This window comes from Triticum urartu, chromosome 5A (genome assembly GCF_056163025.1).
Source record: "Triticum urartu cultivar PI428250 chromosome 5A, HENAU_Tu73, whole genome shotgun sequence".
NCBI lineage: Eukaryota > Viridiplantae > Streptophyta > Magnoliopsida > Poales > Poaceae > Triticum > Triticum urartu.
Genome location: NC_141877.1, coordinates 12897244 through 12969332, shown reverse-complemented (window position 1 = coordinate 12969332; position 72089 = coordinate 12897244). Strand labels below are relative to the sequence as shown.

The 72089-nt window shown below is 45.9% G+C and overlaps 2 protein-coding genes and 1 long non-coding RNA gene across 6 annotated transcripts; 1 reads left to right on the top strand and 2 right to left on the bottom strand.

Moving 5' to 3' along the window:
• Positions 1-13498: 13498 nt before the first annotated feature.
• On the bottom strand, positions 13499-19178 carry LOC125506918 (uncharacterized). Of its 2 annotated transcripts, none has more exons than XM_048671623.2 (4): positions 18846-19178; positions 17916-18016; positions 17596-17795; positions 13499-14157 (listed from the first exon to the last, which is right to left on the bottom strand). In XM_048671623.2, exons 2-4 carry the CDS (start codon positions 18003-18005, stop codon positions 13833-13835), a joined length of 615 nt encoding a protein of 204 aa, XP_048527580.1. In that variant the 5' UTR covers positions 18006-18016; positions 18846-19178; the 3' UTR covers positions 13499-13832. The 2 variants fall into 2 exon arrangements, with proteins under 2 accessions (XP_048527580.1, XP_048527579.1); XM_048671622.2 differs by having other exon boundaries at positions 17916-18024; positions 18846-19176.
• A 25114-nt stretch (positions 19179-44292) lies between these two features.
• Positions 44293-45244, bottom strand: LOC125555434 (uncharacterized). The gene is made up of 3 exons (XM_087523154.1): positions 45146-45244; positions 44777-44970; positions 44293-44491 (listed from the first exon to the last, which is right to left on the bottom strand). Exons 1-3 carry the CDS (start codon positions 45242-45244, stop codon positions 44293-44295), a joined length of 492 nt encoding a protein of 163 aa, XP_087379280.1.
• A 6769-nt stretch (positions 45245-52013) lies between these two features.
• On the top strand, positions 52014-58783 carry LOC125506916 (uncharacterized). Of its 3 annotated transcripts, none has more exons than XR_015603771.1 (3): positions 52014-52241; positions 55867-56238; positions 58769-58783. It is a non-coding gene; the product is annotated as an uncharacterized LOC125506916 (long non-coding RNA). The 3 variants fall into 3 exon arrangements; XR_007282795.2 differs by lacking the exon at positions 58769-58783 and adding an exon at positions 56326-56380; XR_007282794.2 differs by lacking the exon at positions 58769-58783 and adding an exon at positions 56321-56380.
• The last annotated feature ends 13306 nt before the right edge of the window (positions 58784-72089 follow it).

Genomic DNA, 72089 nt, shown 5'->3' with positions numbered 1-72089 from the left:
CCGATCCGATGCCTGTCGACTCCGACACGGCCTCACTCGACACTTTCCCCACCGACGTCACGATCTACAATGACCCGCTTCCCTGGGCCGATGGCTGCGACGCTGTCACCACCGAGGTGATGGTCATCGGCCACGGCGGCGCTTCTGACGAGAGCGCCCACGACGCCCCGCACACGGCGGTCCACGACTTGTCCATCCCCCTCCCGGCCGATGCCGACGCTGAAGCACTGGAGGCTCGCCGCCTCGCCCTCCTCGCGGAGGGTCGGAAGTTGGTTTCCATGAGACGCCTCGCTGAGGCGCACCGACGCGAAGCCGACCGCGCCGCCTTTGGCACGCCGCCCCCAGGCGGGCCCAGCCGGGCCGGCGTTGTCAGACAGCGCGGCGCTGTCGTCGCCGACACATTAGGAGTCGACCGCCCAGTCTACGCCACTCCACTCGAGAACCTGCGCGCCGCCCAGGCGGCCGTAGACGAGCTAGACGGACCGGGGGCCGAAGAACTCCCCCACATGACCCGACGCATCCAGCAGCTAATCGATGCAGCTGCGCAGCGGCACGAAGCCGACGCCTGCGGGAAAGCCCTCCCCCGCGCCGAGATCACGGCGCGACGTCCCGGACGCCGACTACGGGTAAAACCCGCGCGCGGCGCGAGAAAGAGCCGGCTGCCAGCCGAAGCCGAAGCCGAACCCGAATCTCCATCGAGCGAGACGCAGAAGGCCACCCTCGGGCCGTGGAGTGGCAGGGCAACCCGCCTCCGCCTCGGCCCCGTGGAGAGAGATATCCCACCCTACCGCCTGTTGCGCATCCGACTCTCAGCGGCCGGCTAGGTCGCCGTGAAGGAGTCGGCGAGAACGACGCCCGCCATCGGATCGACCGCCTGGCGCGATCCCTGGCACTGGAAGAAGAAGACGATGTCGGCCCGCCTTGCTTCGGCCCCCGCATCCGCGACGAGCCTTTTCCCAAAGGGTTCTCGCTCCCAAGAGACACGCCCAAGTACAACGGCTCTGTGAAGCCGGAAGATTGGTTAATCGACTACTCCACGGCGGTTAGCATAGCAAACGGCAACAGGCGCGTTGCCGTGAAGTACGTGCCCCTCATACTGCAAGGCACGACGCGGACCTGGCTCAATAGCCTCAAGCCATACAACATCAACAGCTGGCTAGATTTCACAGAAGCCTTCGTCCGCAACTTCACCAGCACCTACAAGCGGGCTCCCAAGCCCAGACAGCTCTCCTTGTGCGTAAAAGGCCCCGCCGAGTCTACTCGCGACTACCTCACGCGTTGGGCCGAGCTCCGCAACTCTTGCGAAGGGGTGCACGAGGTGCAAGCCATAGAATACTTCACTGCCGGGTGCCGAGAAGGCACCCTCCTCAAGCACAAGCTCCTCTGCGACGAGACGACTACCCTCGACGAGCTTCTGGTCATAGTGGACAAGTACGCCACCGCCGACTCCTCAATGAAGACCGAACTCCGGGTAGACGCGTCCGGGAAGGTACTCAACCTGGCACCCAAGACGCCGGCTGGGGACTCCGGCCGCCGCCCACACCAGAACGACCACAAGCGCAAGGGCCCCGTGCCGCCTTCCGCCAGTCGGCAGGTGGCCACAGTCGAAGACGAGCGGCCCGAAGGGCGGCCCGCGCCCAAGAAACCCAAGGGCGGCAGGCCGGCTTGGTAGCCGGCCTTCTCCTACGAGCAAACTCTCGACGCCCCGTGCAAGTTCCACAGCGGCGCGAAGCCGTCCAACCACACGACCCGGAAGTGCCACTGGCTCACCCGAATATCCAAAGGCGAAGGGCTCGCGCCGCCTTCGCCTGCCGGTCCGTCGCCTCCGGCTCCGCAGCCGCCGACCGCTCGGCCCGCAGTCGGAGCCGTGCACGATGAGTTCCCCGACGAGCATGCCGCCTATGTCATCTTTACAAGCCAGCCCGAAGACCGGCGCAGCAAATGCCGAGAGCACCAGGAAGTCAGCATGGTCGCTGCCAACCCCGCCGAGCACATGCACTGGTTAGAAAAACCTATCAGCTGGAGCCGGGCCGACCACCCAGAGGTGATGCCATCTCCTGGCTCTTATGCGTTGGTTCTGGATGCCACCCTTGCAACGGACAGACGCGCCGCCCGTTTCTCCCGCGTGCTGATAGACGGCGGGAGCAGCATCAACATCCTGTACCGTGACACCCTGGAGAAGCTGAACGTCAAGGCAAAGCAACTCATGCCTACTCGGACTGTGTTCCATGGCATTGTACCCGGCCTGTCATGCGCCCCCATTGGCAAGATCAAGGTTGATGTACTCTTTGGGGACAAGGAGCATTTCCACCGAGAAGTGATCTGGTTTGAAGTGGTGGACCTGGAGAGCCCCTACCATGCATTGCTTGGCCGACCTGCCTTGGCCAGGTTCATGGCAGTTCCCCACTATGCTTACCTCAAGATGAAGATGCCGAGCACCAAGGGCGTCATCACCAGCGATTACAAGAAATCTTTCGAGTGCGCAGCAGCCAGCAGCCGGCTAGCCGAGTCCCTTGTGATTGCCGAAGAAAAAAAGATGTTGGACCGAGTCGTGGCCATGGCCGGCAAATAGTCGGCCTTGTCCCCCGAACCCAAGGAGTATGATGCTCAAGGATCTTTCCAGCCGGCCAAGGAGACGAAGAAGATACCTCTTGACCCCGAGCACCCAGAGAGGTTTGCCGTCATCGGGGCAAACCTAAACAGCAAATAGGAAGGCGAGCTCGCCGATTTCCTCCGTGAGAATCGGGACATCTTTGCATGGTCCCCCAAGGACATACCGGGTGTTCCGAGGGAATTCGCCGAGCACAAACTACACGTCCGAGAAGACGCAAAACCAGTCAAACAACCCCTCCGCCGACTGTCGGAGGAGAAAAGAAGGATTGTAGGAGAAGAGATAGCTCGGCTTCTGGCAGCAGGGCTTCATTATGGAAGTTTTCTTTCCAAAGTGGCTCGCCAACCCGGTCCTCGTGTTAAAGAAGAATAACAAGTGGCGCATGTGCATAGACTACACGAGCCTCAACAAGGCCTGCCCCAAACATCCCTTTGCCCTGGCAAGGATTGATCAAGTGATAGACTCCACGGCCGGGTGCGAGCTGTTGAGTTTCTTGGATGCTTACTCAGGATACCACCAGATAAAGTTAGATCCGGCAGACCGCCTGAAGACCGCCTTCATCACGCCATTCGGAGCCTTTTGCTACCTGACTATGACATTCGGCTTGAGAAATGCCAGTGCCACTTTTCAGCGTTGCATGCAGAAGTGCCTCCTCAAGCAGCTCGGCAGAAATGCCCACATCTACGTAGACGACATTGTGGTGAAGACGGAGAAGCGCAACACCTTGCTGGAAGACCTCAAGGAAACATTTGAGAACCTGCGCCAGTTCCAAATCAAGCTCAACCCCGAGAAATGCGTGTTCGGAGTGCCAGCCGGCCAGCTCCTAGGCTTCCTGGTCTCCGAACGCGGCATCGAATGCAACCTAGTAAAGATCAAGGCCATTGAGAGAATGGCGATTCCCACCAAACTTCGAGACGTCCAGAAGTTCACCGGATGCTTGGCCTCCCTGAACCGCTTCATCAGCCGGCTCGGAGAGAAAGCTCTCCCCCTCTACCGCCTCATGAAGAAGACCACTCACTTCGAGTGGAATGACCAAGCCGACCAAGCTTTTCACGAGCTGAAGAAGATGCTGGCCACGCCGCCTGTCCTGGCGGCGCCGACTGAGAAAGAGCCCATGCTCCTCTACATTGCCGCAACCAGCCGGGTGGTCAGCACCGTCATCGTAGTCCAACGCCCAGAAGAGGACCGAGCCCAGCCGGTCCAGAGGCCGGTGTACTATTTGAGCGAGGTGATGTCTACCTCAAAGCAGAACTACCCGCACTACCAGAAGATGTGCTATGGCGTGTACTTCGCCGCCAAGAAGCTGAAGCCCTACTTCCAAGAGCATCCCATCACGGTCGTATGCACCGCCCCGCTGGCCGAGATCATAGGCAGCCGGGATGCATCCGGCCGGGTGGCGAAATGGGCCATCGAGCTGGCCCCTTACACGATCTTCTACCAGCCTCGCACCGCCATCAAGTCCCAAGCATTAGCCGACTTCCTCGTCGACTGGGCCGAGACCCAGTACCTGCCGCCAGCTCCCGACTCCACTCATTGGCGCATGCACTTTGATGGGTCCAAGATGCGCACCGGCTTGGGAGCCGGCGTCATCCTCACCTCTCCCAAAGGCGAGAAGCTCAGATACATGCTGCAAATTCACTTTGCCGCCTCCAACAACGTGGCCGAGTACGAGGCGCTCATACACGGGCTCCGGCTTGCCAAAGAGCTCGGCATTCGCCGGATCCTATGTTATGGCGACTCGGACTTGGTGGTCCAGCAATCATCCGGCGACTGGGATGCCAAGGACGCAAATATGGCAAGCTACCGCTTCCTCGTTCAGCAGATCAGTGGGTATTTTGAAGGATGCGAGTTCCTCCATGTACCGCGAGCCGACAACGAGCCAACTGATGCCCTGGCTCGAATAGGCTCCACTCGGCAAGCAATACCAACCGGTGTCTCTCTACAACGCCTCCTCAAGCCGTCTATCAAGCCGTCTCCAGAGTCCGATTCCATCTTCGTACCGCCTGACCCCGATACAGTCGGGCCCAGCTCGAAGAACCAAGAAGGTGACCCGGGGACTTCGATAGTCGGCCAGGGGACATTAGCAGGCGGCTCGGGGACTTCCGTAGTTACGCCCGACCCGAGGACTGCCACACCCGGCTCGGGGACTGCGGTAGTCGGCCCGGAGACTGCACCAACACAACAGGCGGCGGCCGACTCCAGCATTTCACCACCCAGCCCGCTCGCCCTGGTCGCAGTAGCCGCATTGGCAATAGAAGAAGTCGCAGCTCCATCATGGGCTCAGTCCATCCTCAACTTCCTAATAAACCAAGATCTTCCGGCTGACGAAACAGAGGCAAGACAAGTCCAACGCCGAGCCAGAGCATACACAATCGTCAACAGAGAGCTCGTCAAGCGCAGTGTCACTGGAGTCCTCTAGCGATGCGTCGAGCAAGAGAAGGGCATTGCAATCCTCAGAGACATCCACCAAGGAGAATGCGGCCACCATGCGGCCTCAAGATCACTCGTCGCCAAAGCCTTCCGCCATGGTTTCTTTTGGCCGACTGCTTTGGATGACGCCAAGGGGTTAGTTAAACATTGCAAAGGATGCCAACTCTTCAGCTCCAAGCAACACATGCCGGGTTCAGCACTCAAGACCATTCCCCTCACTTGGCCCTTCGCCGTTTGGGGACTGGACATGGTGGGCCCATTCAAGACGGCGCGCGGCGGCATGACACATCTGCTTGTCGCCGTGGACAAATTCACCAAATGGATTAAGGCAAAGCCAATCAAGAAGCTGAATGGGCCGACTGCCGTGACATTTCTCGCAGATATAACAACTCGGTACGGCGTGCCACACAGCATCATCACCGACAATGGCATGAATTTCGCCAAGGGAGCCTTGGCACGTTTCTGCGTGACGCAAGGCATCCGGTTGGACTTAGCGTCCGTTGCCCACCCGCAGTCAAACGGCCAGGTCGAGCGAGCCAACGGCCTCATCCTTTCCGGCATCAAGCCCCGACTGGTCGTATCTGGAGCGTTCAGCCGGCTGTTGGCTCGATGAGCTGCCGGCCGTCCTCTGGAGTCTGCGCACTACCCCAAACAAGTCAACCGGCTTCACTCCTTTCTTCCTCGTGTATGGTGCCGAGGCGGTCATCCCAACTGACATCGAGTTCGACTCGCCTCGGGTAACCATGTACACGGAAGCGGAGGCCAAGGAAGCACGAGAAGACGGCGTTGACCTGCTGGAAGAAGGCCGGCTGTTAGCCCTCAGCCGGTCCGCCATCTATCAGCAGGGCCTGCGCTGCTACCACAGCCGCAAGGTCAAGCCAAGATCCTTCCAAGAGGGCGATCTTGTGCTCCGGCTGATCCAGCGAACAGCCGGCCAACACAAGCTCTCGGCCCCTTGGGAGGGCCCCTTCGTCATCAGCAGAGCTTTAGGCAACGACTCCTACTACCTGATCGACGCGCAATCACCGGCGGGTCTTGGTCGACCTCCTCCGACGAGGGTACGGGGATGTCGGGGGCCACGGCGCGGAGGGGAACGACGAGCAGCGGAGGCTGGTTGTGCGAGGCCTCCGCCTCCGTCTCCGCGGCTGCCGCCTCCGCCCGGGCCTTGGCCGCCGCGTCGGCCTGCTCCTTCGTCGCCTGGGCGGTCCTTCGCTCCGCCGCCTCCCGCTCCTCCCGCGCCTCCCGTGCGTTCCGCTCCGTGGCCTCCCTAAGGTCGGCGCGGGGATCCACGCGACGGGAGCCTGAAGACCCTCCAGTCGGCCCGACTACGGAGCCGCCAGGACCCCGCTCAAGGGAAAGCGGTGCCCTGTCCAGCGAGCAAAGAAAGGTTTAGAAGAGCTTTGGTCGAAAAGGACAACAAAAAATATATATACAAGACATTCGACGACTTACGCCGAGATCGCCTGCGGCTGTTTCACCGCCTTGCGGAAGCGGGCCGCCTTCACGGCCGCCTCATCCCGCTTGGTCGCCGCCGTAGAAGCCTTGGATTTCTTCGGCCGGCTGTCGAAGAAGGTCGACGCGGCCCGGCACTTCTGCGCGCCGCCACGGGCAGCCGGCGCGGCAGACGGGCCCGTGCCTTGATGATCAAGCGCCGGCTGGCGGTGCGGGGCGGCTTCGACCTCATCGTCGTCCGGCCAGTCTTCGAAGCCGGCCCCGAGCCCCGCGCCTCCGGCCTCGTCGCCTTCCCCCACAATGGCGTCTTCCATGGCGGTCGCTCCTAGGTCCGGATCGTCGGCGTCGTCCACTGTGCGGTCGGGGAGGAGTTGGCGCTCTACCCCTGCGGCCCCGGCCATCGGCGGAAGAAGAGGGTTCTGCTAAAGGCAAACCAACTGATCAGAGGTCGGCTATCATGAGGCCGGCTACAAAAAGGAAGAAAAGAAGAAAAAACTTACGGCAGGCGGAGGGTTGGCGCGGGAATACGGCCCCTTGCCGTATCGCCAATCCTCGGTGAGCTTGCAGTTGGAGATGTAGTTCACCATGTAAGACACCTCTGCATGAGGCATCTCCCTGGTGCTCAGCCGGCACGGGTCGAAGCGGCCGCTCATCTGGCAAATCATGTGAGGCCGGCCTTGGAGCGGAAGTACCCGGCGCTCCACGAAGGCGGCCACCAAGTCGGCTCCGGTCAGGCCCTCCGACTGGATCATCACCCGAAGCCGGGAGACGGCTGCGTTCCCGGCCTGAGACAACGACCTGGCCCGGTAGCTCCACGAAGGTTGCCTCCCAGCCGGCGGGCCGGCTACGTAAGCCGGCAGGTTGACGTAGTCGCCTTGCTGGGCGACGTTCTTCACGTAAAAGTAGGACTTCTGCCAGAGCTTCACCGACTGGATCAGCGGGATGGGCGGAAACGGATTGTTCTCGCCCGTCCGCCTCATGCAAATGAAGGCTCCGCAGGGGGCGGGCACGCCCGCGACGACGGTGCCGAGCTTGCTCTGGAAGAATTCCCCCCAGAGCTCGAGCGTGGGGAGAACCCCAAGAAAGCCCTCGCACAGGGTGACGAAAGCCGACAGCAGCATCACCGCGTTGGGCGTGAGGTGATGCGGCTGGAGGTGGTAGAATTGAAGGAAGGCTCGAAGGAATCCGCTCGCCGGGAGGCCGAAGCCGCGCAGGCAGTGCGAGAGGAAGATCACCCGCTCGCCCTCCTCCGGTGCTGGCGAAATCTCCCTCGCCGGCGCTTGAAGAAACCGCACGAAGTTCTCGCCCGGCAGGCGCCGCGTCCGGCGGAGGAACTCGACGTGGTCCTCGTGGATGTTGGAGCCATCCCACGAGCTCGACAGCGCCATGGGAGCGACGCGGCGAGGAGCAAGACGATGCGACGGCGGAGACGCGCACGACCCCGCTACGGCGGGACCAAAGGAACTGAGAGGTCCGACGGCGGAACGGCGCGGCAATGGGTTGCTGCGGCGGCGGAAAGAGGAAGAAGGAAGGCGAGAAGGGGCGGAGCGAGGGAGAGCGTGCGAGCCTCTGCCGCTCCCCCTCCTCCCCCTACGTATAGACCCGCGCGGCGGAGCCGAGGAGGCGTGGCGTGGGGGAGCGTGGGGATCAACTGCGCCCACTCTCCCACGTCCCGCAATTATTGCGCCCTGATGGCATAATAAAACCGCCGCGGGAAGGCGAGCGGTCCGCGTGGGCCGCAGAAGATCCGCGCTCGGGCCGAGGCCTAGGAGTGGCGGGCCCAGGCCTGCAGCGGCGTCCCGTCGCGCGCGTGCACTGGCAGGATTTCCTTGCCACGTGGCCCGCGGGATGGCGTGCGGTCAGCTCGCAGGCCGACCCGCGTTCCCGCCTACGAGAAACGGGGCTTTCCGAAGACGACGCGCACAAGCACAACCGGCCCCTCAGGATAGGAAGCTGACCGAGCTTCTCGTCCTTTTGTCAGCCTCGAAGCTCGATCAGCTTCGGGGACTACTGTCGGAGTAAATAACCATTGGTAGCCTAGCCGGCTTCCCCTGGCCCTTCTGAAAAAATTACGAGCCGATCCGGCCCTCAAGAATCCAAGACATGGGGCCGCCTTCCCCTTGCCGGCTGTCTCCCAGGCCGGCTATCGGAAGGCGACCCGACTTTAGCCCTCATGAAGAAAGCCGCGGGAGGGCCGGCTCCGAGAAGCCGGCCGTGAGAAGGCCGACTCCAAGAAGCCGGCTTCCACAAAGCGGTCAAGATCGTACCCTCGAAGTCTGCATCCGCATAATGGCAATGTGACGGGGCGTGGCTACAGTAAAGCCTGCCACCCCCGAATCCCGGAGCACGCCTGGCACAGTGCGCCGTACGGGTGGCCATGACCCGTCCGGCGCGGCACTGTTGCCACGTTGACCCTGATGTCATCCATGACGGGCTGCCAGTGTGGCCCATGGGCGGTGGGCCCCTTCAGGCAGAGAGACACCCGAAGGCGGCCAGGCCTCCCCCAGTCGGCCCAAGACAGAGCCGGCTCTCCACAGCCGGCTTGCCACCTCCCTCGAAGGAGACGCCCCATTAAGGAGACAAGACGAGGTGAGGCTACATCGATCACCCGCCGGACGGCGGCATTGTAGCCACGCCCACCTCGGCGAAGCCCTCGTCACCAGGATTGAGTAACAGTAACCAGCCACCGACAAGGCCCTGGATAGTGGGGCCTGCCTGTCGACCAAGGAGCCGGCAGCCGGTGGGCCCCAACAGCCGGCGCAGAAGCCGGCGAGTGTCGACACAGACGGCTGGGCCCCATGCCTAGCCGGATTACCATTGTATCCCCGGGGGGTAGGCCTATATAAACCCGCCGGGACACCCATGCAAAGGGTTGATCCCTGCTAGTTTTAGACACCACATAGGGAGGAGAAGAGAGCGAGCAGTGCCCTTCTTCCTCCTCTTGCCAAACAGCTCAAGGAGCATCGTGTAGCTACTTGTTCATCTAGTGATCATGCGGAGACCCCGCAGAGCAGCAGTAGGGGTGTTATCTCCACGGAGAGCCCCGAAGCTGGGTAAGATTCGCCGGCGTGCATGTCTTCGCCTCATCCCGCTTCCAGGCACCGGCGACGTCTTATTGGCTCCCACAATGATAAGCCACCCGTTGGCATATGTCGCACCTACCACCCGGCAAAATAATATGTATGGACGGACATTCTCTCACTGAAGCACACTACACAGTTCTACAGAATTCCGCCTTGGTCAAAAATTTACAGGAATTTCAAAGAATGTTCTTGTTTTGAAAATTTGGTCAAAAATTTAAAGGAAATCCAAAAAGGTACTTTTTAAAAAAATAATTCAAAAATTGGAAAAAAATTAATGGTTCAAAATTTTTTGTGGTCTCAAAATCTGGGTCAGAAATTTAAAAAGTGTTGTATTTCATAAAAATATTCAAGAGTCATAAAAATGTTCGTGGTTTCTTATTTTTCTTCGGAATTTCATGAAGCGTTCTATTTTTAAACAATTGTTCACAAATTAAAAAAATTGTTCGTGGTTTCAATTTTTTGTTTGGAATATCAGATATGTTCGGTTTTCAAATATATGTTGAAAAATTCAAAAAATATTCGCGGTTCCAAAATTTGTTTGGAATTTTATAATTTGTTCAGAAATTCAAAAAATATTCATTTTTTCAAAAACAATTTCGGCTATTTCAAATTATGTTCCTGTCTCTGAAAATTTGTTCAAAAATTCAAAAAAGTTCACACTAGTTCAAATTTTGTTCACTACACAAACTAATTTGGGTCTTGTTCCGGTTCGGAATAGTAGCTCAGTCTGGTTTAGTTCTTTGAGATATTGACTGCTCTACTGCCATGGGTACTGGTCCAGTGAGGTGGCTATGAGCCTATGATACGCGGTCGCAAGCAGTAGTTTCCCTGTTCGAATTCTCGAATCCCTGCCGCCCAGTGTTTTTTGATATTTTTGGTGATGCGATACGGCTCAATGGGCCGGCCCAGTCAGGTGCTGTCCTGTGCGTGCTGGCGCCAATTTGACGCAACGAGCATCAAATAGAGGTTCCCCCTAATTGGCGCTCTTTGTGCTAGTTAGCGGGCGCGACAATGTCTCGCTGCAAGCAAGACAAAGTCAGCTCTCGCTGAAGGCGCCGGCCTAAATAGGCCGGCCCAGCTCACGCGAGGCCACGGCCTCTTTTCTTGTATGTTTGACATTTTGTTTTTTTTGTTTTGACTTTTGTTTACACTTCCGAATCTTCTAAACAGATACTCGTAATGGTTTGAAAAATGTTAATCATACATTTGATTTTTTTAATGTGTATAGAAACAATGTTGACCATGTATACGAAAAATGTATATAAGAAATATACAATGTCTGTGAAAAAGCTCATCATGTATTCAAAATATGTTAACCAGGTATTTGAAAAAACGTTAAAAATAATTTAAAAAATGATAATCAAGTGTTCGAAGAATGTTGGATGTATATAGAAAAAATGGTGATTATGTATTGAAAAAATGATGAAATCATTTGATCACGTATGTGAAAATGCTAAGCACTTAAAAAATGTTAAACAAGTATTTCAAAAATGTTAATCAAGCATTTGGAAGATATAAAATCTGTTTAGAGAAATGTTGATCATGGATTCCAAATTTTTTTAATCTTGCATTTGATAAATGTTGATGAAGCATTTGATAAATGTTGAAATGTGCATAGAAATAATGTTGACCATGTACTAGAAAAATGTTAATAAAGCATTTGAAAATTTAAAGTGTGAATGGAAATTTTTTGATCGGGTATTCAAAAAAGTTTTCAAAAACATGTATTTAAGAAAAATGTTGAATGTGTATATAAAAATGTTGACCATGTATTAAAAAGATGTTAACAGTCTATTCAGAAAAATGTTCAAAAACATGTATTTAATAAACTAGAGATGATGTATTTGAAAAATGATAATGTGTATGAAAAATTCATATGTACACTAAAAATGTGTATTGTGTACTGATAAATCCTGCCAGAAACAAAAGAAAAATAAAGAAAACCAAGTTAAAAAAAACCAAATAAAGAAAACAAAGAAACCCAACTAAACCGAAAAAAATGAGAAAACCGTCTAAAAATTGTGTATTGTGTAGTAAACCATTCAAAAAAGGAAAACTATAGTGTAATCAAGAATACCGATGAAAAAAGAAAAAAAATCATAGTATATCGAAGAAAAGAAAAAAAATGAAGAAAACCGATGAATAAATAAAGAATCGAAGAAAAAAGAAAAAAATCATGAAATGAAAATAACTAAAGAGAAGAACCACGGAAGAAAACTAAAGTAAAAAACAAAAAAAACCAGCAAAGAAAACAAAGAGAAAAATAAGAAAAACGTATAGAAACTGAGGATTGTGCCCTCGCCTCGCGCTGAGGATTAGGCCTTGTACAATGGGAGGTGCTTAGAGAGATGCTTAGAAAAATAAACCGGATTTTTTCTGAAGCACCGGTGCCTATTTCTACACGAGAAACGCTTAGTTAAGCGTCTATCCTGTACAAATAAGCACCGATGCTTAAGAAAAGTCTGCTTTATTTCTCTAAGCACCTCCCCTAAGCATCTTTCATTATACAAGGCCTTATGCTGGTTCGGTTCCCTATGGACTTTGATGTAATTTCCTTTCTTTATGGGGTGCGCTGTACCACTGCTTTTGTTTAATATAGGCTAGGGTCCTTTTCGCCAAAAAAAGTGATGAAACAAGAAAAAAAACGGAGAGAGACGAGCGAACTATCGATCAAATGCACTCAGCGAAGGAAAAAAACCCGAAAAAACAGGCCCGACCAGTAGCTATGCTAAAAAGCTTCAACGCGAGTATCTTCCATCTCGCATAACGCAAGATATAGTCAGTTAACGGGCTTCCGTTCGCACGGTCGCTAGCATGAGTTGGCCCACCAGCGCACGAGCTCGCTCGGGAAATTCCCCAAATGGTTGTACTGCTGACGCTTGCTCGAAAAATGTTCCAGAAAACTTTTTTTCAATTGTTGAATTCTGAAAACAAAATCAAAAAAACATCAAGAAAAGTTCAGCAATTCAAAAAATTTGACCAATTTTGAAAAACGTTCAGGAACTTGAAACAAAGTTCAACAAAATCAAAAAAACATCAAGAGTTTGCAAAAAGATCGTGCATTTCAAAAGGAAAAAGGAAAAATGAAAAATAAAATAAATCTAAAGACAATAGAAAATAATGCAGGATAAAGGAAAGAGAGAAAAGGAAAAGAAAAAATAGAACAAGAAAAGAAAAGAAAAGAAAAACCAAACAAGAGCGGTCCAGTAAAAACATTAATTAATCAGAAAAAACAAGAAAACCCGGGATGAGGTTTCTCCCATTCCACCCTTACATGGGCCGGCCAAGCCGAGAGCGCCTTTAGCCCAGTTAACGAAATGCATTCCACCCTTGGATGGTCCGGCCGAGGTAAGAACGCCTTTAGCGCCAGCTAACGAAATGCATGTTAACGGGCGCTGAAGGTGCCGAAGAGAAAATGCCCTCGGTCTCACACTAGACGGGACATAGTCGCTTCGTGCAGGGTAGGGGCGCCTCTATAACTCACTTATAGTGAGATACGCCATCGCCTTGCCTGAAGTGTTGTGTTCATGGACCGGACCAGTAATGCTATTGGTTCTATTCTTTTTCTGTTAGTTCACTTCGTCTCATTTTTTTCATTTCATTTTTCTATTTTTGTCATATTTAAAAGAAATACATATATTTCACAAGGAATCATTCCAGTTTTTAAAGTATAATATAGCTTAAAAATGTTTCCTATGTATAAAAACATGTACAATATGTATGAAAAAAGTTGACATAAAAACATATATCTGAAAAATGGCAATCATGTATGTAACACTGAAATACGTCTAGATACATTTGTTTTAGCGTCAATTAACATAAGATGAAGACAATATTTGAAAAATGATAATGTATATAAGAAAAATATTTCTTATGTATACCAAAAATGTAAAATCTGTGCCAAAATAGTACACATCAAACATATAGCTAAATTAATATTAATCATATATTTGAAAAATGTAAACAAGTATAGAAAAATGTTTCTACTGTATATGAAAAATGTACAATCCATATGATAAAAAGTAGCCCTCAAACCCATATTACGAAAACAATTTATTGATGTATGTAAGAAACGATAAGCATGTACACCATCCGTTTCAAAATACTTGTTGTGGTTTTAGTTTGAATTTGAACTAAAACCACCAAGTATTTTGGAATGGAAGGCCGCAACGAGTGCCTTCCACTTACGACGTCCAGAAAGCATGTTCCTCCTTTTGGAAGGCAAAGACAACCGTTGCATAGTGGCAGAGCTAACTTCAGACTTCATTTGCTGGCACAGGAGCAGAAGCGTAGGCGCTGTCTTTAGATGTAGTTGTTGGTGCCGAAGGAGATGTAGTGGTTGGTAACATACGAGGATTATTGCCTGCGGTTGCTTCGTGGTGGTCATTTTTCTGAATAAGAAGATACGAGGAGACCACAAGGGCGACAACTACAAGAAATAGAAATGTCGCCTCCACGAAAACTGCGACACCTCCGACACCTCCGACACAACTACTATTCCCAACAGTTTTCTCCATAGATCCTTCAATCCCTAATAAGGCGCCTCCCAGGAAAGCTAGCATCGCTATGATCGCTAGGATCCTGCAAGTATACATGTATGGCATAGAGACCACATTAGTTAATACTACTTAAACAAACAATCCACCAAGTATATATATATTTTGTTAAACTTCAGTCTGAAAATTTTAAGCAAAGGTGTATTTTTTTAAAAAAAACCGCAAAGAACGAATGTTCTCCTGGGTCCCTGCTGCCTTCCAACACGACAGAGCCTGCACCATATAATTTTGACACACGGCCGTGCAGTCGTATGATCATGATGCATACATGACATTGACATGGCAACCTCAACCGTCACCGTGACAAATTAGGATGAAACGTGCGCGGAAAAGGCAGACCTCGAGAATCACCAACATAAAAGAGGGAGACGCGAATACTCGCTATTTTCACCTTAGAGTCAATGGCCGGAGGAGGAAAAACCTTATTCACCGCCTAAAGCATGGCCAAGGTTGGGTGACAGACCATGATCACAAGAAATCTATTGTTCACTCCCACTTCAATGCGATTTTGAAAAAGGGCGCTCCACGCTCCAAGACCATTAACTGGGCATCCATCCCACCCACTGGCATTGACCTTTCAGCGCTTGGTGATCCCATTTCGGAAGAGGAAGTCAGAGCTGCTGTCTTTTCTCTTTTTTCTGACAAAGCGCCGGGCCCGGACGGATTCACCGAAAAATTCTTCAAGAGTTGCTGGAATATTACTAAGGATGATATCATGCTAGTGATCAACAGCTTCTCCAACCTAAACGCCGGAAATCTGCACTGGCTCAATTCAGTGAATATCGCCCTCATTCCCAAGAAGGATGGTGCCGAGGACATCTCTGACTTCAGACCAATTAGCCTGATTCATGCCGTGGCCAAGCTCATTGCCAAAATTCTGGCCACTAGACTAGCCCCTCATATGAATGCCATTGTCTCCACTGCGCAAAGTGCCTTCATAAAAAAAGAAGCATCCATGACAACTTTATGTATGTTCGGAATCTGTCCAGAAAATTTCACCGCTCAAAGAAACCTATGCTTCTATTCAAATTAGACATCAAGAAGGCTTTCGACTCGGTTAGATGGGACTACTTGCTGGAGGTGCTAAATCATCATGGCTTCCCTACCCGCTTTCGTGACTGGGTCTCGGCACTTCTTTCCTCCACGTCCTCTAGAGTGTTGCTAAATGGTATTGCTGGTGACCCAATCAAACACGGTCAGGGTCTCAGGCAGGGGGATCCGTTTTCACCGCTCCTCTTCGTGCTTGCCATAGACCCCCTACATCATATTCTCAGCAAGGTCACAACCCAAGGAAAGCTACATCCCTTGCCCGAGAGACAACCGGGGAGAATTCGTGCCTCGCTCTATGCTGACGATGCTGCCATTTTCTGTGCCCCCATTATGGAGGATGTCCAATACCTTACCAACATACTTTCCTCCTTTGGTGAATCTACTGGCCTCTCCACAAACTGCACCAAAAGTTCTGTGGTACCCATCAGATGTGCCAATGTGGACCTAGATGATGTTCTCCAGTCTTTCCCGGCTTGCCGCGCCTCCTTCCCGATCCGCTATCTTGGGCTCCCCGTCGCGGTCAAAAGATTAAAGAGGGTGCATCTCCAACCTTTGGAAGACAAGGCTGCGGGCAAATTGGCACCTTGGAGAGGAAGGCACGTTGCTATTGCGGGTCGTATGACCTTGGTGAAGGCAGTCCTTAAGGCGGTGGCCATTTATCACATCACGCCGCTCGACATCCCGGTGGAGGTTATAAAAGCGATTGACAAGTTGCGGCGTGCCTACCTCTGGGCAGGATCTGACTCGGTTAGTGGCAGCAAGTGCAACATTAATTGGGAGCATGTCTGCAAGCCAAAGGAGTATGGGGGCCTTGGCATTTTGCACCTTTGCAAATTTGTTGCTGCCCTCCGGCTGAGGTGGCTATGGCTTGAGTGGAATGACCCACCTCGTGCGTGGTGTGGATTGGGGACGCCTTGCACGACTTCCGACCGCGACCTTTTCGCGGTCTTGACTGAGGTCAAGATCGGCGATGGACAGAAGGCTTCCTTCTGGGAATCTTCTTGGCTTCAGGGCGTTAGGCCCAAAGATATTGCGCCAAAGATTTTCGATATTTCACGCAAGAAAGGTGTTACGGTTGCCACGGCCTTAAGGGATGGGCACTGGATAGCACAAATCAACATTGACGCTGGCCTCACTCTAGAACACCTTCAACAATTCTTGGCCCTTTGGGAGAAGCTAGCGACTGTGGCCATTCAGCCGGGTGTCCAGGACTCCATATTGTGGAAGTCAACCAATGATGGGAAGTACTCTGCAAAGTCTGCTTATTTGGCGCAGTTTCATGACCTCCCGCTCTCAAGTTTGCCTGCTGCGGTTTGGAAGGCGTGGGCTCCCCCCAAATGCAAATTTTTCGCGTGGCTCGTTATCCACAACAGAGTTTGGACGGTTGATAGGCTTCAGAGAAGAGGATGGCCAAATTGTGACAAATGCCCACTCTGCAGTCAGGTGCAAGAATCTGCAGCACACCTGATCTTCAAGTGTCGTTTCTCTGTTCGGATTTGGAATGCGGTCTTCTCATGGCTCGGGCTTGCTATCCGCACGGCTCCGTGGCTCCTGTTCGATTCGGTGAAATCTTGGTGGGATGCGGTTCTCTCTGATAATACACTCCCGATGAAGGCCCTATCTTCTCTGTTACTTCTTGTGGGATGGGAGATATGGAATGAAAGGAATGCTCGTGTCTTCAGGAGCAAAGCGGCGCCGGTGGCGATTGTCATGCGACGCATCAAAGATGAAGTTTCGATTTGGGCCACTGCAGGCGCTAAGCATTTGCGTAATGTAATACCGCGAGAGTAATTGTTTTGCTTTTCCGCCGCTTGGCAATGTCTGTTCTGAAACCTTTTCTTATTAAATGAAAATGGCAAGTCTTTTGCCTTGTTTCAAAAAAAAAGACAAATTAGGATGACATGCAGCGATTTGAATTGTGAGTTGCCTAAGGGCATGTATAGTGATTGATAAAGTAGTTTTATTTTAAATCCGTCAAGTCATCTTGACATGACAATAAAAATGGTGTACAACAAGTTATACCTAAATATGTGATGAAAGATATTGTTGCTAACAGAACATATCTTAATTAAGAGAAAGCAAACCTTTTCTCTCTCATTAATCTCAATAATTATCCTACATGACACATTGACACTTTTAATATAGTATCATTGTATATGTCTTAAGTTCATGGACCCTCTTGCGTGATTTTCTACCAGATGGACTGTTCTGTACCTAGGTTTCAAGTTTAGCGCCCATGGTGGAATTTCCTCCTTTTTCTAAAAAAATCATACAATATTAATTTTAGTGTCAAGTGTTTTTTTTCCTGAAGATGATATTTTCCTTGACTACTGACACAAAGCAGCTGGACCCTAAAAAAAAGACAGAAAGCAGCCGAGATATGGAGCTTTCAGTGACAAAATTATTTACGTACCATGAGATGACATAGAAAACGACGGCGGCGATGCGATTGGCCCTCTTAGGATTCTGCCATGCCCCACAGCAGCCGATGGCTATGCTGGCGAGAATCTGTGTCGTTAGCGCCAGCACGGCCGCCACGACGCCGCAAGCGGTCGCCGGCGATCGCTCGTACTTACACACGCTGCGGTCATCGTGGTCATCCTGATAGCTTCTCTGCATGAATGAGTGCACACAGTTAAGAAGAATCACCAAAATTACTATCAACTACTGTACAACTAGATTATTGGTTGGCCGGAGGTTGCAACCGAGGAAGAGATAATATCGCGTGCATACCAGTCCCAAGAAAACCGCGCTGATGACCCCGAAGATGACAGTCATCACGGCGGCGACGGTGGTCGCCACAACTATACCTTTCTTCCCCATGGATGATCACACTACACTCCTAATCAGGGCAGATGAGTTGGATAGTGCATTAGGCGCAAACACATGCATATAGATGAATGAACAAGTGCAGGAATACAATGGTAGCTCAAATATGATTACTCGACGACGGGCTAACTCATGCATGACATGAAGATTATCAATCGCATCAATTGCTCCATTTCTTTGTAATAAGCTATATAAAGTTGATAGATATATACATACACTACTCTCTTCGATCCCGATTAACTACCGCAACTCTAATACAAAGTATATATGATTAAGTTGCGCCTAGCAAACAGGTTTGTCGAGGATTCACGCGGCCCAAGTGGAGTGGTGTCAAGAATTCCCGCCTCTCCAAGCATGGCGAAAACGAGCGGGCCAGGTCGTGGGCTCAGAAAAATCCTCACTTAAATCACGGAATAAACATCAAGAGAGACACCCCCAAAGACACTCAGACCAAAGCACATATTACATATTCCCTTCGTTCCTAAATATAAGATTTTTCAGAGATTTTAATATGGACTACATACGAGACAAAATAAGTGAATCTACACACTAAAATATGTTTATATACATCGGTTTATAGTTTCTATTGAAATCTTCAAAAAGCCTTATATTTAGAAACGGAGGGAGTAGTTAAATTCCATCAGACACGATGGGGAAGCACCGCGAGCAAAGAAAACTCCAGAGCTTGTGAACTGATGAACACAATGCGGGGATAAATAGAGAGTGAGAATCATGCGCTGCGGCTTCGCAAGAACTGATGAACTGAAAGCAAATCGCCCGGAGCACCAAACTAGCAGGAAAAGAGGAGGGAAGGAGGAGCAGAGGAATCCTTACGTTAGCTCCAAGTCGACGGCCCAAATCAAGCAAGCGACTGCTGCCCACACCCCACAGAGCCCTACACCACCAAGCGACCAGCGAAATGAGAGGACGGCAGGGCAGAGCGCCGGAGTAGGATTATGGTTCAGAGGTGTGAATGGATCCTCGACACAAAAATCCAACCAATACTATCACTAATAAATAGTGTGGAGAGATAAAGCAATGATAAACAAGTGGATAGCTTCCTACAAAAAAGTGGATAGGATGGGAACTTATCTGCAGTTCATGACTCAAGTACGTTTCCGGAAAGAAAGGATCAGAACGAGCGGAATATTCAAGGGTCCGCATCCAGCATTACTCAGAGGTTGGCGAGTGCCTCTCTTGCTAGCTGCTTCTGTCGAGACCTCCGGAGACGCACATACGCGTGCATATATGCGTGGTGATGCACGCGTGTACGTGTCGGCCGGGCCGCCGGAGATACTCAAGGCTTGCAGGTAGCAGGGACCGGCCGGTGGATTCATATCAACGTCGCCGCCAGGGTAACATGACAAAAGTTAGTCTTGACAGAGGCGAAAAATACTGACGATAGATACTTTGTGCTTTGCCGACGTCACTACTTGGCCGAGCCCGCCCGTCAGACTGAGTTGGCAGAAAAGAGCTACGCAGGCAAAATAAAACCTTCCACGTCTTCTTCTTCTTCCTCCTCTTCCTCTCTCTCCTTTGCATTTCATCAAACACCCCATGCACAGAGTAGCACGACGAGGAGAGATGGAGGCTGGGTGCGGAGGTGGCGGACACGGGACCCTCAAACCCTATTGCATCGGCGTCAAGCAGGAACCATTGGGTGGAGCCATCTCTTGCCGTCCTGCCTTAACGGAGTTGTACAGGCTCGCGCCGCCGTCGCTCAGTGTGGTACTCCCGCGGCTCGCGCTTGCACACGGTTCGGCCGGCGCCACACTTATCCGCTGATTACTCAGTCACGTCTTAGCCCCTTTTTTTTTTTAGAAAAGGAGGAATCACCCCCGGCCTCTGCATCTGAGGATGCATGCGGTCATATTATTTATTATTCACAAAGACCTTACAAGGTAATACAACAGTAAGTCCGAGGCCACCATCTAGACGACACCTGTCGCTACTCCTATCCCCTTGATGAAGGTGTGCCGAATGTCCGGGCCAAATACCAAACAGACATCGCACGAAAGCCTAACATCTAACTCCAGATGCCCCATCCAAGCCACATAGGCGGGACTGGGTAACACTCTGGTCCGGCGCACTCTCAGTAAGTACCACACGCACACGCTGCAAAGGGCCATCACCTCCGTCTTCCCTCGATCCATCCTCAAAGCATGTACTGACGCATCGACCTTGTCAGGCCACTCTGCTATCGACGCCACCACGACGCCAGACAATGTCGACCTCCTGCGCGTGTCCCTCGCCACACATCTGACGTCAAGCCTCCACTGCTCCATGCCGTCGAGAACCGCCGCCATGAATATGTAGAAAGAAACACCGCTCCACCGCAGATGCCATCCGCTGGTCCCTCGAGCCCGAGTGCATCTCCAAGAATGCCGCCCCCAAAGGGGTAACGACACATGAATGTCGCCGTCATCTGATCAACTGATTTAGGGTTTCCCCCGGAGGTATTGGGTGGGGTTGGGAACTTCACCTCGATGATGCCTTCATGAAGGAAACGATGATAAGAGCATCATCATCACCGGCTCCGGCCAATGACCGAAGACCAAGTTTTCACCCGGATCCATTCCAAGAAATCCACCCGACAACCTGTGCACTGTCTCGACCGCCTTCAAAGCCCCAGATCTAGCCGCCTAGATCCGGCGACCAACCACAACAGCAGTGCCACCGTAGGAGCCCTGGCGCACCAGCCACTGCCTGAATGCGCCACCACTGGAGCCTGGGAGGAGGGCTCCCACCCCACCTCGCCAAACCGCGAGAGCCGCCGGGATGGATCCCGCACACTCATCACCGTCTCTGATCTGAAGCCGATGCAGATCCGCCTTGGATATGGACTACACCACGCCATGCCGCCGCGGGAAGCCTGAGCTTCACCAGCCGCCACCTTCCAGGGCCGCCGCCCCGGGATCCAGCCGCCGCCGACAGGACGCGCCGCCCACATGCAGCAGACCGGAGGAGCCCCCGATCCAGATCTTGACCGAGAAGCGCACCACGGCCGCCCCGCGCCGGCACGCCCCGCCTGGCTGCGGATCTGCAGCCACCCGCGCCTCCACGCCAGAGAGCCGCCATCCGGCCGCCCCGGACGCATCCGCGCCGCGCCGCCCTGCATGGCTGCGCGCATCCGCGCGAGGGCACTGTCCCGCGCCAGCACCACACCGCACCGAAGGGGGGAGGGCCCGCCGCCGCCGACGCCGGCGGCGGCGGGGAGGAGGGGACGGGGAAGGGTTGGAGGCGGCGGCGCGTGAGATCGCCCCCCCCCCCCCCCCCCGATTACTCAGTCACGTCTCAGCCCCTAACAGCTATACAGCTCGGCCATGCAACGGCATACGCGTACATGCATGTTTCTCATCTGGCGGATGCTCACACATGCACCCATTTTCTCCACCCTGACTAGCTCAACTAACTAACTAATCTCAAATACATGCATGAACGTATTAATGCGACAAAATGAACATGATGAATGCCTAAATAACAAGGTTAACTTTATTAATCACCCCCTTAACCTTGTTATCGCTTATTCCTCTCCTGAAGCCCGTGGCTGCCGTTGTCGTCGGTGCAACACGGAGACGGCGGCCAATGCCATCTTGTTACGCCGATTGGCGCCGTCGTCGTTGACTTCGATGAGGTACACCTCCAATGCCTTCATCACAAGCGCACCACAAGCGCACCGCCATGGCACGCTCGTTGGCGCATGTTTACCATCGGTGCCGCAACTCGCCGATGACTCGTTCGTCACCGGTGACACAACTCATTGGTGACTCGCCTCCATGTCCGTCACCAGTGCCACTACTCTCCGGTGACTCACCTCTATGTTGTCGCCGATGACGCACCTTGTCGACGACTCGGACATGGACTCCTCATGGCAATGGCCTCCGCTCCATGGCCATCACCTCCTTGCCGCCGGTGCCGCAACTTACCGGGCAACACACCTCTCTCCATCGCTCATGACGCAGCTAGACGATGAGGGAGATACACACCGACCACTAGCTGCATCGCGCCACCAATGACCTCCACCTTGCACCGGCGACCTCCACCTCGCATGAAGTCCACCGCGTCGCCACCACTGCCTTGGATCGACAAGGCTCTGATACCAATTGTTGGCGCCGCCTCCTAGCAGCGCCGCTCTTCTTCTTCCTTGCAACTCTCTCTGCTCAAGGATTCTCTCAAGAAAAATATAAAAGTGCTAGAGGTGGAAGTAGAGTATGCAGGAAATTTTGTGGCACCGGACAACTTGTGCCTTTTCCGTTTCTATACACATTCTCACGGCTGATTACAAGTCCTTAAATAGAGATGAAACCCACACACGCACTACTGCCTCCTGATCCACTAGGCTGTCCACTAGCCGGTAGTAAAGGCCACGAGTAACAACTTTTAACCCAGCCACACGGTTCGGCCGGCGCCACACTTATCCGCTGATTGCTCAGTCACGTCTCAGCCCCTAACAGCTACTAGTAGAATGCTCGTGCGTTGCTACGGGCCTTTTAGTTTTAGCTCTAATTGCATATATATAGCCACATTGTTGCACAAAATCGATGATTTTTTCATCCCTACCAACGACATCGCCTTGGGACCCTCATCGGTTGATTCTTTTTTAATGTCAACCTAATCCATCCCCATCTCTCGTACTCTGCAAAAATAAATACATATAGAAATGCACCTTTTGTATTATCTATATATATATACTACTTAAAAAAGAATAATGTTCCTTTTCCTGCTAGGCGGAGTGGTTCGTCCAAAATTCCATCCTTGGACTGAGCATCATTCCATGAAAATCGTCGTAGTTGTCCCACATTTAATTGACTTACCAAATAAACTTACCTTTTTCTTTGGAAGTCAATAAGTGATTGCAAAATAAAATCCTAAAATATATTCAGATAGGTATATCATGGGCAGAATTTGGTAAACGCTTATTTACAAAATCATATTAATATGGACCGATAAATTACGGGTTAACATACTAAAATATTTATATCCAGTTGCAATGCGCGGACAATTATCTATTGTATATAAAGAAGAACAATTATTTGCATGCATCTCTACTGATTGTGTAAAACTCGATAACTCACAAGTGATTTTTCCGTGCATACAGGCAAGGACCAAAAATACAAACATATTAGTTTAAAAATGCAATCAGGATCTTCATACACACCAATCACTTCGTCGTCTCCCCAATACTAAGTACATCTAGTTCACAATCTTCCAACCCTCCTGCAAAACAAAGGTATGTTAAGTGGTCAGACCAGCATGCTGATTACTTTACTGAAATATGCATCAGATAGACACCCTGAAAATTTGGCATCAAGAAAAAAATGCAGGAAAAACTTTGGAGCATAGTTAGTACAATTGTAGCAAAACCAGACCTTTGGGAATGTGTATTTTTTGGTGCTTCCGAATTCAACCTTGATTCTGGTTCAAACTAAGATTTGCATGCAAACAACTTTGACGATGCAATACAAGCATGCCCCTGCAGAAATTCTGCTTAAACTTCAGACCCTTTGTCATACCTATGAAAGATATTGTTGATATGGTTTAACAATCTACATTTCCTACCATAGAGACCTCTCAGGCCCTAGAATAGCAAGGACTGTCATTGCATGCATCAAAATATGTTGATACAAACTTTTGTGTACAATGATGGCATACCTTCTTCTGTAGCAAGATCAATATATCACTGAATCACACTTCTGAACTTCTTCCTTCAGATTTGTCCCAGAAATTTGGTAATTGAAAATTCACAAGATTTAGGAAAGCAGACTAAAAAAGTACTTGACATAACCCAGCATATGTACCTGAACATGTAAGTGCTTGATCGAAGCAGACTTTGAAAAAGAGAAACTCCAATGCAATATCTATGGACCAATCATCGTGTGTATAAGGTTACACTACTATCAGCTTGGTGAGATTCCCCATATAATACCTCTCATCAGTCTCTCGCATACATTGAAACACAAAATATTTTTTGGCCAATAAAGGTGTAAGCCAAGAAGGCTTGCGTCTGATACATCTGATATACAACAAAAGCTAGTTGTCTTATAAAACAGAGAAACTTAATTTGCAAAAAAAGTTGTTGCATTACCATTTGCTTCAGGGGCATTACTTAAGGCAAGTGCCACAACTTTTATGATGATATCATTAACAGAAAAGGTCACTCTGGTTATCCGAATAACCTATTAACAGACATAATAAATTCTCATTCTGTACAAACCAGCTAAAACTTTGGATGGCAAGTCCACAATGGCTATAATTGGTGCTCCATTAGTAACCTCCCATCAAGAACAGTAAAAAAGTCTAAACTTTATTCTGGTAATCACCTGAGTAGCTGAGCGTAAGAGGCAAATGAAATCAAATGGTCATTTGGCAATTGTAAGAAAGCGGGCGACGCCAAGTGAATGAAGCATGTGTTGATTGATCTCACTTCAAAATAATCAATGGAATTGACTGTAAGGCATCGAGTTTCACGCATGAAGTTGACGACATTTTTGTGAGCTGAGTTGACAAATAACAAGAAGAAAACATAATTAGAAGCACCATTTTTTGTGCCTTTAGTTTCTAAAAAATGATGTACGGATGATTGGTTCCACAAGCTAGTATATGAGAACTGCACACATGAATAATATAGTGCACTCGACTAAAATGCGCTGAGCAAACAAGTGGAAAAACCAATTCGGTGCAGCCAAAATGACAAATCATATATTCATATTATAAGCCATGTCCATGTGCTAGTGAGGACAAGAATTGGGTGTGTCAGTCCTTAAGAATGCACACCTGGGAAACCGAGTTGCCTGGCGTCCTTAACCAGTAGGCTCCATTGAAGCTTCTCAGCACGCCGGCAACAACGAATGCCCGCGCGATGAATGGCGATCTAGAGGCTGTGCATGAGCATGGAGAACAGCAACCAAGAGGCAGCACTTGGGCGGAGAGCATGTCGGCGGCAACGGCAGTGGGGCAGGAACGGAGCGTGACGAATGACAACACCGATGTAGTTGCACACTGATGTGATTAATCCCCAAAATCTAGGTGTGTGCTTGTCCAAGAAATCACCTAAGAAATTATTACAGAGGGGTATTGAAATCTGGTGTCCTGTAAAAACAGTAAGCAGACATTGCAAGCAACTCATCATATCAAAAAACTGTTCTGTACATTACAGCAAATCACTGTATTCATATTCGGTCAAAGTAATTAGGCATCACATTATGAGATTCTAAAATTGGAATGACTAACTATGATGATGCTAAAGAAATGGGGAAACAAAAAGGCATTGGCATTGGCTCCCATCAAATGATATAAATGGCAAGTTTGTGGTAATAGTCAGCCTGATGTATACAAGAATTTTGAATAAAGCATCGCCAAATCTAGCAATACTTGGTTCTGTAGTGTCATGCATGAAAAACTGTACACAGTCAAGGTTTTTGAACAAAAATATTAAATAAACATAGCATTTTACACAAACATCATTGGGGAATATAAGGCTGCCCCCGTTGCCACCAGCATGATCAGTTGTCAGTTACTGACGGTCTGTGGCCATATCGCATCCACTCACGACTGAAACTGCACACCATTACTCTTTTGGATAGAATAGGTCACAGGTCACCCACCCAAAACACCAACACATGGAGTTATACAAAGATTAATTGTGATTCAGGAACAACTAATCACCCAATTATTCCTTGCTCTCCTTTTTCAAATATGGGTTCCCTAGCTTCCTCCTCCCTGACGTGTAGTGGTGCAGCTGATGAGTATATGTGCTGCCATCAACATCGGCCTTGTACGCCATGTCCAGCATCTGGCACAGTCATTGTTGGAAGCTCATGATCCAAATTCCAAATATCATCTATCTTGCGCATTCAGCCGTCCATCCGTAGACTGAAAGAGCTTATCCCACAACTTTTGTTCTAAAACTGAACTTGAAGACCCTTGAGGGTTCAGTCTATAAAACAGAAAACCATAACCGCCAGCCAACAATATGAATGAATGGCAATAAATTCAGAAAATGCTTGGTACAATAATGAAATCTATCACGCATGGAATTGGCGTCCAGGGACAGTGCCGGTGGCTCGACGAGATAACTGATCTAGTGTATAACATAATTTTTGGATGAGCGAAATGTACTTAATTTTTACTTTTGGTCTCGTGCTGCATGTATCTATTCGCCAAGCACTTTTGTCCTCCCGGACCTGATGAGGCGAGGCCACAAATCCATTGAAGCTAACAAACTAAAGCACAAATGTTCAAAAATTATCACGAAACGAAAATAGAAATCAGATCCCTGTAGCATTTTTTATCAGGACCTGAAACTGTAACTGAAAGCATCAATGTGTGTATCTGTGCGTCGATGATGCGGACGATGGAGATCTTGTCGTCCCCGTGCGCCGGAACCCATGGGGCACTACATCCTCGAAGGGCACATCATCAACATGAGAAGCAGGCTTGGTGCAGCCGTGCAGCATCTTCTTGGCCGAAGGTGGAAGGGAGGGCCTGGAGCACGACATCCTGCTTGCAGGCTCACCTGGCGCTGGTGCTCCTGTACTGCAGTGGCGTATATATGGCCATCACAGACGGCCTTGCGGATGCAGTCGCCTATGTCCAGCTCCACGCGATCCAGTGGTCTCGTCGATCTTGGCCGGAGGTCGCTCCGGTGTGAGGACGAGCGCAGCGGTGTCGTCTGTGATGAGCGGCGGGTGCGTGTACCCAGACTGGCCATCTACGGTGTCGCGACAGCTAGAGATCGAGTTGGAGACTTGGAGTTGGGGATGGACGAAGGAGAACGACCACACGAGCAGCAACGGCGGCGTGGCTGGCGGTAGTGCATCGGCATGTCCTGTTCCCGCATGATGGCCAGAGGCCGCCACGCTCCTCTCTCTCCCCTCTCCCTCCTCTCTCTTCCATGGCTATGGACGGGATGGGTTGGAAGGGAGGCAACCCCTTGTCTAGATTCAAACGGTTGGCGATCGGGTTTGGAAAGAACTGAAAGAAAGATCAGAATCTGGGACAATTTGCTTTTTGGGGTGAAATCGTGAAGGAGATCGATCCGGAAGGAAACAAATCAGACGATGTGTGGTACGGCGGGGAAGAATTTGATGGGAAAATCCGGTGTGGGCTCCTTCGTTAGAAAAAATCGGTGGGCGAGAGTAATGAAGAGATAAAAACCAGTGGGAGGGGGTGGTGGGAGGTGTGACGGAAAAAAAGTGGACGAAAATAAAATCGGAGTACCGGGCTACCAACTGCTCCATTAGGAATAGAGATACAGCTCGGCCATGCAACGGCATATGCGTACATGCATGTTTCTTATCTGACGGATGCTCACACATGCACCCATTCTTTCCACCCTGACTAGCTCAACTAACTAACTAATCTCAAATACATGCATGAACGTATTAATGCGACAAAATGAATATGATGAATGCCTAAACAACAAGGTTAACTCTATCAATGTACCAATTGGTTGCACCGCCTCTCCGCAGCGTCGCTTCTTCTTCTACCTCACATGACTCTCTTTTCCTCTTGTTTCTCTCAAGAACGCACACGCTGGAAGAAACCGAGAAAGCAACACATACACACAACCACACACACAAGTACCAAGAGAAATGCAATGGCTTTGCCAAAGGTACTCCCTTGATGGCACACCGTGGCTACATCTTTTCTTCAGCCCTCACGGCTTCATTCACTTACACAACTTAAATAGCCAGTACAACATGCTCGTACTAATCAGCCACCACGATGACCGCTAACCCACATACTAGCACATGACCCCATCTCTCTTTGGATCGCTAGCTACGTGATCTCCACGGCCGGCGGCAGCGGCTACCAAACTTACCCACGCAAATTAAGGGCATCTTCAGCCGTTGGCCCTCCAAGAGGGACAAAAAATCGCCCCTAGGGCGCGCCGGCGCTAAACCGCGCACTGGGGATGTGATGCCCCCCAGTCGCAGCGTCCATGTTTTTTTAAAAAATTCAAATACGGCGCAAACATGACTGAAATTTAACGCAGACATCGGCAAATTCGTTCAAACTTAAACATATTTTACAAAAAAAGAAAAAAACTTCCGCGGGCTACCCCCGCCGTCTCCCTCGCCGCCCGCCTCGCCGCCCGCCCACACGGTTTACATGCCGAGGAGGCTGTAGAACCGCGTGTAGTCACCGCCGTCGTCGCCGCCCCCGCCTGCGCCTCCGCCGTCCCTGCTGCATCCCTCCCCCGGTTGGCGCGGCGGGTTGGACGGTCCGGGGGCGTCGTCGTCGTCGTCGTCGTCGTCGCTGTCGAGGACCATGACGCCGTACTCGTCCTCGCGCCCACGCTTGCGGGCGGCGATCTCCTCCAGGGCCCGGCGCTGCCGGACCATCTCGTCGCGGAGGTAGTCGTCCCGCGCCCACTGCAGGGCGTCCTCGTCGAAGATGCCGCGCCGGGCTATTTCCTCGTACTCCACGGGGAGGCCGGGCTCTGGCTTGGGCTCGACGAGGACGAAGCGGCCGGTGGGTGGGGAGGCGTTGGCGCCGATGCAGACGCCGGAGCTGCGCGTGCGGGCACTGACCGGCGTGCCCTGGGGCTCCGGCTTGACGGGGCGGAGGCAGGGCGAGCCGCCGGACGACGAGGAGGACCCCCCGGTCTCCATGCGCCTCGGGGTCCAGGAGCTTCCCCGGCGGCGTGAGAAGGACGGGGGAGCGGGGTACTCGAGGCGCGGCGTGTTACCACCCTCGATGTACTTGAGGACGGCCTCCAACGTGCGCCCGGGCACGCCCCACCACCGGCGCCGACCATTGGAGTTGAGCCTGCCAGAGGGCACGACGCCATTGGTGGCCTCGAGCTGCTCGGCATGACGGCGGCGGAAGTAGGGCTCCCAGAGCGGGCTGTCGGGGACGTACCGTGGCCCCTCCCTCGCCGCCCGCGGCAGGGACGCGCGGATGCGTGCGATCTCCGCACGCCGCGCCGCCCCGGTGGGTGGTGGTGGCACCGGCACGCCGCCGGCGCTGATCCTCCAAGCCCCGGGCACCCGCATGTCCGGCGGGACCGGGTACTCGGCCTCGTAAAGGAGGCGAGCCTCGTCTTCGTGGAGATGGCGGCGGCCGAAGCCGTTCGCCGCCGCGCCATCGCCAGGGAAGCGCTCGGCCATGGGTGATGAACTGGAGACGGCGAGAGAGAGGAGAGGGAGGAACGACGACGGCGAGAGAGTGATCGCCGAGCACACTGGTGCGCGTCTTATATAGGCCGAGACGCCGCCCGTACGCGTGGCCGCTGTGTGTACGCGTGGCGGGCGAGGGAGGGCGAGGGACGCGCGTCGTCCGGCCTTCACTGCGCCGCCCGTGAGGCATCAATGGCGCAGGCTGACCGGCGCGGCAGCGCGGCAGCTTTGGCATTGATTCGCCGCGGGAAACGAGGCGATGAGAACGACGAAGGGGCGAGAAGAGAGCCGTGTCGCTGACACGGCGGACCCGCGGCTTTTTCGCGCCAAAAAAGTTCGCCCGGCGCCCCCGGGCGCCCCCCAGCGCGCCGGGTTCGGCCTGGGTCCGCCGGCACTGTTTTCGGCCCAGGCCGGCAAAAATCGGGCTCCTGGGGGCGCGACTGGGCCGATTTTTCGACGCCGGCGCAAAAAAAACGCCTGGGGAAGCCTTCCTACGCGGCTGGAGATGCCCTAATCTAGCTACATGCATGCGCATTAACAGCACCGGCGCAATCTCTCCACAACGGCCACATGACATGGCCGTCTAACAAACTCATGCATGCAACACTATCTAATCTCCTAATTCCATTATAAACTTGCATGTACACGTATTAAGAGGGTGCTTGAATCCAGTGGACTTATTTTAATCTAACTAAAAATAGTTTTTTTAAGAGGCTATAGTTCCAAGCACCCCTGACTAAAGAGAAGCTAAAACTATTCTTGAAATTAATTTTTTTAGTCAGAGGTAACTGTGGATTAGTCCACTCTTTCCTCATTTAATTCCTCTTTCCTCATTTAATTCCTTCTTTTAACACATGCGAGTAGCAATCAACGGGAATTGACCAGCCCCAAGAGGCCCAGACTGTGAGCATCAGCGACCAGGCAGACATAGGCCCAAAACTAAAAGGTGCACGTTTCAAACTAGTACATGAACTTGGGCCGAAATTGCCCCCCCCGAGCGCAACGGCCCTGCTTCCCTGTTGGATTTGTTCTAGCATTCAAAAACCAACACAACCAGCACCGCGGAATGCTGGAACGACACAGCAGCGAGCTACAACCAGCACACGGCATGCTACAACAGGGCTCGCGAGATGTTGTGGACAGTGCTGCAAATCAGGAAGGCGACGTTGAGCGTCCGTGCTACAACGAGGGAGGACTAATTTGCGAGTGTCGGTGCTGCGACACCGTGTCAGCATCCGCTAGAGTGCCGGCCAACAGAGAAGTTGCGAGCTCGACAACGGCGGGGGTGGGGCTGCTGCAAAGTGCGGCGCTGCAGACAACGTTCACAGTGCCGGGCACGTGAGGTGTGTGCGATGCGAACGATGCGGGGAAACGAAGGCGCTTGTGTGGGAGGATGAAATGGGCGAGGGGGCCTGATCCAACGGCCAGGCGTGGAGGCATCCAACAATCAGCGTGGTTACCGTTCTCAGCTCCGATACCGTTGTTGAGCAGCGTTCTTAATGAAAGATTAGAACCAGTCAATAATAAAGTACTTTCTTCGGTTGCATATAAGTTTTGTCTGAACTTAAAGTATCTCTGCTTTGGTCAAATTTATAAAAAAAGTACCAACATTCGCAATGTCAAATTAATATTCTTAGATTCATTATATAATGTAGTTGCATAGTATATATATTTGGTATTGTAGGTGTTGATATTTTTTAATATAAATTTAGTCAAAGTTTGTAAATTTTGACTTGAAAACAAATCTAATATGCGAAGTAAAATGACTGGAGGGAGTAGAAAGGCCAAAAGAGGGATATTATTATCGGCTTACACAAGACAACCATGCCATAGCGGCATGAGCTACCCTCACACTTGATTTTCACATGCAGAATGAGAAGGCGCGGAACCAACTTTAGACACCACGGTTGGCACAGAAGGAGGATCACCGCTAGCACCTGCTTGGTGGCGGCCAACCTTCTAAAAGAGGATATACGAGACTATGTCAAGGCCGACAACTATTTTAAATAAGACCGTCGCCACCACAAAAATTAAGACACCTGGTGTGTTACAATTGGCATCGCTCACGTCAATTTGAAAATAGCCTCTAGACCCAACCATCGTCGCGGCCAACAAAAATATTATCACTGTTGCAACCGCAAGGAACCTGCAAGTATGCACGGAGAAACCACAATAATTATTAATATATAAACGAACAAACCTCTTACCACATGTAGATTCCCTATGAAACTTGCACTTTCAAAGTTTACAAACAGTTTTCCCTCCGTAACTTACATTGTGGTACTTTCTCCGTCCCATAATATAAAAACATTTTCGACTTATGGAACGGAGGGAGTAGATTGGGAATAGATGTGTTAAAGTTTGCGTATTTGATCTCTTGATAGTAGGGTACGTACCATGAGAGGATGAACAAGATGACTGCGAGGACGCGCTTGCCCTTGCTTTTGGGAGTGGGACACCTCCCGAAGCACCAGCCGCAGCAGCCCATGGCCGCACTGGCGACGATCTGTGTCATCAGCGCCAGCACCGCCGCCATGATGCCGCAGGGCATCGCCGCCGGCCTGTAGTTACAGTCACTGCGGTTGCTGTACTGAGCTGTCTGCATGAACGTACGAACGCACGGTCAAAAAATCCCGTACACAAGGATCACCGATGGAGGAAGAGATCTAGCTTGCGGTGCATACTGCCACCACGAGGATCGCCCCGATGATTCCGATGAAGATCGTCAGCACGGCAAGGACGCTGGCTGACACGACCAGACCGTTCTTGTTCTTCCCCATCTTCGAGCTCATCACTACTCTTGATTAGTTTTGATGTTTATTCCTCTTATATAATTAACAGCTACCTGGGTTGGATCGATCTTCGTATATATGCAAGATGGTGGTGTGGTAAACACATGCTCGCCGACGGTCTAACTCATGCTTGAAGATTGTCTTTTCGTCGCATCGCTGCATTTCGTTACAAGCTATAAACCGCTGGTACATAGTATATAATTAGCCTAACCTCTGCCTAGCTAAAAAACATATGATGAAGTTGCATGGAACCTGTCTCGACCTCAGAAGTCGTTATATAGGGAAACCTTCCACATTCTAGTCGCTGTGTGCGTACATAGGGAAGACAAAATAACTTTGGGTTCTCAGCCCGGTGCAGTGCAATGCGTGCATGTCTTGACTAACTAATTTTAGGGAAAATTTTGTTTTTGCCACTCTAGATTTTATCAATTTTCCTTATGTCATTCTAGATTTTGACTTTTGCCACTCTTAGCTTTGGACAATTATCACAATTTTCATTGCGTGGCAAAAGAAAAATAATTTTATTTCATTTTTGTCACTCTTAGCTTTTGAAATGTATCACAATTGCCACTCTGAAAATTTTGTTTTTGCCACGGGAATGGTAGTTGTGATAATTATCAAAAACTAAGAGTGGCAAAAGTGAAATGTCAAAATCTAGAGTGGCATAAGGAAAATTGGCAATATCTATAGTGGCAAAAAACAAAATTTTCCTGGTGGTGTGTTGGGCGCGCAGTTTCCTGTTTGTAACTTGTAAGGTACCATATGAACCAAGGGGCAAAGATGAAAATGATGCAAGTTGTAATTATCACTAATAATTGTGTGATCCAACCCTCCTCTCTCTGTTTGTTTTATGTTTTTTCTGCTTTTATGTGTTTTTGGTTTTATTTTTTCTTTATTAGTTGGTTTTTATTTTTCTTTTGTGGGTATTTTTGGTATGTTGGACAAGTGTAAATTTATAAACGCAACTATTATACAATATGTGCGAAATTACCTACTACTCCCTCCGTTTCTAGATATTTGTCTTTCTAGAGATTTTAAATGGACTACAACATACGGATGTATGTAGACATATTTTATAGTGTAGATTCACTCATTTTGCTTTGTATGTAGTCACTTGTTGAAATCTCTAGAAAAACAACTATTTGGGAACGGAGAGAGTATATGATTATTGTTTGCATACTACAAAAAGTGCAATTTTAGAGCAAAGTTGTGTGCAAGTTTTTTTAAAATCGTTATCTTTCTTATTTACATGGTAATACTATTTCTACCGCGCGGTTCCTTATTTTGAATATTTTAGTTATTATTTTATTTCATTTCTTTTTCAAGGATAAATTAGTGCCAGTAATTCATCCTTCTTAGGAATTGAGTTTGTGAAAATTCCACTATTATGTTTTTATTCTTGCATATTAAAAAAAACACTTTTGTGTGAATATTCTGTGCAATTTTTGTCATTGTTTGTTTTATTTTTTTATTTTCTTTCTTCTAAAGGGTAATACCGATGCCACTATTTTATTCTTCCTTAGAAAACCTCATTATTTGATTTTGTTTATGTTTTTCATTTTCATTCCTTTTTAAGGGTAATAGTAATGCCACCAATTTATTACTTCTTAGGAATCATTTTGTGTGTGAAATTTTACTATTATATGCATACTCTTGCATAATATTAACAAGCGCATTTTTTATGAAAAAATTGTGCAAATTTTATTATTGTTTCTTTTATTCGTTTTATTCTTCTTAAAGGGTAATATCGATGGCACTAATTCATATTTTCTTAGAAAACTTCATTATTATGATTTTATTTTAGTTTATATTTCATTTTATTACTTCTTAATGGGTAATACAAAATCCACTAATTTATTATTTTTAGAAATACTTCATTATTTTGATTTTATTTGAGTTTTAATTCATTTTCTTTCGTTCCTAAAAAACTTCATTATTAAGATTATGTCTTATTTTCCATTTCATTTTTTCTTATTAAAGGGTAATATCAAAGCCACTAATTCACTCTTTCTTAGAAAAACATCATTATTTTTATTTTGTTTAATTTTTGTTTCCTTTAGTACCAATGGCACTAATTCATTCCTTCTCAGTAAACTTCCTTTTTTGTGAAAATTCCACTATTATATGCTTGTTCTGGCATATTATAAAAAAGTGCAATTTCTCTATAAATTGTGTGCAAAATTTGGCATTTCTTGGTTTAGATTGTTGATTTTTGTTTCTTTGTAAAGGTAATAAAAATCCCACTAATTTAGTATTCATTAGAAAACTTAATAATTTAATTTTTTATATTTAATTTTTTATTTTTGTTTCATTTCTTCCTTCTTAAAGGGTAATATCAATGCCATTAATTCATTCCTTCTTAGGGAAGTTGTTTTTAGCAAAAAAAACAAAAAATATTATATGCTTATTCTTTAATATTATGAAAAACACAACATTTATTTAAATTGTGTTCCAGTTTTGTCATTATTTCCTTCATTTTCTTTCTTTTAAAGGGTGATACTAATGCCACCAATTCATTATTTTGATTTATAGAAGTTGAGACGCCATGGAACAAATACCAATGCTAATTTATTTACTCTTTGGAAAGCTTCCACTTTTGCAAAAATTATACTACTCCCTCCATTTTTGTATACAAGGCCACTATAAAAATTACAATTTGCAGCTATACAAGGCCACTAACACCAATCGAGATAAAATTTATGAGGTTTGTCTCGTACTAGCAACCGAGGACATTAATACCGCATGCATGCATGCGGGGCTGAAAAGGTTGATTTTAATGCACCACATTAATCAACCAATAAGGAGTGAGAGAGTTGTCTTGTTGTGCGTTGAAGAGGAAAATACACATTAATTAACACACCAAGCAAGGAGAAAAGACTAGTTTGCAACATTGGCTTAAATGGCCATTAGTTTCTACCTTGGTAGCTGTAATATGGTTTGTGGCCTTGTATACAAAAATGGAGGGAGTATTACATGTTTATTCTTACATATTATAACAACGTACACTTTCTGTGCAAATTGTGTGCATTTTTTTCATTTTCCTTTTTCTTTATGGGTAATATCAAATACACTAATTAATTTCGTCTTAGGAAACTTCTTTTTGCAAAAAAAAATTATTATATGTTTATTCTTGGATATTATAAAAAAAATTGTAACCTATGTGTAAATTATGTGTGAATTTTGTCATTATTTATTTTAGTTCTTTATTTACTTTCTTTTACAGAAAACTTCATTTTCTGTCGAATTTGTTTTAGTGCCACTCGTTGTTTCATTGAGTTGGCACACAATACGAAGAGACGGATAAACATTGACCAAGAGGGATTCCCTGTAGCTTGTGATCCGGATGTTTTCATATTTTATCTTCATTATTATTTGTCTTATTTGTATCTCTCGAGTACAAACATGGATTTTTATGCAAATTCGTAGGATATACTACACTATATCTGCGCATACAAAAAAGTACGATTTATTGAGTTGTAGAAGTCCGTTTCTTTGAAATTCAAAAGAAAGGCTCATAGTGCCAATGACATTATTCGGTATCTAGCATGTGATGTGGAATGTGATGCGGCTATGTTTTAATCTACTTAGAGCGAGCCAGCTAGCATGCATTCTGTGTGCAAAACATGCAGCGTGCACACACGAACGCGGTGGGGCGAAGCAATGTAATGATAGCACCTGCCACAGCACGGTAGCCCGCCGAGCCAAATGCTTGGGCCGCCGATGTGGTTGGGACTGACCCAAATTATAAATTCAGTCATCAGAACCCCACTCCCTCTTATTGTGAGAGCTTTTGCATGGTTGAGCATCATGGCTCATAAAGTGCTATGTCGGCAGGGCGAGGGTGTAGTTGGTTTCTCCGGGGGAGCCAACCACAGCCACACTGGTAGTCGTAGAACTTACTGTGACGCCCCCGATTTAATTGTACACTAATCATATACGCAAACGTGTACGATTAAGATCAGGGACTCATGGGAAGATATCACAACACAACTCTACAAATAAAAATAAGTCATACAAGCATCATATTACAAGCCAGGGGCTTCGAGGGCTCGAATACAAGAGCTCATCATCGACGAGCCAGCGGAAGCAACAATATCTGAGTACAGACATAAATTAAACAAGTTTGCCTTAAGAAGGCTAGCACAAACTGAGATACAGATCGAAAGAGGCGCAGGCCTCCTGCCTGTGATCCTCCTAAACTACTCCTGGTCGTCGTCAGCGGGCTGCACGTAGTAGTAGGCACCTCCCGAGTAGTAGTAGTCGTCATCGACAATGGTGTCTGGCTCCTGGGCTCCATCGTCTGGTCGCAGCAATCGGGTATAGAAAGGGGGAAAAGAGGGAGCAAAGCAGCCGTGAGTACTCATCCAAAGTACTCGCAAGCAAGGAGCTACACTACATATGTATGCGTTGGTATCAAATGGATTAAGGGTATCATATGTGGACTGAACTGCAGAATGCCGGAATAAGAAGGGCATAGCTAGTCCTTTCGAAGACTACGCTTCTGGTAACCTCCATCTTGCAGCAGGAGAAGAGAGTAGATGGTAAGTTCACCAAGTAACATCACATAGCATAATCCTAACCGATGATTCTCCCCTCATCGCCCTGTGAGAGAGCGATCACCGGTTGTATCTGGCACTTGGAAGGTTGTGTTTTATTAAGTATCCGGTTCTAGTTGTCATAAGGTCAAGGTACAACTCCAAGTCGTCCTGTTACCGAAGATCACCGCTATTCGAATAGATTAACTTCCCTGCAGGGGTGCACCACAATTCCCAACACGCTCGATCCCCTTTGTCCGGACACACTTTTCTGGGTCATGCCCAGCCTCAGAAGATCAACACGCCGCAGCCCTACCTAGGCACAATAGAGAGGTCAGCACGCCGGTCTAAATCCTATGGCGCAGGGGTCTGGGCCCATCGCCCTTTGCACACCTGCACGTTGAGAACGCAGCCGGAAGCAGAACTAGCCCCCTTAATACAAGAGCATGCTTACGGTCCAATCCGGCGCGCGCCGCTCAGTCGCTGACATCACGAAGGCTTCGACTGATACCACGACGTCGAGTGCCCATAACTGTCCCCGCGTAGATGGTTAGTGCGTATAGGCCAGTGGCCAGACTCAGATCAAATACCAAGATCTCGTAAATGTGTTATCTTGAAATAACCACGAACGCCGACCAGGGCCAGGCCCACCTCTCTCCTAGGTGGACTCAACCTGCCCTGTCGCTTCGCCACAAAGATCCACACAGAGAGCCGTCGGGAAAGTATGTCCTTCCAGCCCCCAATTCGTGAATCAACCGCGGGTACTCCTCGAGCCAACCTGACTTTAGTCATCACATGTATCATGTATAAAGTATATAGTATATACCCGTGATCACCTCCCGAGTGATCACGACCCGATAGTATAGCATGGCAGACGGACAAGAATGTAGGGCCACTGATGATAAACTAGCATCCTATACTAAGCATTAGGATTGCAGGTAAGGTATCAACAGCTGGAGCAACAATGACAGGCTATGCATCAGAATAGGATTAACGGAAAGCAGTAACATGCTACACTACTCTAACACAAGCAGTATAGAGAAGAATAGGCGATATCTGGTGATCAAAGGGGGGGGCGCTTGCCTAGTTGCTCTGGCAAGAGAGAGGGGTCGTCAACACCGTAGTTATACTGGGTAGCAGCGGCGTCGGTCTCGGTGTCTAGCGAGAGAAGAGGGGGAAGAAACAATAAATATAATGCAAACAAATGCATGACGATGCATGACATGACAAAGCATGATGCTAGGTGTGCCCTAACACGGTACGAGGTGGTACCGGTGAAGGGGGAAACATCCGGGAAAGTATTCCCTGTGTTTCGCGTTTTCGGACAGATGAAACGGAGGGGGAAAGTTGTGTGTCCTCTATGCTAGGGATGCGTGGCGGACGAACGGGCTGCATATTCGGGCGTCTTGTTGTTCTGAGCAACTTTCATGTACAAAGTTTTTTCATCTGAGCTACGGTTTATTTTCTATTAATTTTCAAAGTTTTAATCAATTTCTAGGGTTATTATTAATTCGAAAATTACCTAGCTAAATGCTACGGGTACACTTTACATAAGTGTACCCAAAGGTGTACATATGAGGCTGACTAGTGGGGACAGGGGGCTGAGTCAGCAGCCCAGTCAGCAGTCAAAGTTTGACTGTTGACTGGTCAAACTGACCAGTAGGCCCCCCCTGCCATAGTCACTAAAGATAACTAAGTCAATTAGTTCTAACTTAAACAGATTAATTAACGTTAAATTAATTAAGCAAACTTAATTAGATTAATTAATTAATTAACTTAATTATTATTATTTTCTTTCCATTTTTAATTAATTAATTTATTTATTTCGTTTTCGCTTTCAGGGGCAGGCCCCACTGTCCCGTGGCTCATGGCCTTGCGGGGTCGGGCGTAACGGGCGAAGGGCGTACGGGTTACGGGCACGGGCGCCCAGCCCGATTGGGCATTCGCCCAGATTGAAGGGGGGGGGGGGGCGACCACGGGCACGGCGAGGCCGCCCGCCTGAGGCGGCAGTGGCGAGGCCACCACAGGGCGGCACACGTTGCAGGCGGTTGAGGCCACCAGGACTCGCAGCGGTGGCGAGCGGGGTTGAGCAGGGCGGCAGCAAGCAACGACACCAGCAGTAGTAGAGCAGGGGAACGGGACGCGGGCATTTGTGGGCGAAGGGGTCGTGCGGCGTGGGGATCCGGCGGCCTATGGCCGGTCGGGGCATGGAAAGGGGCCGCGCCTAGGCGAGAGGAGCGGGGCGGCGCAAGCGCGCACTGGGCGCAGCGTGGACGGCGATTGTGGGGCCGTCGAGCGGGGCCATGGGCGTGGCGATGAGAGCCTGCTGGCCATCCTCACCAGCGAACGCTTTCAAATTGTTGGACACGATTAACTGTTTGCCTATTTAATAATTACGGGATAAATTAACTACATGCCTAATTATCAGAAGGCTGAATTAATTACCTACCAAATTGTAATAATATTCTACCTCCAATTATCTACAGGGCTAATTAAATGTATGTCTAATGAATTAATTGCATTAATGACTCGGTTTTAAAATTGTTTCCGTGTGAAAAATTCTTATTTAAATGAATCAAATTACTTGCAACCATAATTAACATTTGATTTGTTAATTGATTCAGGACTCGGTTTCCAAACTATTTTCGCATTAATGACTACATGCAAACCAACCAAACGACCTATGGACTCCTTCATTAGTAGTAGAGAAATGAATGACTGTAGAGGTACTAGTGCATGCAAGCAGTAAATGGAAAGGAAAGGAGAACGCTCCTTTGCGGGCGAGCGTTGAAACGCTCGATCCATAACCTCTCCTCCAGTTAATTCTATTAATTAGTGAACCCAGTCTTTACTTCCTTAAATCTCTATCGCAATAAATTAAACAGGTGGGGCCCAGCGTTGCGTTCCATAAATCTCTCTGCCCCCCCTGATTTCAACGGGGGTGGGGCCAGGTGCGTCCCTTAATTTTTCTGTCACAGGTTTTTACTTAAAAGGAAGGTTGAGATCCCGTCAAAAAAAAGGAAACTTTGACTTACCTGCGTTTCGGTCGGAAATCGAGCGCTGGAACGCTCGCGCGCTAAATAGCATCGCCCGGAAAGGAAAATATTTGGAAGGTAATAGTGATTATTTGCAAGAAGAAAAAGCATTAACGGGCTGGATCCAGAACAAGGTGCCCCAGACACTTTGACCATAAATTACATCAATAATATATATATATTTGTGACTGAAAAAAATATACCAATGAAAAGTTCTTTCGGATTTGAATTCAGCAGCATAACTTTTATGACATATAAGATACATTTGGTCAGTCTAGTTTTTGTCAAAGTTAGTTTTGGGACGCGTGTGCGCCTTATTCATTGGAATAGAAGGAGTAGGTAATAATACAGTTTTGCTTATTGTGTCCGATCATTGGATCAAAACCTGGTTACCTGATATTATTACTGTGTATTTTATGTTAGCGTAAACATATGTACCACTAGCTTCATACTCGTACATATCTGATACACACAAACTCCGATTCGGACAATCAACGATCATGATTAATCCACCGAGCCAATGTAATCTCACGACAATAAAAACATCAGATCTCCTCGAATAATAATCTGCTAAAAAGAGACAAAGAACAATATTGTCTCGGACAATAAGAGAAAGAGAGGATCGATTATTTGTTTATTGATCCACCTTAGATTAGGATTCTCTGTTTTCAGTGCCGGCGTGGAGTGATTTGCAGAGGACGCACTTGCAGATAGATTCGTCACAAATCCCGCCACAATAGCCATTATCGACGCATGTCTCGGCACAGACTTGGCTGCCGCAGGCCCGAATTCTGGCTGGGGGCGCCTCCCAATGCAATTCCCTGCTTGCACCAACATCTATATGCGTTGGGGGGGGGGGGGGGGGGGGGGGTGTTGTTAGAAGATAAGAGGTACTATAGAACATACTTACAGAAACTACAAATTTAGATCTTGAAGAATCATACCGAAAGACGTAAGGAGCAGCGCCAATACCAATACCAGGACGGTGATCTTGAAAGCCATGATCGGCCAAAGAGAGGAAGTACAGAACACTAGCTTTGGGCTTAATATCGGGTCTAGTAGCTATAGGTTGTATGAGAGGAAGCAATGCACGCTCTACAAGTTCAGAGCGTGGATTTATAGAGAAGCACAAGTGTTATCTGTAGTATGGAAATATATCCTGGATATGAAATTTAGGAAATATTTTGATGTCAACCTTTTTGGTTTGTTTTTATTGCTTACTGCATATATCACGTGAGCTGATAATAACCTTCCTCTTATTGGTATTAATTAATTAATAAAGATTTGGGGTGGTTAACGCTGATGGCATAGGGCGATTCTAGGGATCGGTTGCTTCCCATCGGACTACATCTAGGCCGAAAATATGATTGCTTTCACCAGGACCGTGCAACGCTCCAGTCAAATGTGCAGTTTGTGAGACAGCTTGCGTGCAGGATTTTGCATTAGTTATGATTAGTTTGTTTTCAAACAACTTCTTCCTCAAATCAACGTATACCATACACCTGTCGGATGATATCTGTCGTACATATAGCGTAGTTGCTACACAGATTTCAAGCGTGGGAGTGCTTACTTCCGAAATGGAATGGCAGTGTGAACGACTGCCTTGAATCCAAAATTTTAATTTTCTTCGTCCAGTTAACCTTTTTGTTTCGGATTCTATTTTTTTTATTTGTTTCCGTCAAATTGCTTCCATGGCAACTAAATAAAGATGAGTGCTTCGCTTAACTAGCAGGTAGTGCGACTGTGGGAAGCATGCCGTCGCGCCTCACTGGTTCGCCTGGGAATAGTCAAACCGTTGCAGGATTTTTTATTGAACTCAACATATATTGAGTAAATTTGGCAATACAAAGCACAAGAGAGAAAAGTTAGTGAAATATAGAAAACTATTGGTAAAACCTATATTTTAAGAGAACCCATTAGAATTTGGTTTACTTGACTATATGAAATCCAAAGAACTATCATTAAAATCAATATTTTAGAGATAACCTGAGAACTTGCTAAATTTCCGTGTGTCGCCACGGCTAACATAACAATGCACATACAAGCATGCAATTAATTTCCTCTCTCAATATAAAAAGACTCAAAAGGCATATCCATTTAATCTCGGTCATCGAACAGTATCAATCCAACGACCTAGATTGGTCCATAAGCGCTCAACATGTTTAGCCTACAATTAATATCATACCATATATAGCGTCAATGCAATCACAAAATTGACGTGTAATTGATGTTCTATCTAATATAAGCATGGAATTAATTTGCTCTCTAATTGATGTCCTTCTGCTCTGTCTTTTAGAAAGACAATCTCACATATATGGTGTAATTTATAAATTCTTAATTACAAAATATTTACGTGATTGAATTGAATTGGAACCTGCCAAAGCAAGCACAAAAAAAAGGAGTGTCCGACTAGTCGATTCGATTTTTAATGGGAGGGTGAAAAAACCAGTGTGGAGGGGTGGTGGTGGGAGGTGGAGGTGGAAATAAACCATGGAGACGAAAATAAACCATGTGTACCGGACTACCAACTCCCCTATTAGCAGTAGAGATTTGTTGCACTCAACTGAAAAAAATGATCTGCAATAGGAAATTTGATGTAAGGAATACCAAAAGTAACACATGGTAACCCAATACATAATCACGAACGTAGTTAGAATAAAAAAATCAGAAGTCATGCATAGAAATAAAATCTAATTACAGATACGTCTGTCGGGATATGCATATATATTCCAATTTATGAAGATACAACTCAAGTTTTTTGTGATCTAACATGTACAGTATAAACTTCTAGATGAACAGATCCTATGATAGAGATGATTTGGCCCAAGTATGTGAAATACAAACTGAAATTTCTGAAATTTGGAGAATAAGATGAAACTTCAAAGCTTAACTTGTACAAAGGACAAATACCTAACACAAAGTGCTTGTTAATTTATATTGCTACTTATTAACATCACTACCTGAGTATATGGCAGGGTAACAGGATATTAGAACCATCACTTCCTGAGGATATCTACTGGAAAGGAATTGAGGATGACATATCTTTTTTAATTTGAAGAACACTCAGAGAGCATTCTTGGAATCAACAGGGCATGAAAGCCCACTTTTGATCATAGACTGGAAATAATGTCATGTCTATATATTGTGCAAAATTGCTTATAGATGGATCTAGATCATATAACCCTCTATAGTCACTATATCAACAATTATTGTGGCGGCTATTATGGCGTGGCTGAAATGAACGAAAAGCGAGATGATTCAAATCGATTGATAGATGGCCTGATCTGTTCTGATAGATCGAAAGAACATCCTTCCCCTCTGATATCCTTCGTTACGTATTTTCTCTAATAGTCTTGTAAAGGAATGAGCAACAATCTCAACAAACTGAATGAGTAGTCAAACCAAGTGAACAATTTTTCGTCAATGAAAAATAGTAAAACCAACAAAATATATGTTGAATTTATTTCAGGGTCAGCTTTTGTTTCTAGGATTGACATTGCAGTTCTTTTGCCTCGCCCTCAAGGGTCAGTTCTTTTCAGCTTTCGTTTCTCCAGAATCAGTTTTTGAGAAACCGCCCACAGAATTAGCTGCCCATAGAATCTGGTGTCCATTTCTCTTCTGAGATTGCAGTATGAGTTTGTGGGATGAGTTGTGTGCTTAAATGTTTGTAATGTCCTTGAACTGAAATCGTGTGTTGGTTTGCTAATACTAAGTTGTATCGAACAGTTCCGTGTCGAATATGGGCACGAAAACAATTTTTCGAATCTATAGAGTCTATCAATGTAAGCCGGGCCGAACTCAGGCCTGTCCCGTAGACGTTGGGTTGGCCCAGCCCGGCCCGGTATATGGCCAGATATATGTTACATGTGCAACGTAGTGTGCTTCATGTCTGGAGCGCATAGGTTGTGCCACGTTGCGAGGACAAGCCATAATATAATACAATAGAAAATTTGATTTTACTTCGATTTAGAATATGAAGCTTACTTTTATTTCTAAAAATAATTTGAGGTTTCTTCTTTATTTTGGTTCGGAGTAGTATAATTGCTCGAAAATGAGTATTTCATTGTGGAATTCTAAAATAAACTAAGACCCTTTTTAAGTACATGTCATTCTGCCAATCTTGCGCTGCACGCGAGTACACTAAACGAGCATGTGAAGTACACATATGTTGTTTCGAGGAGCACAAGTTAGTTCTGCACAGGGGTACAAGTTGCGCTTGAAGAAGTTCACTGAAGCCTATAAAAACGGATCTAGTTTTGAAGATTTTAACGCGAGGCATGTAACGGTGTAAATGGTCCACACCCGGTTCAACAAATATTCCATTTTAAAACCGGATACATGAAGAACACACGAACACACAAACCACCCTTCTCCTCCCGTGACAAGAAACTAACTAAACTCTGATGGCGATAAGAGACGCACATGAGTAACGACATTTATTCCGATTAATGATTTTGAGTCCAGATGGCAACCACCTAAAATGGCTTTCGTAACATACAAAAAAGCTTCACAAGCACATATGTTTCAAGCAGTGCAGATAAACTTTTGAATTCTTTCTTATGATTTGAATGAAACCGTAACAAACACACAAAACACGCAAAATGGTAGCATGGGTCAAAGCACACGCCTTCCACCTACCACGGTCCGTATAGAGCGCTCCTCCTTTGGAAGGCAAAGACAACCATTGCATGGTGGCAGAGCTAAACTTAGACTTGCTTTGGCGGTGCAGGAGCAATAGCGTTGCAACCGTCTTTAGATGTCGTTGGCACCAGAGGAGGATTACTGCCAATGTATGCTTAGTAGTGGTCCTTCTTCCGAACTAGGCGGTATGAGGCAACCTCAAGGGCGGCAACTACAAGAAACAAAAACGTCGCGATCACGAAAATTGCGACACCTCCGACATTCCTAGCGTTCCCAACAGTTTTCTTTGCAGAGCCTTCAAACCCTAACATGGCGCCTGTCAGAAATAGTAGCACTGCTATGATCGCAAGGACCCTGAAAGTATAGACGCATGGCGTAGAGACCATATTAATTATACAAGTTAAATGAACAAGCCACCAAGTAGATATAGATTATGTATTTAAGTTCAGTTTTCAAATTCTAAGAGAAATGATAAAAGAACAATGAATTCTAAAGCTCTCGGGCCACGCCACCACTTAGCACACCACGGCATTAGACTAGCATTAATTGTAGCATTAATTTTAATGATGATATTTTCCTCGATTAGCGAGAAAAAGCAAGCCGGATGTCGAGTTGTGAATAACCAAATTATTTATGTACCATGAGATGATGAAGAAGACCACCGCGGCAATGCGCTTGGCCCCCTTAGCTATCCGCCACGCCCCACAACAGCAGATGGCCATGCTGGCAAGAATCTGCATCATTGATGCCAACACGGCCGCTACCATGCCGCATGTCATCGCCGGCGATTGCCGGTACGTAGAGAACTCGCCATGGTCATCTTGATGATGTTTCTGCCTGAATGAATGCACAACGTTAAGAAGAATTAACAATATTATTATCAACTAGATTATGCTTGGCCAAAGTTTTTATTTTGAAATCTTGGCCGAAGGTTAGAGTGAGAAAGAGATACCATCTGGCAGGTTACAATGACAGAGACATAATATCTAGCGTGCGATGTGTGCATACCAGCGCCAAGAGAACCGCGCTGATGACTCCGAACACGATCGTCATCACAGCGAGGATGCTGGTCACTACTAATCGGAGCAGATGAGTTAAATAGTACATTGCCACACGCATATAGATAGACAGAGATGAACAAGTGCATGAATGCAAGTATGCAACGTTAGCTCGAATAAGTTACCCGAGGACGGGCAACCTCTTGCATGAAGATTGTCACCCGCATTGCTCCATTTCGTGTAAGCTATATAAAGTTGGTAAATGTATAATTTCTTTCCGTAATAATAAAGTAAGGATTGACTCCGTGGGTTCACCGTCATAATATGCTTATTTTCGTAATTTTACACTTTCAGTTTGAATTTAAAACATATTTGAGGTGGTACTAAATTTTGTCTCTGCAATATCTGGCTTTTTCTGAAATCAACCCGCACTCCTATTGTTCAAGTTAACCAGATGGTTAGAGGGACTATGGTATCACCAGCCCATCAGGGTTCAAATCCTGTTGCTCGCATTTATTCCTAGATTTATTTCAGGATTTCCGGCAATGCGCATTCAGTGGGAGGAGACGTTCCCGTCGACGACGAGGCGCCTATGGTGACTTCATAAATCGCAAGATGATATGTCGGCTCAGTCTTTCGGAGGTGCTCATAGGGGTAGATTGTGCATGTATGCGTTTATAGGAGTGAGTGTATGCACGTGTATATGAGCGCTTGTGTCTGTACTGATGTTCAAAAAAAAATTTAACCAGACGGTACGGGGAACAGAAAAGAAAAAAAAAATCCCACCCAGACGAGCCACGACCTTGCCTCCAGCACGCCGCCACCATCGGCCACTGCCCCTCCGCTGTGTGCCGCCACCACCAGCTCACGCCCCTTCGCCGCGCAGCGTCCTGGTCGCCGCCGCCGGCCTTGCATCACCTCAACGTCCGACACTCGAATCTCGCAGGCCCACCGCACACCTGCTCCCTTGCCAAGTTCGTCCAGGCGGCCGCCATACTTGCCGCCTTTGCAGACATCCCCTGTGGCGCCAATCTCAAGAGCCTCGACAACTTCTCCGACAGCTCGATTCCGTGCATCCCGACTCGATTACTTCAAGGAGGAGGAGGATGACGATGAGGTGGAGCTCCTAGACACGGCCGCCTGTCCCGGAGATGTCTGCAGCAACGGTGGCCTCTCGTGCACGCGAAGGTCTATGTGGAGGCGGAAATTTAGTTCGACCTAACCTCGAGCTACCGGCCTCTCCAAGTTCCTGCTGCTGGTGGCCTCCCGAAGCTCCTGCCGGCCTCCTCCCCGAGCCCCAAGCACGAACAAAGTACCGTGTTGCACACCTGAAAGTCACCCAGCTGTTGGATTAATTATGCATCTATGGGATGCCATTAGCAGGATCAAATTGCATCTAGATCACCCAATAACCATGAACAGAGAAGGGATCAGAGGTTCTTTACATGTCACAAAAGTGGACATGATCGCCTGCTCGATGCAGGCGTGATGAAGGGGTGTCGTAGTCGAGGTAGAAGTCCTCCTCAACGTCCTGATGCCCTCAGGACGCCATCGGCACTGTCCGAGGACGGAAGCGGCGGCTGGAGTAGGTCTTCGCGTCGCTGCAGTGCTCCCCCTAATCGGATGGGGTGAGAGAATATCGGGAGGGGAGTAAAACCGTACGAGAATTGTGATCGCGCAGGCTGCCAACCCTCTCCCGTACCCCCCTTTTATCTAGCGCTGGCGACAGAGGACCTAAACCATCAGTTGGTTTGGGTGCCCCGATCAGGGCGCCTCAGTTGAGATAAAAGCCCACGTACGTTGGTGCGTGGGGCCATTTTCTTTAACGTTATCTTTCCTTCCTTTTTTTGTTAGACTAATAGATCTAACTGGTCTATTTAAGCTGTCAGATCAAACCAACATTCTCCCCATTGATCCTTAGGCTTAACTTCATTCGCCCATTCTACATAGGAATGATGTACCAAAGTGAGGTGTTACAACAGCTCGAAACGCCATGGAACCTCAACACTTATAGCACACCTGCCTATTTCAAAATGGAAAACATTTTGCTAATTGGGGAGTGGTTTATCTTAATGGTCCTCTTATTCCAGAATCTTAAGGCTTCCGGTAGTCCCATGCCGGCAACATGCTCACCGAAAATACTGGATGGTAAGCCTTTTGTTAGCGGATCCGCAAGCATATGCTTCGTTCTTATATGTTTAACATCAATTGTTTGATCCTGGATTCTATCTTTCACAACATGATACTTTATGTCAATGTGTTTGGTAGCATCACTTGACCTGTTGTTACTCGTATAGAAAACTGTGGGTTCATTATCGCAGTATAATAAAATTGGTTTAGATATGCTGTCAACCACTTTAAGTCTGTGAATAAAATTCTTTAGCCATACAGCCTGCCCGGTGGCCTCATAACATGCTACAAATTCTGCTTGCATCGTAGATCCAGCAGTTAACGTTTGTTTGGAGCTTTTCCACGATATAGCTCCTCCCGCGAGTGTGAATATATAACCTGACGTGGATCTCTTACTATCCACACACCCGGCAAAATCAGAGTCTGAATAACCAACATTTCTAGGTTATCAGTTCTTTTATATGTAAGCATGAAATCCTTAGTTCCTTGCATATAACGCAAGACTTTCTTTGCGGCCTTCCAGTGGTCCGGTCCTGGATTTGATTGGTATCTGCCAAGCATCCCGGTTACAAAACATAAATCTGGGCGTGTACAAACTTGAGAATACATGATGCTTCCGACAACTGAAGCATAAGGAACCGACTTCATCTAATCAGTTTCATATTGGTTCCTTGGACATTGAAATGTCCCAAACTTATCGCCCTTAACTATAGGAGCAGGTGAGGATGAGCACTTATGCATATTGAATTTTTTCAGTAATCTCTCAAAGTATGCCTTTTGAGATAGTCCTAACATTCCTCTGGACCTATCTCGATGAATCTCGATGCCGAGGACATACAAGGCTTCACCAAGATCTTTCAAAACTGGATGACAGAAAATTCTTGGTCTCATGCAGCGTATCCTTATCGCTATATGCCAACAATATGTCATCAACGTATAAAAATGTGAACCTACTTCCTTTAAACTTAACATATATGCAGTTGTCCACAACATTTTTGGTGAAACCAAAAGTTTTGATAATTTTATCAAACTTGAGGTACCACTCTCTTGAAGCTTGCTTCAACCCATAAATTGATTTCTTTTAGATGACATGCTAAATGTTCCTTCCCTTCCACAACAAAACCTTCTGGTTGAGCCATGTAAACGTTTTCTTTTAAGTCACCATTCAAAAATGTCGTTTTAACATCCATTTGGTGTAGTTCTAGGTCGTAATGAGCTACTAATGCCATTATGATTCTGAAAGAATCCTTAGTTGACACAGGAGTGAAGGTTTGCTTATAGTCAATTCCTTCTCTCTGTGTATACCCTTTTGCCACTAGCCTTGCCTTGAACCATTCGACATTCCCTTTGGAATCATACTTGGTTTTGTAGATGCACTTGCAGCCTACTCTCTTAGCTCCATCGGGAACTTCTACTAAGTCCCAAACATCGTTTGAGGCCATAGATTTTAGCTCGTCTTCCATGGTAACTAACCACTTGGACGAATTTTCGCTTTTAATGGCTTCCTTATAGGAGGTTGGATCCTCCACCTTTCCCAGATCATTCATATCCTCAATCATGAAAGTGACATAGTCATATGATATGGCTTTCTTCCTTTCACGTTGTGGTCTACCCACGGGAGGAGGTGGTGGTGGTACATCATCATTTTGAGGATCATTATTTTCTTGGTAGTCCTCATTTGTGTCTGAATTTTCGTTATTAGTCTCCAGATCATCAGCTGACTGAGAAACTGAACCATGAGATTCAGGATCATCAGATGTCACATTTCTTCGTATTGAGAAAACAATCTCTTGGATAATTGGGGATGGTGCACAAACCCGCTTCTCCTCAAGATCGACCTCCCTTAAATTTGTGACCTTATTATCCTCAAAAAGTGCCGCTTGCCTAGTCTCCACAAACTTGGTGGTGTGACTTGGACAATAAAAATGATATCCCTTTCCCCTATGAGGGTATCCAACGAAGAAACAACTAAATTTTTTTGGATCCAATTTCTTAAGTTGTGGATTGAAAACTTTAGCTTCAGCAGGGCAACCCCACACTCGTAAGTAATTCAAGCTCGGTTTCTTTCCCACCCACATCTCGTAAGGTGTGTTTGGTGCTAACTTAGTTGGAGCAATATTTAGTATGTGTGCGGCTATTTTTAATGCCTCTATCCAAAGGCTTACTGGTAAACTCGAATGACTAAGCATGCTTCGCACCATATCCATAAGGGTGCTATTGCGACGCTCGGCCACACCATTTTGTTGTGGTTCACCAGGCATTGAGTACTAAGCAATGATTCCATTTTCAGATAAGAACTTGGCAAAAGGTCCAGGAATCTGCCCATAAGGAGCATGCCTACCATAATACTCTCCCCCACGATCAGACCGTACAACTTTAATTTTTGCGTTCAGTTGATTTTCAACCTCAGCTTTATAGACTTTGAATTTCTCCAAAGTTTCCGATCGGTCACGTATGGGATAAATATATCCATAGCGGGAAAATTCGTCTGTTAATGTAATGAATGAATCAAAACCATCTACAGACTTAACATTAAGGGATCCGCATATGTCGGTGTGAATTAATTCTAAAACCCTTGTGGCTCTTACTACTCCTTTCTTAATTGTTTTTGCGAATTTTCCTTTAATGCAGTCGACACATTTGTCTGCATCTGAGAAGTCTAATGGGAGGAGTATTTCATTTTTAACTAAGCGTTCCATTCTCCCCCTCAAAATGTGGCCCAAACGACAATGCCACAATTTCGAAGAATTACTAACTCCTTTCCATTTCTTCTCAACATTAATTTCATCACTCACATGGATAACTGAATCATTATTGAGAGATAACATGTATAGTTGGCCTCGTCTAACACCGGGGCCTACATTCTTATTACATTTGTTCAAAGCAAATTGTTTCCTGCCAAAATGTCACTTATACATATCATCATCTAAACGAGAAACTGAAATCAAATTCCTACTTAAGGTAGGCACATAAATAACATTATTCAATCTAAGGGGGTGGCCAGTGTGTAGCTCCAACGTGAGAGATCCCACAGCTTCAACATCGTCCTCAACTCCATTCGCAACCTTAAGCTTTCTTGTTCCTCCTCTTATAGTCTGGATCATATCGAATCCCTGCATAGAGTTAGCAACGTGAGTTGTTGCACCTGAATCAATCCACCATGACTTTATAGAAAAATCGACATAAAGAGATTCATCTACAAAAGTAATTTCATCGATACCTCTTTTGTTCATCCATTTTAGAAAGCCTGGGCGGTCCCTTTGATAGTGTCCCTCCTCTTTGCAGAAGCTACAAGCATTTTCTCTAGTAGTGAAGCTGCTAGGAGCAGAAGAAGAACTACCGGCTTCTTTACCCTTGAATGCCTTAGGGTTGAATGGCTTAGTGCCTTCTTTCTTGACTTGCTTTTTCTGAGGCTTAGGGAAACCTTGCCCGTCATGCTTTCTCTTGTTAGAGCCAACATGAAAAACATGGTCTTTCTTCTGCCTCATGATCCTCTCTTCCTCCTGGACCTTGCAGTCATCTCAGCGAGTTGCCATTTTTTCCTTTAGAGAGTTATAGTTGACCTTAATTTGTTCAAACTCTTCTAGAAGAGACTAAAGAATAATTATGACAAGAAGGGCTTCACTTAAAGAACACTCCAAAGCCATAAGTTTGGTGTAAGAATTTACCACCCATAGTATGTGTTGCCTAACATTTCCGTCAATAGTGTATTTCTGAAGAAGCTTAGCAAAAAGCTCATGAGCATACACTTTGTCGGAGCCTTTAAATTGCTCCTCCATTTCAATGAGGAATTCTTTAGCAGTGTCTTTCTTAGGGAGTGCTTCAGAAATGTCCGGCGATATTGTCACTTTCATGATGAGAAGCGCAATATGGTTGGACTTGTTCCACTTTTCCATCTTAACATCATGGTATTTCTTGAGTTCTGCATACCCTGTAGCACCTGCCACAGGTGCCACGGGTTTTTCTTCCCTCAAGACATAGTCAAACTCATTACAACCCAAACATAATTCGACTTGGGACTTCCAACGAGGGAAGTTAATCCCCGTAAGTGGTTCGATCGTGTCGGACCGGAATGGAGCGGAAGCTGAAATCGTCATAAAAATTCATAAGTAAACTTGCATGATTATAAATTTACGTTGGTAAATAAACAAACATTCCAAGTATTTAATTTCAACTCCATGTCAAAACACCGTTGGGCAGAAAAACATGGAATTAAAACATAAGAGGGGATGACTCATAATAATAAAACAACGTTGGTCCAAATTAAAATTAGAGTCATTTCATTCTGAATTTGAACATCAACATAAAAAAACACTATCATTATTTGATGTCTAAAAAGGTTCATCATGAAAAAACACATAATAAATCCTAAATAAAATATCTCGTTGGTTCAATTTTACCCAGAATAATAATGTGTTTATTATATTTTTAGGCATTTTCTGGTTTAAACAATGAAAAACATAATATTTATTAACTTATTCGCACTGTAAAAAGAACAGAAAAAAACGCAACAGTGATTTTGGCTCGAAATACCCCACAGTTACACGTAAAAAGGTCCAGCCCAGCAAAACACGTCAAAAAAAACTTTTAGCTGGACTGTTGCAACCTGGGCCGCAGCCCACGATCAAAATTGGCCCATTGAGCGCCCGAAGGCCCAAGCCGGTGCTCCGCGTCGCTGTGAGTCGCCCGATCGAATCGGACGGTCAGCTTAGCACGTGGTCGGAACAAAACTGCCGCACAGAGCCAAACCTAGGTCATTCCTCCCCCTTCTCCCCCGCATTTCTCGCTCCCGAGAGCGGCGACGGCGTTCAGCGGCGGCTCGAGGCGCACCGGCCATGGCGGCACGGCGGCTGCGCTCGTCGGAGGAGGGTACAACGGAGTCATTCCCACGCGCTTCTCCGTCGAGCGTGGCTCCGGCGCCCGTGCGCATGGCACATCAAGGGGGCAAGAGGGGCGCCGGCCACCGCGTCATGAAGGTGAGCATTAGATCTTAACTTAGATTAATTAAAATTGATGAACATAGGTGGCAGTACTGATCCGTAGCAAATTGGAATTAAAACATCATCAACAGTGGGCAATTGACATCAACATCCAAAACAGTAGCAATCAAACTTGATCTACGGAGGGCCTAAACTTGAGATTGATTTACTGATCATGATATAGGGATCTAAAAGCAATCAAAATTGACGACTGATACCATTATTGCATTAATTATGCATCTATGAGATGCCATTAGCAGGATCACATTGCATCTAGATCACCCAATAACCATGAACAGAAAAGGGATCAGAGGTTCTTTACATGTCACAGCAGTGGACATGATCGCCTGCTCGATGCAGGCGTGATGCAGGGGTGTCGTAGTCGAGGTAGAAGTCCTCCTCAACGTCCTGATGCCCTCAGGACGCCACCGGCACTGTCCGGGGACAGAAGCTGCGGATGGAGTAGGTCTTCCCGTCGTTGCAGCGCTCCCCCTGATCGGATGGGATGAGAGAATATCGGGAGGGGAGTGAAACCGTACGAGAATTGTGATCGCACAGGCTGCCAACCCTCTCCTGTACCCCCTTTTATCTAGCGCTGGCGATAGGGGACCTAAACCATCAGTTGGTTTGGGTGCCCCTGATCAGGGTGCCTCAGTTGGGATAAAAGCCCACGTACGTTGGTGCCTGGGGCCTTTTTCTTTAGTGTTATCTTTCCTTCCTTTTTTTGTTAGACTAATAGATCTAACTGGTCTGTTTAAGCCGTCAGATCAAACCAACACCAGCTACTCCCTGTAAGCCAAATCCCCTTTTGAAATTGAGCAGTTGACCAAATTAACTAGGAAACCTTGACACACGCTTGTGTCCAATAGCTCGATCTGCTGGTGCTAGGAGGGGATTACCATTAGAGCTGCAGCCGGCGCTGAGCACTCATAGTTTCAGGTTATTATTTCTTAGTTAATTTGGTTGAGATGGATGTGGCTGATTCGATTGGAACGAATTCTTGCAGTCTGTAAACCAGTTTATGCCTCAAATAACACGTAGATCTATTGATTGATTCCTTATATCAACGCACTGAATGGGCTCAGAAACGGAGAAGTGCCATGGTGTACTGTGGGTTTTAGCCTTTCGTGAGATGCATAGTTCATCAATGTTCTGTACTATTGGAGCAAGCTTTTCATCCATAAATTCTAAGGTCACTTACCTTCTCTTTCTTTTCATCTGCAATTTTATGTAATGCGCGAGCCCTTTCTTCAAAGTTTTTTGCTAATGTATGAGCCCAATCTAAAATTAATTAGGCTAATGGTGAGTGTTTTAGTTTCCTAGATGGTGATGCTTCTGTTATCGGAATGATGTGCTTTCTATTTTAATGTCTAGACTTGGTTTCATCTTTGTTCACAAGGTGAATACCACTAAATCTTTATACATTCATAGCCCATGCATATATATCTCACTACTTTATAAAGCACCTGCATGAGTACAGAGCTCCCGTGGAAGCTTGGACAAAAGTAAGAAGTGAATCGAAGGCTTGAAATTGCAAGAAGCAACCTGCTTTGATTTAAATAATTTTGGCAGTTTGCCCGTCTATTAGGAGAAATCTCTGCCAATTAATTTCTCCATTATGCAGCCATGCTATTTGATTAGTCACTACTAAGAAAAGGGCTATAGCTAATATATACATTAATGGCGCACCACATATGTGGTGCGCTAGTGCTAACAATTTTTTTCTAAAACTAGTAATGGCGCACCAGGGCATAGTGCGTCATTACTAATTTTAACTAGTAATGGCGCACCACACACTCCGTGCTTCACTACTAATATTTTTTTTCAAAACTAGTAATGGCGCACCAGTGTATAGTGCGCCATTACTAGTTCAAACTAGTAATGGCGCACCACAACCACGGTGCGCCACTACTAACAATTTTTTTATTTTTTTGCAAAACTAGTAATGGCGCACCACGTAACAGGTGCGCCAACCTGGTTACTAATGGCGCATTGTTAGGTGGTGCGCCATTACTAACTTGCTTTGCAACCCCCCCCCTCCCCGTGGACCGCCTTTTCAGTTTTAGAAAAAATAAAATAAAATGATGGAAATGTCAAAAAAATAAAAAAAATTAGTTTTCCATGTGATATGTGGTCTAGTTGTTGGAAAAATTTACAAATATGAATTTCGACTTTATTTGCATGATCTCTCTGGAATTTAGTAAAATGGGCATAACTTTTGCATACGAACTCGGATTAAAAAGTTTTTTATATGAAAAATCATCTACTCGAAAAGTTGCATACGAACCCCGTTCAAGATTTCCAGAATCCCCAAAAACCTAACAAAATGAAAGATACGGGGCTTTTAAGATCTAGAGGGGGGGGGGGGAATGAAAAAAAATTCAAACTTAGTAGTGGCGCACCATTTGGTAGGTGCGCCACTAGTAACAGAAAAAGAATTTGGTTTCAAAAAAAATTGGATTTTTTTTCAAAATATGATACGTAATATGACCGGGAAGTTTGAAATGTTTTTTCAAAATTTCATCACACTCATGAACATGAACAAAGTCCTAGACATCAACAAGGTTTAATAGGATTGATATGATAGATATATCAACAAGTGCCTGTTAAGTGAGTTGGTGCTGGGGTTGGATAGAACTGCGAAGTTAAGCATGTTCGGGCTGGAGTAGTGTGAGGATGGGTGACCTTCTGAGAAGTTTGACCACGGAGTGCGATTTGACTTGAGATTAAGCATATTGACCTGAGATTAAGCCATAGTGGCGCACTTCTAGGCATAGTTAGATCATTACCGGTAAGTTACTTACAACTTTTGAAATGCTGCACACTAGGTATTCTTTTTGTGTCAGTTTATGCTTAACACCTTCTGTGAAGTACAAATGGTAAAGCGAAGAAGAATGATGCGAGCCAAAGAAGAAAGTTGAGGCGATGGTGGTGGTCACCGACGAGGAGGAAGAGCTGGGTTGCATGAGCATTGCGGACGTCCCGCTAAGCGAGTTGGAGCTACTGCACCCCTAGCCCAAGTGGAATGAGCTCATGGAGGGCCTCTAAGGGCCCGACAGCGGCGGTAGTAGGCGTTACCATTAGATCAGGAGGTAGAGGGAGGCGCCACAAGGAGTGGCAACCGAGGACAGGTAGCATCGACTGTGACAAGCAAGCTGTAGAGGCCTGCGCGACCCCTTCAATCACTTGACAGTACAAGCCTGCAATAGTGTCGATTCGGGTAGGTGTGTGGCATGGCCAAATCCTGCCTGATCTGGGCCAACCAATGGATATGTTGTACGCATTGATCTCCCAATCCAACAGGCAATACATGTCTGCAAACGGTCCTGAAAAAAGCCATTCGATAAGAAAAGTAAGTGGTTAGTTGTGCTCAATTTTCTTCTAAAAGAACAATATTTTATATGCATCATAACTAAGTTTTGTATGCTGCAGAAACTTAGGAAAATATGGTGGTTCTGTGTCACTAGGCAATTCAAAGGAGACTACCCAATCTGTAATGACAGGTGGTGGTAGACACCTGGTATTTTGCATTGATGAAATGGCTTCTGTGGGACTAAAATAATGGAGAGAGTTCAGAAAAAATAAATGTGAATGGAGATTAACACCGGTTTCTGTTTTGCAGAATAGTAGTGATGCATTCTCTTCCGACATGCTCCAAATGATGGTTATTAGCAGGATTGGTAAGACAAGCTTCTGGAGATTGGTTTCTCATGCAGCTCCTTGTGATGTTGAAATTAGTGCATCGTTCATTTCTTTCCTTGCTTCCTGTAACAGTGAACTACGGCATAAGCTTCTCTGAGCAGCTTTTTATGGTGTTTCCGTCTTTTAATTTTCCAGCAATTGTGTCAAAGTACCAACCTCAGAGTTGAAAGTGAGAGCCGCAGTTTTTTTTTCACGGATCAAATAGGAATCACTACCACAGTACTGGCCTAACTTTCGTACTAATGCCTAAATCAACCACCTGGGAAGAAGTAACATCATCCTTATTTTCTAGGTACATCTATTTCATCGATCGTTATATCTTCCTTTATTTGTAACTCAATATGGATATTATGCTGACAAGTAGGCTATTACAGTACAGGTGGACAATTTTTTGACATGCCATATTCTTTGTCGGGACAGCAAAATTATTTTCACATGAGAACCTCACACAAAATCGCTGTTTAAATCATTGTTGGATGTTCCATTCTTTGATTATTTTGATACATTCAAACTAAGAATGATGCAAGAAAAAATCCTTCATTGTTCTGGAGAGGTGTTGGAGGCTCTGAGCTGCATATTCTGATAACATAACTGTCAATTCACTGATGGGATTACACCAAATACATAATAAGACCAAACACTGTTTCTACGAATTAGTATCAAGTTGCCAGGAGCAGTGAAGCGCCAATAATGTTCAACTATGGTGCTTGAGGAGATGGATATATATAGTTGTAGGTTGCAGATATACGGCTGGAGCAATATGTAAGTACTATTACAGAATTACTTTAGCTTATGCTGAGTGTTTCTATTAGCTAGATGGTTGTGCTTCATGTCCTAGGATCACATGCTCTTTATGTTCAGAGTACGGTCTGATTATGAATAAGATAATAAAAAGGTTCTTACTTCTAACTACACATTTTGTTAATTCCCAGTTGAAGGCTTCCACGCGCCACCTCCTTCGCCTCCTCCTACGCCGCGTCGAGAAGGGAGCAGTGACGGTAGACGTGGACATGTGCGGTAGGAGCCAAGGGGGGAACGGGGAAACGCGGACACGAGATTCGTGAACCTAGAGAAGAGAAGGTATGCGACCTCGTCCACCTCGGCTGTGTCAGCCGCCGCCAGTGCCACCGTGTCCCGCCTCCGCCTAGCCTGGTCGCAACAAAAGTATGACTGCAGGTGTGGTTCATTCAGTTTTGCAGTTTGATTTAGTTGCTTGTGCATGTGTGTGTGTATACTAAGAGAGAGGGAGAGATTATTCTGTTCTAGCCAGTCGTATTTCTGTGACAAATCTGCTCCCCTCCACTCCTTTTTTATTTGCCTGAAATCTGAACATGAAAAGCAGTTACAAATTGAGAGCAACAGAGTAAACGTTCAAAAGTTTAGAGCCGTGCATGCTTTTGAGATTTAGAGGACGTGTAAGCTGGAAGATGGGTTGCCATGCTTTGTAAGTATGATTAGTTGGAGTACTATTCCATCCGATGCCAGTGCAAAGTCGAAGTAGGCGCTGACGAAGGACGTTAGGGTCTGTTCTTTACATCAACACTTCATTGTCCAAACAGGCGGGCGCGACGCCCTTGTTTTTTTATCTTTTGTCTGTTTTTTTTCATTTTTTATTTTGTTTTTCCCTTCTACAAATTTTAAAATGTTGCAAATTTTGAAAAACATGTTGGAAAAATTATAAAATGTTTGTGAATTCAAAAATATGTGGAAAATCATAAAATTTTCACAGTTTCAAAAAATATTAGTAATTTTACAAAATTGTTCACAAATTTAAAAAAAATCACAATTTGGAAAAAATATATCCGCAAATAAAACATGTTCATTATTTTGAAAAAATAATGGTGTATTCGAAAAAATTCATGAATCCGACAAAAATGTCCATCAAATTTAAGAGCTACCTTGCCAAGTATCGCTTAGCAGATGGTCTACACAGTACAATTACAACCAAAATATTTTCTTTAAACTTTTTTTTGTGCAGATTCAAGTATTTTTTAGATATTCATATCTTTCAAACCCAAGCTCTAAATTTAGCACGCTATTTATGAAAATAGCTCAGAAAAATTTGTAGATTCTAAATATGATGTTATCTTGCATGTTAATTATTTTATGTGCACAATTAATTAGTACTTCTCCTTTTCTATTAAAGGCATGGATGTTTCTTACTCCCATTTTTCGTACGTCACTTATTATCAGATTTTCATCCGTCGTTTGGTTCATCCATTTGCACATAAAACAGAAAAATAAAATAAAATATGTTCATATTTTTTTGCAAATAGTATAAAATATTTATGAATTCAAAAAATGTTCTTTATTTTAGAAATTGTTCGAGAATTTGTAAAAGTGTTTATTTGAAAAATGTTCATGATTTAAAATATGTGCACGAGGTTAAAAAAATGTTCATGATGTCAAAAATTGTTCATAATTTCATGAAATTGAGAGTGATAGTGTATCTCGATCGTGCAACAAAATGTGGTCATAACCACTGAAAATTATGAAAAAAATATCCCGTTGCAACGCACGGGCCCTTTTGCTAGTAATTAATTAAACTTCCTAAAATATATGTGATTCAGTTGCATGTAGCCAAAAATCTGTCGAGGATTCACGCGACTCCGAGTGGAGTGGTGTCAAGAATTCCCACCCCACCAAGCATGGCGAAAACTTTGAGTTCTATGTAGTGGTGTCTTTGTTGCCGGCCTATATGGGCAAAGACCGTACCGTTGTTTCTATTGGCCAGAAAACAAGGATTTCAAAGTGTATTGCCTATTGATCTTACTAATGTGATATTTGTTATGTGTTTGCTGTAATCATGGGTCGTGCTGCAGAAAAGAAGACTACAAGGCTTGCTTAGTGAGATTTCTAAAAGACTGCCCTGTGGTGGGAGAATTCTCCAAAGGCTTGCATGGATGTGGCCCTGCTGTCCGACGACTCGTTGATTTTGATAGGATAACATTGTGTCATGATGATAGTTGTGTTTGGTTGCTTCATGTGGTAGTTTGGATTATGTGGTCACTGACATCCCATCCTTTAGATGTGGTTAAGTATCTAGGGAAGTATGATCTCAATGGGTACATGATGTGCTTGTACTGTGACTCCATTGTCGTAATGAAAATGTAACTGTGTAGCCCCTTCGATAAAGGCAAAAAACATGGTGCAGAACCACACTTAAATCAGAAAATAGTCATCAAGATGGAGGCACGGTGAACTAACACATTTTGGGTGTAAATAGAACTGAAACCAATCTCCCGGGGTACTAAACTACTCCCTCTGTTTCGAATTATTTGTCACATTCTATCTATTTATGCGATAAGTAATTCAGGACGGAGTGAATATATCCATTTTTGTGGCAAGTAACTCGTAACAGAGGGAGTAGCTGAAATAAAGGAGCAGAGGAATCTTTGTGATACCAGGTCCATACTATCACGTGAAAATGCGTACAAAGTACCACATGACAGATTCTGGCTGGCTTCCCACTCTGAGCCGACCACCGGAGACAAGCACAATTGTGCGTACAGACATGGCACGCGTGTAGGGACCGTCCGTCCGGTTCACCCATCGACGTCGACGCGCGCGGCGGACATGCCTTGATGTGCCACAAAACATCAAAAGTTGATGTCGACGGAAATACGAGATTTATTTTTTTCTTATTTGGTAGACATGTCTTTCACATAGGAAACCCATATCATATTATTGACTAAGACGAATGGTTCGTCTGTGTATCTAAGATTGTTCAGATTCACAGTTATCATTTCATACTGTGGGTCTACCTATACCTCGTCTCCTGACAGATTGACTCATTTATACTTAAACAAAGGGACCTTAAAATTATGTCCGTAGTTAAGTTTTTTATATGACCACTATGTAACCATAATATGCGTCATTTTTCCCTCTTGGTTGCTGCATCAAAGCGGACACGACTGTTTTGGTTGGTGCTATTTTGATTTCGGGCGATCGTGTAAAATATATTTCCATTTATCTCGTATCCTTTGTAAGTCAATACAGTCGAAGATGGTCCCCTGGACAATGAGTACAACTCATCAGAAACAGTGTTGTCACCTCTAGACGTGTTTTCAACTTACTGTCGAAAGTCCTGATGTGTTCACATGTAATCTTGTCGTCACACAACTTTGGGTGTTTGAAGCGCAGACTGTTCTTGTGTTCATCGACATACGGGTCACCAAGGTAGAGTTCTGTAGAACTATGTAGTGTGCTTGAGACCAAGAATGACCGTCCGTATATATTATTGAGTCCCCTTCAAGCGTGCCTTTTCCAGTCAGTCTTCCCTCATACCGCGATTGAGGGAGACCACTTCTTAAGGCCAGGAATGAAGTTAACACAAAACCCAATGACATCCTCTGTTTGATGGCCCATGTAGATGCTTTCTTCTGGCCTAGCACGGTTACGGACATATTTTTTAGGACTCCCATGAACCTCTTAAAAGGGAACATATTGTGTAGAAATACGGGGCCCAGAATGACAATCTCGTCGATTAGATGAACTAGGACGTTGTCGGGGAAATGAACCCCAGGCAGACAACGGAACCCGGATCCTTTTCAAAAACAACGGGGCCCAAGAACGCCCCTCAAGCCGGCTCACGCTTGGCCGGGTCGGCCCCTCGATCCGGCCAAGGCTCCACGACCCGGCCCCAACGGCCGGCGCAAGGAAGCCGAACCCGGTATTGTTAAATTGTGATCCAAATTATACCGTGTTGGACTAGACATAGTGTTGGGGAACGTAGTAATTTTAAAAATTTCCTACGCACACGCAAGATCATGGTGAGGTATAGCAACGAGAGGGGAGAGTGTTGTCTACGTACCCTCGTAGACCGAAGCGGAAGCGTTGACACAACGTAGAGGAAGTAGTCGTACGTCTTCCTGATCCGACCGATCCAAGCACCAAACGGACGGTACCTCCGAGTTCTGCACACGTTCAGCTCGATGACGCTCCCCGGGCTCCGATCCAGCAAAGCTTCGGGGAAGAGCTCCGTCAGCACGACGGTGTGGTGACGATCTTGATGTTCAACCGTCGCAGGGCTTCGCCTAAGCACCGCTACAATATGACCGATGTGGAATATGGTGGAGGGGGGCACCGCACACGGCTAAGGAACGATCACGAAGATCAACTTGTGTCTATGAGGTGCCCCTGCCCCCGTATATAAAGGAGTGGAGGAGGGGAGGGCCGGCCCTTTCTATGGCGCGCCCTAGGGAGTCCTACTCCCATCAGGAGTAGGATTCCCCCTTTCCTAGTCCAACTAGGATTCCTTCCATGTAGTAGGAGTAGGAGACAAGGAAGGGGAAAGGAGAAGGGAAGGAAGGAGGGGGCGCAGCCCCTCCCCCTAGTCCAATTCGGACTAGGCCTTGGGGGGCGCGCGGCCTGCCCTAGGCAGCCCCTCTCTCTTTCCCGTATGGCCCAATAAAGCCCAATACTTTTCCCCTGTATTCCCGTAACTCCCCGGTACTTCGAAAAATACCCGAATCACTCGGAACCTTTCCGATGTGTGAATATAGTCGTCCAATATATCGATCTTTACGTCTCGACCATTTCGAGACTCCTCGTCATGTCCCCGATCTCATCCGGGACTCCGAACTCCTTCGGTACATCAAAACTCATAAACTCATAATATAACTGTCATCGAAACCTTAAGCGTGCGGACCCTACGGGTTCGAGAACAATGTAGACATGACCGAGACACGTCTCCGGTCAATAACCAATAGCGGAACCTGGATGCTCATATTGGCTCCTACATATTCTACGAAGATCTTTATCGGTCAGACCGCATAACAGCATACGGTGTTCCCTTTGTCATCGGTATGTTACTTGCCCGAGAATCGATCATCGGTATCCAATACCTAGTTCAATCTCGTTACCGGCAAGTCTCTTTATTCGTTCCATAATACATCATCTCGCAACTAACTCATTAGTTGCATTGCTTGCAAGGCTTAAGTGATGTGCATTACCGAGAGGGCCCAGAGATACCTCTCCGACATTCGGAGTGACAAATCCTAATCTCGAAATACGCCAACCCAACAAGTACCTTCGGTGAAACCTGTAGAGCACCTTTATAATCACCCAGTTACGTTGTGACGTTTGGTAGCATACAAAGTGTTCCTCCGGTAAACGGGAGTTGCATAATCCCATAGTCATAGGAACATGTATAAGTCATGAAGAAAGCAATAGCAACATACTTAAACGATCGAGTGCTAAGCTAACGGAATGGGTCATGTCAATCACATCATTCTCCTAATGATGTCATCCCGTTAATCAAATGACAACTCATGTCTATGGCTAGGAAACTTAACCATCTTTGATCAACGAGCTAGTCAAGTAGAGGCATACTAGTGACACTCTGTTTGTCTATGTATTCACACATATATTATGTTTCCGGTTAATACAATTCTAGCATGAATAATAAACATTTATCATGAAATGAGGAAATCAATAATAACTTTATTATTGCCTCTAGGGCATATTTCCTTCAGTCTCCCACTTGCACTAGAGTCAATAATCTAGTTCACATCGCCATGTGATTTAACACCAATAGTTCACATCACCATGTGATTAACACCCATAGTTCAGATCATCATGTGACCAACACCCAAAGAGTTTACTAGAGTCAATAATCTAGTTCACATCGCTATGTGATTAAGACCCAAAAAGTGATCATGTTTTGCTTGTGAGAGAAGTTTAGTCAACGGGTCTGCCACATTCAGATCCGCATGTATTTTGCAAATTTCTATGTCAACAATGCTCTGCATGGAGCTACTCTAGCTAATTGCTCCCACTTTCAATATGTATCCAGATTGAGACTTAGAGTCATCTGGATCAGTGTCAAAACTTGCATCGACGTAACCCTTTACGACGAACCTTTTGTCACCTCCGTAATTGAGAAACATATCCTTATTCCAGTAAGGATAATTTTGACCATTGTCCATTGATCTACTCCTAGATCACTATTGTACTCCCTCTCTTAACACAGTGTATGGTATACAATAGATCTGGTACACAGCATGGCATACTTTATAGAACCTATGACTGAGGCATAGGGAATGACTTTCATTCTCTTTCTATCTTCTGCCGTGGTCGGGCTTTGAGTCTTACTCAACTTCACACCTTGTAACACAGGCAAGAAACTTTTTCTTTGACTGTTCCATTTTGAACTACTTCAAAATCTTGTCAAGGTATGTACTCATTGAAAAAAAAACTTATCAAGCGTCTTGATCTATCTCTATAGATCTTGATACTCAATATGTAAGCAGCTTCACCGAGGTCTTTCTTTGAAAAACTCCTTTCAAACACTCCTTTATGCTTTGTAGAATAATTCTACATTATTTTCGATCAACAATATGTCATCCACATATACTTATCAGAAATGTTGTAGTGCTCCCACTCACTTTCTTGTAAATACAGGCTTCACCGCAAGTCTGTATAAAACTATATGCTTTGATCAACTTATCAAAGCGTATATTCCAACTCCGAAATGCTTGCACCAGTCCATAAATGGATCGCTGGAGCTTGCATATTTTGTTAGCACCTTTAGGATTGACAAAACCATCTTGTTGCATCACATACAACTCTTCTTTAATAAATCCATTAAGGAATGCAGTTTTTTTTATCCATTTGCCAGATTTCATAAAATGCGGCAATTGCTAACATGATTCGGACAGACTTAAGCATAGATACGAGTGAGAAACTCTCATCGTAGTCAACACCTTGAACTTGTCGAAAACTTTTTGCGACAATTCTAGCTTTGTAGATAGTAACACTACTATCCGTGTCCGTCTTCCTCTTGAAGATCCATTTATTATCAATGGCTTGCCAATCCTCGGGCAAGTCCACCAAAGTCCACACTTTGTTCTCATACATGGATCCTATCTCAGATTTCATGGCCTCAAGCCATTTATCGGAATCTGGGCTCATCATCGCTTCCTCATAGTTCGTAGGTTCGTCATGGTCAAATAACATGACCTCCAGAATAGGATTACCGTACCACTCTGGTGCGGATCTCACTCTGGTTTACCTACGAGATTCGGTAGTAACTTGATCTGAAGTTACATGATCATCATCATTAGCTTCCTCACTAATTGGTGTAGTAGTCACAGGAACAGATTTCTGTGATGAACTATTTTCCAATAAGGGAGAAGGTACAATTACCTTATCAAGTTTTCTACTTTCCTCCCACTCACTTCTTTCGAGAGAAACTCCTTCTCTAGAAAGGATCCATTCTTAGCAACGAATGTCTTGCCTTCGGATCTGTGATAGAAGGTGTACCCAACTGTCTCCTTTGGGTATCCTATGAAGACATATTTCTCCGATTTGAGTTTGAGCTTATCGAGATGAAACTTTTTCACATAAGCATCGCAACTCCAAATTTTAAGAAACGACAGCTTAGGTTTCTTGCCAAACCATAGTTCACATGGTGTCGTCCCAACGGATTTAGATGGTGCCCTATTTAACGTGAATGCAGTTGTCTCTAATGCATAACCCCAAAACGATAGTGGTAGATCGGTAAGAGACATCATAGATCGCACCATATCTAATAAAGTACGGTTATGACGTTCGGACACACCATTATGCTGTGGTGTTCCAGGTGGCGTGAGTAGTGAAACTATTTCACATTGTTTTTAACTGAAGGCCAAACTCGTAACTCAAATATTTGTCTCTACGATCAGATCATAGAAACCATATTTTCTTGTCACGATGATTCTCCACTTCACTCTGAAATTCTTTGAACTTTTCAAATGTTTCAGACTTATGTTTCATCAAGTAGATATACCCATATCTACTCAAATCATCTGTGAAGGTCAGAAAATAACGATACCTGCCGCAAGCCTCAACACTCATCGGATCGCATACATCAGTATGTATTATTTCCAATAAGTCAGTTGCTCGCTCCATTGTTCCGAAGAACATAGTCTTGGTCATCTTGCCCATGAGGCATGGTTCGCAAGCATTAACTGATTCATAATCAAGTGATTCCAAAAGCCCATCAGTATGGAGTTTCTTCATGCGCTTTACACCAATATGACCTAAACGGCAGTGCCACAAATAAGTTGCACTATCATTATTAACTTTGCATCTTTTGGTTTCAATATTATGATTATGTGTATCACTACGATCGAGATCCAATGAACTATTTTCATTGGGTGTGTAATCATATAAGGTTTTATTTATGTAAACAGAACAATAATTTATTCTCTTACTTAAATGAATAACCATATTACAATAAACATGATCAAATCATATTCATGCTCAACACAAACACCAAATAACACTTATTTAGGTTCAACACTAATCCCCAAATTATAGGGAGTGTGCGATGATGATCATATCAATCTTGGAACCACTTCCAACACACATCGTCACTTCACCCTTAACTAGTCTCTGTTTATTCTGCAACTCCCATTTCGAGTTACTAATCTTAGCAACTGAACTAGTATCAAATACTGAGGGGTTTCTATAAACACTAGTAAAGTACACATCAATAACATGTATATCAAATATACTTATGTTCACTTTGCCATCCTTCTTATCCGTCAATCACTAGGGGCAGTTCCGCTTCCAGTGACCAGTCCCTTTGCAGTAGAAGCACTTAGTCTCAGGCTTAGGACCAGACTTGGGCTTCTTCACTTGAACAGCAACTTGCTTGCTGTTCTTCTTGAAGTTCCTCTTCTTCCCTTTGCCCTTTTCTTGAAACTAGTGGTCTTGTCAACCATCAACACTTGATGTTTTTCTATATTTCTACCTTCGTCGATTTCAGCATTACGAAGAGCTTGGGAATCGTTTCCGTTATCCCTTGCATATCATAGTTCATCACGAAGTTCTACTAACTTGGTGATGGTGACTAGAGAATTCTGTCAATCACTATTTTATCTGGAAGATTAACTCCCACTTGATTCAAGCGATTGTAGTACCCAGACAATCTGAGCACATGCTCACTAATTGAGCGATTCTCCTCCATCTTTTAGCTATAGAACTTGTTGGAGACTTATATCTCTCAACTCGGGTATTTGCTTGAAATATTAACTTCAACTCCTGGAACATCTCATATGGTCCATGACGTTCAAAACGTCTTTGAAGTCCCGATTCTAAGCTGTTACGCATGGTGCACAAAACTATCAAGTAGTCATCATATTGAGCTAGCCAAATGTCCATAATGTCTGCATCTGCTCCTGCAATAGGCCCGTCACCTAGCGGTGCATCAAGGACACAATTCTTCTGTGCAGCAATGAGGATAAACCTCAGATCACGGATCCAATCCGCATCATTGCTACTAACATCTTTCAACACAATTTTCTCTAGGAACATATCAAAATAAACATATGAAAGCAACAACGCGAGCTATTGATCCACAACATAGATATGCTAATACTACCAGGACTAAGTTCATGATAAATTAAAGTTCAATTAATCATATTACTAAAGAACTCCCACTTAGATAGACATCCCTCTAATCCTCTAAGTGATCACGTGATCCAAATCAACTATACCATGTCCGATCATCACGTGAGATGGAGCAGTTTCATTGGTGAACATCACTATGCTGATCATATCTACTATATGATTCACGCTCGACCTTTTGGTCTCCTTGTTCCGAGGCCATATCTGTATATGCTTGGCTCGTCAAGTATAACCTGAGTATTCCGCGTGTGCAACTGTTTTGCACTCGTTGTATTTGAACGTAGAGCCTATCACACCTGATCATCACGTGGTGTCTCAGCATGAAGAACTTTCGCAACGGTGCATACTCAGGGAGAACACTTCTTGATAATTGGTGAGAGATCATCTTAAAATGCTACCGTCAAACTAAGAAAAATAAGATGTATAAAAGATAAACATCATATGCAATCAAAATATGTGACATGATATGGCCATCATCATCTTGCGCCTTTGATTTCCATCTCCAAAGTACTGTCATGATCTCTATCGTCACCGGCATGACACCATGATCTCCATCATCTTGATCTATATCAATGTGTCGTCACGTGGTCGCCTCGCCAACAATTGCTCTTGCAACTATTGCTATCGCATAGCGATAAAGTAAAGCAATTATTTGGCGTTTGCATCTTATGCAATAGAGAGACAACCATAAGGATTTTGCTAGTTGCCATAGCTTCAACAAAACATGATCATCTCATACAACAACTTATATCTCATCACGTCTTGGCCATATCACATCACAACATGCCCTGCAAACAAGTTAGACGTCCTCTACTTTGTTGTTGCAAGTTTTTACGTGGCTGCTACGGGCTTAGCAAGAACCGTTCTTACCTACGCATCAAAACCACAATGATAGTTTGTCAAGTTGGTGCTGTTTTAACCTTCGTAAGGACCGGGCGTAGCCACACTCGGTTCAACTAAAGTTGAAGAAACTGACACCCGCTAGTCACCTGTGTGCATAGCACGGCGGTAAAACCAGTCTCGCGTAAGCGTACGTGTAATGTCGGTCCGGGTCGCTTCATCCAACAATACCGCCGAACCAAAGTATGACATGCTGGTAAGCAGTATGACTTATATCGCCCACAACTCACTTGTGTTCTACTCGTGCATATTACATCAACACATAAAACCTAGGCTCGGATGCCACTGTTGGGGAACGTAGTAATTTCAAAAATTTCCTACGCACACGCAAGATCATGGTGATGTATAGCAAAGAGAGGGGAGAGTGTTGTCTACGTACCCTCGTAGACCGAAGCGGAAGCATTGACACAACGTAGAGGAAGTAGTCGTACGTCTTCCCGATCCGACCGATCCAAGCACCGAACGGACGGTACCTCCGAGTTCTGCACACGTTCAACTCGATGACGCTCCCCGGGCTCCGATCCAGCAAAGCTTCGGGGAAGAGTTCCGTCAGCACGACGGCGTGGTGACGATCTTGATGTTCAACCGTCGCAGGGCTTCGCCTAAGCACCGCTACAATATGACCGAGGTGGAATATGGTGGAGGGGGCACCGCACACGGCTAAGGAACGATCATGAAGATCAATGGGGTGCCCCTGCCCCCGTATATAAAGGAGTGGAGGAGGGGAGGGCCGGCCCTCTCTATGGCGCGCCCTAGGGAGTCCTACTCCCATCGGGAGTAGGATTCCCCCTTTCCTAGTCCAACTAGGATTCCTTCCATGTAGTAGGAGTAGGAGACAAGGAAGGGGAAAGGAGAAGGGAAGGAAGGAGGGGGCGCAGCCCCTCCCCCTAGTCCAATTCGGACTAGGCCTTGGGGGGCGCGCGGCCTGCCCTAGGCAGCCCCTCTCTCTTTCCCGTATGGCCCAATAAAGCCCAATACTTTTCCCCTGTATTCCCGTAACTCCCCGGTACTTCGAAAAATACCTGAATCACTCGGAACCTTTCCGATGTGTGAATATAGTCGTCCAATATATCGATCTTTACGTCTCGACCATTTCGAGACTCCTCGTCATGTCCCCGATCTCATCCGGGACTCCGAACTCCTTCGGTACATCAAAACTCATAAACTCATAATATAACTGTCATCGAAACCTTAAGCGTGCGGACCCTACGGGTTCGAGAACAATGTAGACATGACCGAGACACGTCTCCGGTCAATAACCAATAGCGGAACCTGGATGCTCATATTGGCTCCTACATATTCTACGAAGATCTTTATCGGTCAGACCGCATAACAACATACGGTGTTCCCTTTGTCATCGGTATGTTACTTGCCCGAGAATCGATCATCGGTATCCAATACCTAGTTCAATCTCGTTACCGGCAAGTCTCTTTACTCGTTCCGTAATACATCATCTCGCAACTAACTCATTAGTTGCATTGCTTGCAAGGCTTAAGTGATGTGCATTACCGAGAGGGCCCAGAGATACCTCTCCGACATTCAGAGTGACAAATCCTAATCTCGAAATACGCCAACCCAACAAGTACCTTCGGAGACACCTGTAGAGAACCTTTATAATCACCCAGTTACGTTGTGACGTTTGGTAGCACACAAAGTGTTCCTCCGGTAAACGGGAGCTGCATAATCTCATAGTCATAGAAACATGTATAAGTCATGAAAAAAGCAATAGCAACATACTTAAACGATCGAGTGCTAAGCTAACGGAATGGGTCATGTCAATCACATCATTCTCCTAATGATGTCATCCCGTTAATCAAATGACAACTCATGTCTATGGCTAGGAAACTTAACCATCTTTGATCAACGAGCTAGTCAAGTAGAGGCATACTAGTGACACTCTGTTTGTCTATGTATTCACACATGTATTATGTTTCTGGTTAATACAATTCTAGCATGAATAATAAACATTTATCATGAAATGAGGAAATAAATAATAACTTTATTATTGCCTTTAGGGCTTATTTCCTTCACATAGTACAACCGGTGTGGGCCTTTGCGTTGACGTCGACGCGTACGAGTACAACTCGTTTACTTGTCCTCCAAAGACTCTTATGTATTGCCGTCTTATATACCCCATGTAGTCGCACCTCAGACGGTCTGTTGTCTCGTGCTTGTAATACTCCTCCTCATAGTGATTACGCCTTCGTGTGTCCGTGGTTTTCTCCCGCAATGGTTTCCACGTAAAGATCCGTGTGCTCTCGTGTTTCGTTTATTCTCGTTATTATCTAACAAGTGGTATACAGAACCAAGTTTACACATACGAGATTTGAGACGAGCGATTAGAGTTACGGCCGCGGCGCGCGTCCGGCCGATCCGTCGAATCCGATTGGAGTTTCTGCAGCCGCCGTAACCGAGATTGACACAAAGTTGATTTGCCCAGTCGTCGCTTGCACCCGAAGCTGCTGATCTACCTACAGGTTGCAAGTACCGAGACGCATCAGGCTACGTTGCTGCCGCTCCACGTCATTACCTAAGGCAAAAGCGATCTGACCAGCCGCCATCCTCACGTGAAGACCAAGGGCTGGCTGTACTAGTGTTCTAGCACTTCAACTAGTACTCCATCACGTGAAGCTACAGCACACTTTGGTCCCAAATTGCTACTGTTTGGTTTTTTCTACTTCGTCCATTGTCCAGTACTACTATCAGGTGCTATTGTTTCTAGTTTTTTGCTCTGCATATTAATTCTGTCAAGAATTTTTTCTACGGCTTGTACTACTTTGTGTACACAGATTTATCGACTCATGGCATCCATGAAGTACGATTTTCCGTTGCTGGATCGTGGCACAAGGTTTACCCTATGACAAGTCAAGATGCGGGCGTTGTTGGCACAGGCCGACTATGATGTAGCACTGGATAGTTTTGGGAAGAACCGAATTGAGGACTGGACTGCTGAGGAGAAAAGAATTGATTGTAAGGCTTTGTCACAAATTCACTCCATTTGCATAATAATATTTTGCAGGAAGTTTTTTGCGAGAAAACTGTCGCCGCTCTATGGTTAAAGCTGGAAGGGATTTGCATGACTAAAGATCTCACCAGCAAGATGCATCTGAAGCAAAAATTATTCCTGCACAGGTTACCCGAGGAAGGTAATGTTTTGAATCATATTTCGGAATTTAAAGAGATCATATCTGATCTAGCTGCAATGGAGGTTAAGTATGAAGAGGAAGATACTGCTTTAATGTTACTTTGTTCACTGCCAAGTTCTTATACCAATTTTAGAGACACCATATTATACAGTCGTGATACTCTCACACTTAATGAAGTTTATGAAGCTTTGAACTCTAAGGAGAAGATGAAACTAATGGTGCCTCATGATGGTTCAAGTTCATCCCAAGCCGAGGGATTATCTGTTCGTGGCAGGACAAAGGAGAAGAACTCCAATAATGGAAACATGGGCAAAAGTAAGAACGGCTACAAGGGCCGGTCGCAATCCAGAGACAAGAAATATTGCAGATATTGCAAGAGAGACGGGCATGACATCTCAGAGTGTTTCAAGTTGCAGAACAAGGAAAAGAGGAAAGGTAACAAACAAGGTGAAAATTCTGCTAATGTTGCTCGTGATGATAGTTCCGATGATGCTCTTGTCGTTATTGCTGGATGTGTTGAGACCAATGGTGAATGGGTACTTGACACCGCATGCACTTTTCATATGTGCCGACATAGAGATTGGTTTAATACTTTTGATTCCACTAGTTCTGCTGGTTCTGTTTTGGGTTTTGATAATTCACCATGCAAGATTGAAGGCATAGGTTCTATTCGAATCAAGATGTTTGATGGCATAATCAGAACTTTGACAGATGTTCGGTATATTCCGAAGATGAAGAGAAATCTTATCTCTGTTAGTGCCCTTGATGCAAAGGGGTACAAGTATTCAGGTGGAGATAGTGTTTTGAAGGTCACCAAAGGCTCCCTTGTTGTGATGAAAGGTGACTTAAGTTCGACCAATGGTCTTTATTACCTTCGAGGTTCTACCGTTTCAGGTAATGCTACTCCAGTTATTTCAAAGAATTCTGATTGTGATGCTGCTAACCTTTGGCATATGCGTCTTGTACATATGAGTGAACTTGGTTTAGCAGAGTTAAATAAGAGAGGTCTTCTTGATGGATATGAACCTGGTAAATTAAAATTTTGTGAGCATTGTATCTTCGGCAAGCACAAGAGGGTGAAGTTCAACACTTCGACTCATACAACTGAAGGTATTCTTGATTATGTCCATTCTGATTTATGGGGGCCATCTCGCAAGAAGTCACTAGGTGGTGCTAGTTACATGCTGACTATTATTGATGATTATTCGAGAAAAGTATGGCCTTATTTCTTGAAGCATAAATATGAAGCATTCTCAGCTTTTAAGGAGTGGAAGATTATGATTGAAAGGCAGACTGAAAAGAAGGTAAAAATACTTCGCACTGATAATGGTATGGAATTCTGTTCTAAGCAATTTAAGAATTATTGCAAGTCTGAAGGCATTGTCAGACACTACACCGTTCCTTATACTCCTCAACAAAACGGTGTTGCTGAGCATATGAACATGACCATTATTTCCAGAGCCCGTTGCATGTTGTCCAATGCAGGTTTGCATAGGCGTTTTTGGGCTGAGGCCGCTTCCACTGCTTGTTATCTCATTAATCGTTCACCATCTATTGCTCTTAATAAGAAAACTCCAATTGAGGTATGGTCTGGTTCACCTGCTGATTATTCACAGTTGACAGTTTTTGGTTGCACTGCTTATGCTCATGTTGATAATGGAAAATTGGTGCCTAGGGCTGTTAAGTGCATCTTTCTTGGTTA

Excerpts from the sequence above, each read along its gene's own strand:
- LOC125506918 (XM_048671623.2), bottom strand. The coding sequence starts at position 18,005 with ATGGGGAAGAAAGGTATAGTTGTGGCGACCACCGTCGCCGCCGTGATG. Across the intron at positions 17,796-17,915 it reads GCGCGGTTTTCTTGGGACTG|AGAAGCTATCAGGATGACCA; the intron begins GTATGCACGCGA and ends TCATTCATGCAG. Across the intron at positions 14,158-17,595 it reads GTTTTCTATGTCATCTCATG|GATCCTAGCGATCATAGCGA; the intron begins GTACGTAAATAA and ends GTATACTTGCAG.
- LOC125555434 (XM_087523154.1), bottom strand. The coding sequence starts at position 45,244 with ATGTACTATTTAACTCATCTGCTCCGATTAGTAGTGACCAGCATCCTC. Across the intron at positions 44,971-45,145 it reads GCGCGGTTCTCTTGGCGCTG|AAACATCATCAAGATGACCA; the intron begins GTATGCACACAT and ends TCATTCAGGCAG. Across the intron at positions 44,492-44,776 it reads GTCTTCTTCATCATCTCATG|GGTCCTTGCGATCATAGCAG; the intron begins GTACATAAATAA and ends CTATACTTTCAG.